The 72089-nt window shown below is 41.8% G+C and overlaps 1 protein-coding gene and 2 long non-coding RNA genes across 6 annotated transcripts in view; all 3 read left to right on the forward strand.

Moving 5' to 3' along the window:
- Positions 1-10589: 10589 nt before the first annotated feature.
- UBXN2B (UBX domain protein 2B) lies at positions 10590-41944 on the forward strand. 4 transcript variants are annotated; one of them, XM_055546049.1, is made up of 9 exons: positions 10590-10743; positions 18692-18795; positions 27146-27296; positions 28089-28172; positions 29530-29639; positions 31952-32089; positions 36502-36660; positions 37416-37446; positions 37793-41944. In XM_055546049.1, exons 1-9 carry the CDS (start codon positions 10660-10662, stop codon positions 37832-37834), a joined length of 903 nt encoding a protein of 300 aa, XP_055402024.1. In that variant the 5' UTR covers positions 10590-10659; the 3' UTR covers positions 37835-41944. The 4 variants fall into 4 exon arrangements, with proteins under 4 accessions (XP_055402024.1, XP_055402021.1, XP_055402023.1 ...); XM_055546046.1 differs by lacking the exon at positions 37416-37446 and having other exon boundaries at positions 10591-10743; XM_055546048.1 differs by lacking the exons at positions 10590-10743; positions 37416-37446 and adding an exon at positions 11087-11125.
- A 6972-nt stretch (positions 41945-48916) lies between these two features.
- On the forward strand, positions 48917-57046 carry LOC129627221 (uncharacterized). Its single transcript, XR_008702487.1, has 4 exons — positions 48917-49010; positions 50454-50509; positions 51604-51704; positions 55896-57046. It is a non-coding gene; the product is annotated as an uncharacterized LOC129627221 (long non-coding RNA).
- A 13050-nt stretch (positions 57047-70096) lies between these two features.
- The window catches only part of LOC129626826 (uncharacterized), an 11442-nt gene continuing 9449 nt past the window's right edge, over positions 70097-72089 (forward strand). The window contains exons 1-2 of the long non-coding RNA XR_008702228.1: positions 70097-70191; positions 71171-71365. This is a non-coding gene — a long non-coding RNA (uncharacterized LOC129626826). The remainder of the gene's footprint in view (positions 70192-71170; positions 71366-72089) is intronic.

Here is a 72089-nt window from a genome sequence, read left to right on the forward strand (position 1 = left end):
GACCAATGGAAGGAACCACCCTGGGGACACTGATGTCAGACTGACACTGATGTCAGACTTCCGGCCTCCAGAATGATGAGAATATATTCTGTTATCGTAAGCCACTCCATTTGCAGAAACTTGTCATGACCACCCTGGGCGTGGATGTACATGGATGCCCACTCAGCGCCCCCATTGGGGTGGGATGGCGCCTGGTCAGGCTGCTCCCAGCTCTCTGCACTCTGGGGGTGATGGGATGCAGAGCGGTAGCCTAGATGAGAGAGAGCTGGGCTCCCCAAGGGCTGCAGCTGTGGAGCAGGAAGCTCCCTTTCCTTGAGGTGAATCAAGACTGCAAACCATGATGGAAGGTCTATGGGACCTAGTTGTGACTCAGCACCGCACACCCCGAGCGGATCCACCAGCACCACACCAGGAGTTCAGAAGACACGCTGCCACAACATTGGAAATCAACTACACTCCAGTAACATGCATAAATAATAAATAAGTAAACAGGGAAAAGAGAAAACACTGTGTGAGTGAACACCGTCAGGATCACCGAGGAAAACAAGGTCAGCCCTTCATTCCAGCTACAGTTGGGTAAAACGTCTTAGACTCAAGAGGGAAAAAACCAATCAGGCCTTTTCAGAGAAATCAGTATCTTCAACAGAGAAAAGTGTGAATTTCAAGAAAATGTTAAACACAGTGCATTTGAAGAATGGACATATTTGAAAAATACCTTCAAGAGTATCAGTGCATGAGAATCTCAGTGACTTGAAACTGGGTCAGGCTGTGGTCTCCAATATTTGTGTGAGAATCTTCCCCAGCAAGGAGTAATTCAAGAAGAAGCAGAGATGCTGGTACATCATGAGTTGCAGTCAGGTATTCTGAGAAAATAAGAAACTCAGTCTTTCCCACCTGATAGACCCTTTCAGGTTAGATGATAAAGTGCTACATTATAGCAGAAATGAAGATGGAGTTTTAGGTGCTTGACTCATAATTTTTTCTCCAGAAGACCTTTGACAAAGACAATTTGATTTAAAGATACTTATATATTTTATGGAACTTCTCTGGCAGTCCAGTGGTTAAGACTTAACTTTCAAATGCAAGGGGTATAGGTTTGATCCCTGGTTGGGGAGCTAAGAACTGGCATGCCTCATAGCCAAAAAACCAAAACATAAAACAACAGAAGTAATATTATAACACATTCAATGAAGACTTTTGAAATGGTCCACATCAAAAAAGATCTAAAAAATAAAGATACTTATAGATTTTAAACGGAAGATATAAACCTGGGGGTTAGAGAACAGTATCAGTTTAGGCAGTCTTATATAACTAGGTTATAAAATGAAATTTTGGTATTTGGGGTGAATTTGAAAGTGAAGTGAAAGTCTTAGTCATTCAGTTGTGTTTGACTTTTTGTGAGGCCATGGACTGCAGCCCACCAGGCTCCTCTGTCCATGGAATTCTCCAGACAAGAATACTGGAGTGGGTAGCCATTCCCTTCTCCAGGGGATCTTCCCAACCCAGGGATCAAACCCAGGTCTCCTGCATTGCAGGCAGTGTCTTTACCATCTTGTCTCCCTCAAAATTGATACAGAAATGTAGGGGGAAATAATGTGTTAAAAAATAATTTGGAAAATTCTGGAAGTCAGTTTTCATAGATTGCTTTGTTCTTGCGATAAAAAGTTGTATGTTAAATGTTTAAAAGTAGTCCAATCTGGTGAATATCTAAACCTAAACTGGTCCACACATGTCTACCTTGCTCCTATTTCCATCTGGATGGTTTAGCAGGTAAATAAACTCCTCTGTCCAAAACTATAGTAGTTGTAGTAGAAGTAGTAGTAACAGTAATAATAATCTACATGAAGACTAAATGTGGGGCCACAGCACCAGCCAGAGGCCTACCCTACCCCTGCTCCCCACTGCAGTCTTGCATCACCTCCTTTAGAAACAACTGTTGCAAATTTCACATCAGCAGTTCTTTTTCTTTTACTAAATTCAGTCTTACATTCTGCATAAAAAATAACCACAAAAATATGGTTTAACCCTCTCTCAGTGTGTGTTGTATGTAACACTGCATTCCTGAGAATTTCACCTTCTTTTGTTCAACAAAGATGGAGAGGAAGCTGGAGTCAGAAATCCCAACTTAAAGCTGAAATCTGTGGGCTGGTGCTCCCTCTGATGGGCATTTTTCACCTTACACATTCTTTTCTTGTTTGGGGTATTTTTGTTGTTTGTTTTGTTTTTAAATGCAGGAGCACTTCATTCACAGGAAAGAAACATCTCACAAAGCCAAGAACAATCAGCAAGTCATCTCAAATGACCTCTGAATGATCCAAAAATCCATGAGTCTTATTTAGCTTATTGTCTTCACCAGAATTTTTGTCAGGGAGCTTGTTTAAAAGGGGTGGCCTGAGACTTTCCCTTCCAATTTAAGGGACATGGGTTCGATCCCTGGTTGAGGAAGTAATATCCCACACGTTGCTCGGTTGGGCCAAAAAAAAAATAAATAGAGTTTAAAAGGTGAGGTGGTTTGATAACAGCTCAGAGTGGCAGCTAAAACTGCAAAGGACTGATCAGCAGTAATTGTTTTTTTTATTTTTTAATGTTTGTCCTGATTGATTAAGGACTGGGAGTTTGCCTTTGGGAATTGGGAAAGAGAAGTTTCAGCCTCATCCTTGGGACAGGGTAGCCTGGAAGAACAGAGGCCACAGAAAATACATGCTAAATAAAGAGAGTTCACTTTGAACAACCTAAGATGCTAAGTCCTTCCCCGGACCCTTCAAATCTTCAGCATAGAGGAATCTGTCGGTCTCTTGCGGAAAACAGTAAAGAACCTGAATTCTGTGACTTGGGTGATCTTGGGGGTTGAGAGGGGCAGAGAGCTTTGAGACACAGACGCAGAGTCTGAAGGGACAGCTGAATGCAGAAGCCAGTATTACCAGGAGAGGCACTGTGGCCCTTCACTGGAGCGATATGTCAACTCGTAAAGTGGACACCTCTGAGTCAACACCACAGCACATGGTTGCAAAGAGACCAAAGCAGAACTATAGGCCAGCACCTCCCAGCCAGGCGAGCATGGAGGTGATGACGTGGATGCTGCTTGCCGAGGCGCTGGGCCAGGGCACCACAGACCTTGTGGTGCTTCCCACAACCTCAGAGGTATCAGCATCTCTGTGCCTGTGCAGCCTCCTGAGGGCACACGGGGAAGGTGTGCTGTAGGGAGACTGCCTACGGGCCAACAGAGCAACCAGGACCCACCCATCAGCACGAGTGGCAACTACCCCCAAACAAGGCCGAGGTCTCAGGCCTGCACCTGGTCTTTCACCGCAGCTAAAATCGATCCCTCCGGTCCTGCTGTCCAGTGTCATCAGGTCATACTGGAATCTGGTCCTTTATTGAACACTCCCTGGCTGGCCTCCACAGAGCTGCTAAATTCTGTGCATTTACTCAGCCGCCCCATTTTCAGGCACGGGTGAACAGAACTTCCCTGCTGCAGTTCCAGTGCTTTTTACTCTTCCTTTATTCTTCTCCTTGCTCTTCCTGGGGATGCTTTCTTGTCGGAAAACTTCACTAACACAAACAGTTACACATGACACAGTTGAGAACCAGGAAGGAAGCATGAAGGGGGAAATGCCTGTAGAGAGCAGAGCTCATGCGTAAGAGTGATGCCATGTCTCCATAATTCTTTTCTATTATTTTGGTTGCACTGTGCAACATGCAGGATCTTAGTTCCCTGACCAGGGGCCCATGCCCCCTGCATTGAAAGCTCAGAGTCTTAACCACTGGACCTGCAGGGAAGTCCTTGTGTCATGCGTGATGTTTAGTTGCTCAGTCATGTCTTTGCAAGTCCATGGACTATAGCCCACCAGGCTCCTCAGTCCATGGAATTCTCCAGGCAAGAATACTGCAGTGGGCTGCCTTTCCTCCTCCAAGCGATCTTCTTGATCCAAGGATCCAACCCAAATCTCTTGCATCTCCTGCATTGGTGGGCGGATTCTTGACCACTGCACCACCTGGGAAGTCTCGCATAATTCTGAAGCCACTGAGAACAATTCTAACTTTTCTAACTGTGATGACAGAGGGAAAACCTCGGTAGCTTCAGATATTAAAAGAGCAGCTTTCTGGGCATCGTGTAGTGATTATTACAACACAACATTTTCTTAGTTATAGCTCCTAGTCCACTGTACAGTATCTCTGTCACAATTTCAGAACAAGATGCAAGGGACTGTTTACTCCAGGACCAGTGATTTGGAACCAGTGCAAGAAAGACTTGAATGCTCCCTGCTCTTAACCTGTGAATCACACTGAAATGGTCACCCCTGATGTCCCATCTGCAGCTTCCTCCTCAGACCACATGGTGGGACTGCAGTCGCTCAAGTCCTGGACAGTCAGGCGGGAGCGCTGGATTCATTTTGGCCAAGGACATATGAGTGGGAACATGAAGTGCCTGATGTAGGCAACAGCTTTAAGATCTGAGCATGATTTGCCGAATTTTCTCCCCACTGTGTGACAGCAGAGATTGTTCCAAAGAGTGGAGGTGGTGACGTCAGTTGGGGTCTCTAAGTGAGGCTAACACGAGACAGAGACTGTCGCCATTGACTCATCCTCACCCCATGGTCTATAAGCACCACGGAGATCTGTGGGCTATTTGTTACCAGAAAATCACCTTTCCTGACTGGCGTGTACACATACACTAATTGTACATTTAGAAGAATTCCCATTTCAACGGGTATTTTATCTCACACATGGTCATAAGAAGTTAGATCATCTGATACTCAAGATTACAAAAAAATAAAAGGTTGTTACTTCTATAGGTAGATCTAATGATTGTCTTTAAAAGGAGCCGCTGGGGAGAAAAAGAAACAGCTGGTAGATAAAGAGAATACAGCTGACCCTTGAACAACATGGGCTTGACCTGCACAGGACTGAACTTAGAGGTGAATTTTTTTCAATAAATACATACTACAGTTAACTAGATGATCTATGGGTTGATGCTCAGATCCAGAACCACCGATACAGACAGCTGACTATAATGTTATAGCACATTTTTGACTACGCAGACTATGCCCCCACGTTGTTCAAGCATCGGTTACAGACATCAACTAGAAAAAGCAGAGGGGAGGCAATGATGCAATCGGGAGTTATTATCAGTGGTCAGAATTCGGGGCTGGAAATTAAGAGGAGGAAACCTAGCAAGTATTAGTCACTCAGTTGTGTCCATCTCTTTGCGACCCCATGGACTGTAGCCCGCTAGGTTCCTCTGACCATGGGATTTTCCAGGCAAGAATACAGGAGTGGGTTGCCATTCCCTTCTCCAGGGGATCTTCTCAACCCAGAAATCGAACACAGGTCTCCCGCATTGCGGGTGGCTTCTTTACTGTCTGAGCCCCCAGGAAGCCCAATCCTAGCAAAGAGGTTGCCAAAGAAAGGGAACCCCAAGTCATCTGCAAAACTCCTCTGCAATCCCTCACCTGCGCCTTAGCTGTGGGGACCTAAGGAAAAGTTCAAGAAACTGAGCAGAAGGCCGGAAAGTAGCCCGAACGAGCTGGTCACATACTGAAAGAATGTCTCTCTTTTTTTAATCCCCTGTGCTATTCACTGGAGAAGGCAATGGCAACCCACTCCAGTACTCTTGCCTGGAGAATCCCACGGACGCAGGAGCCTGGTGGGCTGCCATCTACGGGGTCGCACAGAGTCGGACACGACTGAAGTGACTTAGCTAGCTAGCTGTGCTATTCACAGTTACAGACACAGCACAATTTAAGTCTTAACTGCCTTGTAAACATTTTCTCCACTATATTCTTAAACAATGAACAAAACAATAAATCGATGTCTGATGTGCGGCATATGTCAACTTCTGAGATGTAAATACTCCCACCTTGGTGAGTTTCAAGCTACCAACATGCTGCCACCACAGCAGACCATTATATGGTATTTCATCATGTAAATACAACAGATGTATGGATAATAATCAAGTGTATTTAAATAATTTGGAAATAATCTCTTGAGTATTGATTACATTGCTTTTTAATATGATTTCATTATAAGGTTTTCTTTCTTTTACTTTTTTAATTGAAGCATAGTTGATTTACAAGGTTGTGTTAGTTTCAGGTGTACAGCAAAGTGATTCAGTTATACATATATACATTTATGTATCCTTTTTCTAATCTTTTCCAGAGGTTATTACAAGATATTGAATATGGTTCCCTATGCTATATTGTAAAATTCCTGTTGTTTATTTACTTTATATATGGCAGTGTGTATCTGAGGCTTCTGTGAGCTTCCCACGTGGTGCTAGTGGTAAAGAATCTATCTGCCAATGCAGGAGACACAAGAGAAGCAGGTTCAATCCCTGGATCGGAAGATTCCCTGGGAAAGGGAATGGCAACCCACTCCAGCATTGTTGTCTGAGAAATCCCATGGACAGATGAGCCTGGCAGGCTACAGTATCCGTTAGTTCCCATACTCCTGATTTATCCCTCCCCCTTTGCCCTAAATTTTTAATACTCGCTGTATTTAACAACTGCTTTTAAAATTCCTGAAAAATTAACCACAGGCTCTCCTGAACCAGGATAAGCCACCTCCTGCACATCCCTGACTTTAAGTATCTCGAAAACACAGCTTCACTGTCCCGGCTGTCATTCTCAAACTGCTAAAATGTGGGTTTTCCTCTCTATGAAATTCATAGTGACCTTGGTACTGCAACCTCTTTTCTTAATCCAGTGGACACATTCCAATTCAAATTTTTTTTTTTTTTTTTTTTTGCCTTACTGCGAGACTCATGGTATCTTAATTACCCGATCCAGGATTGAACTTGGGCCAAGGCAGTGAAAGCGCCAAATGCTAACCACTAGCCCACCAGGGAACTGCTCCAATCCTAATCTTGATTATCTGTAGGAAATGGCACTGTTAGTCTCTTCGAAATTGCCTTCTCACTGGTCTGTCCAGCCTCTTGTCTTCATCCTTCCTCTCTGACTACTTCCAGCGTCTCCTCTGAATATTCTCCTTTTACCCACTGAGACTTTCAGGGTTGTTTTTTTCCGAGTATTCTTGTTCCTCGAATTTTATCACATCTCACACTTTTCCAAAAGCCTCACCTATCCTGTTATCACTCACGGGCAGTCAACACCAACAGTCTATCCTCAGACCAGAATCTTCTCCTCGCCTCCTAGTATCTAGACCCACATTTGCAGTTGCTCCATGAAGTACTTCCTTGTGTCCCACAAAATTTCACGTTCAAAATGTCCATAATACTCTCTTCCCTTGTGGTTTTATGACTATGTTCAGTGTGATGTTTGGAGTCCTCCTTCTTTGTGTGTGTGGGTGTGCGTGTATTTATTACAAATTTTAGGTCCCATGAGGTTTACATACAGCCACCTATTATATAAATTAGACGGGATAATTTTAAGCTGATGATCTCCAAAGTGACCTTTCCTATTTTATTTTATATCTATGCAATCTGATAGACGTTCACTAAACCCACTGGGGTAAACATTCCATGATATACATAAGTCAAATCATTATGCTATACCCCTTAAAGTTACACAGTACTAGGTGTCAGTCATCTCAATAAAACTGGAAGAAAACAAAGCAAAACAAAGCCACAATGTGTCCATGACAAACTTGTTTCTTTTGAAGTCTGCCTCTCCTTTTCAACTCAAAGATTTATAGGAGGCACTACGTGCCAAATCACCTAGCCAAAATCCTGAGTGTCATTCTTTACCCCTCCTTCTTTCCTATATTTCCCATGAAAGACTCCAGCACCAATTGGCTCAGGTCCTAAAATCTCTACCAATTATTGCTTCTCTTTTTACTCACTGCCACTGATAAAACTTTAATCTTGGAAGTCCCCTCACTGCCTTGGGCCCAGGTTCGATCCCTGATCAGGGAACTGAGATCACATAAGCTACACAGCCAAAAAAAAAAAAAAAAATGTTCTTTAATCTTGCTCATCCCTCACTGTTGTAATAACCTGCTAATTTCGTGATTCTTATTCATCTTACACACTGAGGCTTCTGTTATCTTTTTAAATCGCAAATCACTTAATGGCTCCCAATTGCCTAAGACCAGTGGTTCTCAACCATGGCTGTGCAACAGAATTATCTGGGGTGGGGGGTTCAACCAATTGTGTAAATGTATGATTTACATATAATAAGGTACACTCATTTTAAGTATATAGTTCAATATGTTTTTGACAAATACCCACACATATATGTAACTATCACTACCAATAAAGATATAAAACATTTTTATCACCTCAAATAGTTTCCACATATCCTTTGTCGGTCAAATTCCCCAAGTTTATCATTTCCCAAAGAACTGACCCCAAGCAATTTACTGCCAGCTTTCCTTCAGTAAAGATAAGTTTTGCCTGCTCTAGAATCTCACACACATTGAATCAGACAATATTTACTTTTTTGCATTTGACTTCTTTTACTCAAGATCATGGCTTTGAGATTCAGTCATGGTGTGTGAATCAGTAATTTCTTCCTTTTTATTGTTGAGTAGTCGTCTGTGCTATGAAATTTCTCAAAATGTTATTCATTCATTTGTTGATGGACATTTGGATAGTTTGCAGTTTGGGGCTATCATGAATAAAGCTTCTATGAACATTTACATACAAATATTTTCGTCAACATATATTTTCATTCCTCTTGGGTCAATACTTGGGAGGGTCAATGCTGGGTCTTAAGACAATGAATACTTAAGTTTAGAAGAAACTATATTCCAAGGTAGCTGCACCATTCTCCATTTCACCAGCACTGTAGGAGAGTTCCAGGCAGAAAGCCAGGACAAACATAGCTCATCTTGCTTGTTTCCCTTCTCTGGCACAGCAGAGATCTGTACTGCCTGCAGTTCGGTGTCTGGAAACAATCGTCTCATATATTTTGTCTAGTGTTTTCATTGTTGGGAGGGGAAGGCAAATCCAGTATCAGGAACACTGTCATGGCCAGAAACAAAGTCCACATGGGGAGCATCTTAAAAAATATGCCTGACTGGAATCCCATACTAATTAAATCTGAGTTCCTGCATTGGGAATAGGAGGGAAGTTCTTTGTGCATGAGCCTTGAGAATCACTGGCCCAGGGCATAATATTTGATGTCTTCACTAAGGCAAGACCCCTCAATACCTGTCCTGCATCTCCAGGCTAGATGGCAATCACACGCTCCAACCCCAACCATCTTTTATCATTTCTCCTAAGGTTCAGCCATGTGGTTACCAGCATTAACATGGTATTTCAAACCCATGCCTTTCGCTGTGGTCCTTTTAGGTTCAAAGTTTATCAGGAGCACTTATCCTTCAAGACTGGGGCAAAATGCCATTGGCTTTATGGGATATAAGGAAGATCCAGGGATTTCTAGGGCAGAATGTTGTACTAATCGAAAAAGATGGTTGTACTAATTGGACAAGATGTTGGACGAGATGGTTGGATGGCATCACCGACTCAACGGACATGAGTTTGAGCAAACTCCTGGAGACAGTCAAGCACAGGGAAGCCTGGCGTACTGCAGTCCATGGCGTTGCAGAGTGCGACACAACAGAGCGGCTGAACAACAAATACTGTACTAAAAAGAACACTGGGATAACCAGCAAATGCAAGGCTTAGTATCCGCTACCGCCATTCACAACAGGGTGAATTTAGTGGTTACTTGTCATCAGTTTTCCTCGGGTATAACACGGAATAACAATACTCACCTCCTCGAGCAGTAGATAAAGAACACAAAGAACGCACCTAGCACGGTGCACGCAGCCGGTGCCAGCAGAATATTTCCCTTCACACCCATATTCCACTCCGAACATTTCCTACAAAGTTTTACTGCAAATGGCATTTACGCTGTTTATATCTCTTTTCCTCCGCTAGACTGTGAGGTTTATAATGACCAGGACTACTTTCTTTTTACCTTTGCGTCTGGGGTCATAGAAAAAACCTGGGATAAGACAGGAGTCTGAACAAATCTCAGGTGAATAAAGAGAATTTAGGAGTCTCTAGCTCTAATCGCTGGAGAAGGCAACGGCACCCCACTCCAGTACTCTTGCCTGGAGAATCCCATGGACGGAGGAGCCTGGTGGGCTGCAGTCCATGGGGTCGCTAAGTGTCGAAGACGACTGAGCAACTTCACTTTCTCTTTTCACTTTCATGCATTGGAGAAGGAAATGGCAACCCACTCCAGGGTTCTTGCCTGGAGAATCCCAGGGACGGGGAGCCTGGTGGGCTGCCGTCTCTGGGGTCGCACAGAGTCGGACACGACTGAAGCGACTTAGCAGCAGCAGCTCTAATCGCAGAGAGTTTAGGGGGTTCTTTCTCAACAACACTTCACGCTTTGGGGACGACGCACCACCCAATCCTTGGCAGGGAAACGAGAGAACGTGACCGAGATTGGAAAAGTAAGGTGGCACTTTCCATCAGATGAACTCTCCAGAAGACATTGTCACCATGGGATAAAGAAATCCTCAAGTCCGTGCTGCCCTTCTCGGAAAGGAAACTCTGAGCCAACTTCCTTTAAGGAAACGAGCGGGACCCGACAGGTGGGCGGGCGCCGGAAAGGGGCGCGCGGAGTGGGAAGAGGGGCGTTGGAGGCGGAGGCGCACTGGGACCGCCCCGCCCCGCCGTTGCCAGGCAACCGGCCCCGGAAGTCGCGGGAGGCGCGTCGGCGGCGGTGCCGGGAGCGGTGAAAGATGGCGGAGGGCGGCGGCGGAGAGGCGGTTGAGGAGGAGCCGAGGGCTGCGGGGCCGCGGCCCCCGAGCGCGCGGGACTTGCAGGTGCGGCGGGCAGTGCGGCGGGGGAATGTGTGGGGCCGTTCCGGTCGCGGCCGAGCTTCTTCAGACCCGCCCGGGGACCGAACTCGGACTCCGTGGGTCTCCCCCGGGCGGCACGCCGGGCAGGGGCGTCGGGAGAAACGAGTGTCGGCGCCCCGCGGTCTCAGGTGTCCCGGCGGCGTTTCCCCTCCACCCCTCTTGCCTTTTGAGAAGCAGCTGTTGATTCCGAATGGCTTCTTTGAGAGGTCAGTTGAATGCTTCACTGGTTGACGCTCCGGTCAGACTTCTGCAGAAGGAAACTCTGAGGTGGCCGTGGGGAAGTCGAGTCACAAGGAAGCCGGTTTGGTCTTGTTTCTCTCGGATGCTGTTTCTGGCTTATTTAAATGTAAAAATGTTTCCTTTTTAATCAGAGAGCTTTTCCCTTTCAGTTCAGTCGCTCAGTCGTGTCCGACTCTTTGCGACCCCATGAATGGCAGCACGCCAGGCCTCCCTGTCCATCACCAACTCCCGGAGTTCACTCAGACTCAGGTCCATCTAGTCAGTGATGCCATCCAGCCATCTCATCCTCTGTCGTCCCCTTCTCCTCCTGCCCCCAATCCTTCCCAGCATCAGGGTCTTTTCCAATGAGTCAACTCTTCGCATGAGGTGGCCAAAGTACTGGAGTTTCAGCCTTAGCATCATTCCTTCCCAAGAAATCCCAGGGCTGATCTCCTTTCACAGTGAACTAAAAAATTATTTCATCCTACGTCTCGCACCCTAGTCGTAACTGCTATAGGGTAGAAAACATTGCACGTAAGAAACGGGGATGTAAAACTTTGTAATGTTACAGGACATTGACATTAATTGCCTCAATACCAGCGCCCTCTGCCAGGTGCTTCACGCTACTCATTTTAGGGTGTTTTTTTAACTATTCCTTTGTAAGATGATTGATAAAATTAAAACAGTGAAGATGTGTGTGTGCTCAGTCGCGGTTTGCGACCCCATGGACTGTAGCCCGCCAGGCTCCTTTGTCCATGGGATTCTCCAGGCAAGAATACTGGAATGGATTGCCATTTCCTTCTCCAGGGGATCTTCCCTACCCAGGGATCGAACCACCATCTCCTTCATTGGCAAGTGGATTCTTTACCAGTGAGCCACCTGGGAAACCCCAAACGCCTATAGGGACTATAATTAAACATGAATGTCCCTCCATCTACAAGGCTTAGTAGAAAAGGTCTACTTTTGTATTATAATTCTTTATTGTCACACCTTCATTCTGTTTCTTTAAACGAATGTATATTGACCACCTGCCCTGTAACGTACTACAAAGCTCTGGGAATGCAGAGATAAATAGTACATCAAATCCACAGTTGGTGCTGGGACACTGTGGAAGGGCCTAGAAGTGTGAAAGGCATTTCTACCCATTGTTTGCCTAAATAAGATACACATGTATTTAACATAACATTTTTAAGATGGAGGATGATTGAGTGCCAAGATAAGCAGTGCATACAGTGATGAATTTGGAGAATGGAGTGATCAGTGTCAGCTTAGGAAACGAACTCAATGTATTGATAAAACATTTGCAGTATTTATGACTCAATTTAGTAGTGGTAAACAGAATCCAGGAGTAGGAGGGTTTCATCTGCCTCATCTTGTCTATTGAAGGCCAGCATCACTAAGACGCAGCATGTGCCCTTGGGGGGAAAATGGTGTTTCTAGTCAGAACAGCTTCAGCTTGCTTCTTGACCTTGCTGCTTAGTAGTTACGTGAGTATAGGAGAAATGTCCTAACTTCTCTGATCCTGTGTCTTTATTCATAAACTCAGGGTTATGTTGATCACAGGTGTCAAGGATGAAATAAAGGAATGTCTATAAAGTGCCTCTTCAGTATTACCCTGGCTCAGACTTGCTTACTAAATATTTGGTTCTTTTTCCCTTAAAGGAGAAAAATACTGTAACTTTCACTGGTTAGTCCATCTAATGCTATTAAGTTAAAACTATGTGACCTAATAGCCTTTGTCTAATTTAAATCTATTTCTTCTTATGTGAAAAATGAGAATAGCTTGGTTAATGATCACCTGATACTTGTCAAATTTAGACTGAGTCCACTGGATTGATATGATTAATTGTTGGAAATGTTGTAGATGTTGCTAATTTTGAGAATGCCTTCCTTTCCACCATCAATTAGAAAATAAACTTTTTTTTTTCCCAGTCTCCTATCTACTTTTCGGTAGGTAGATAACTGATTTTTTTATGAATGTGATTTGGCATTTCAAATACATTAAGTATTGATAATGTTTATTTTAGAATTTAATAAGAATGTGAAGAATTTTCAAAGAAACCCCAGAAGAAAAGAACCAAAGTAATGACATATGAAGTAATAGAGTGTGTATCAAAGGTTTAAAAGAATTGGATAATGTTCTTCTCCCTAGCTGGTTTCTTGGATAGTGAATATTTTGGGATTATCTTTTTATTGTTTAATCTAACTGTGCTTATTTTAAGCATTACCCAGTTAGTTCAGTTTTCAGTAGATACTTCTTAATTTCCTGACAACTTGCTCTAAGAGTCTTTCACAATATTATTGAGGAGAGAAGGGTGATGTGTTACTAATTGGAACAAGCAGAAGTACCACTCCGTGCCTATTTCTCAGCTGCCGTGCAGTGTGGGGTTTGTCAGCCTCTAAATTAGGAGAGATTTCCTCATTTACCACACCAGGAAAGACGGATGGTCGTCCCCCAAAAGCCTCCCAGCACAGTGAGCCTCTGACTCTCTAAAAGCAGAAGTTTCCCGTGGGCCCCACATTGAGAGTAGATTTTATCTCCCTTCCTCCTCCAGAATTGGGAACATTTAAGGGGGAAGCTTGGGACAGGAATGTTAGTGACAGTATGTAGGTACTCAGTCATGTCCAACTCTTTGTGACCCCATAGACTGCAGCCTGCCAGGCTTCTCTGTCCATGGGATTCTCCAGGCAAGAATAGTGGAGTGGGTTGCCATTTCCTACTGCAGGGGATCTTTTCTACCCTGAGATCTAACCCGCATCTCTTCTATCTCCTGCACTGGCAGGTGGGTTCTTTTCCTCTGCACCACCTGGGAAGCCCCTGTTAAGTGACATTTGTTGTTCAGTCACTTAGTTGTGTCCAACTCTTTGTGACCCTGTGGACCACAGCATGCCTGTCTTCCCTGTCCTTCACCAACTCCCGGAGCTTGCTCAAGCTCATGTGCATTGAGTTGATGGTGCCATCCAACCATCTCAACCTCTATTGTCCCATTCGCCTCCTGCCTTCCATCTTCCCCAGCATCAGAGTATTTTCCAATGAGTCGGCTCTTTGCATCAGGTGGTCAAAGTATTGGAATTTCAGCTTCAGCATCAGTCCTTCCAATGAGTATTCAGGGTTGATTTCCTTTAGGATTGACTGGTTGGATCTCCTTGCAGTCCAGGGGACTCTCAAGAGTCTTCTCCAACACCACAGTTCAAAAGCATCAGGTCTTTGGTGCTCAGCCTTCTTTATGGTCCAACTCTCACATCCATACATGACGACTGGAAAAACCATAGCTTTGACTATTCAGATCTTTATTGGCAAAGTAATGACAAAGTGACAGTACTCACCGCAAACCTCAGTGTTCATTAGTAGTTCTGAACGTCTTCAGAGCCCTTTGTCTCTTGTCATGCCCTTCCATCTATCCACACACGTGGAGTTAACAGATTAGGTACACTCTGTTCCAGGTTTCCTCAATGATATCAAAAGAAAAAGATTTCTGTTTTTATTTCTTTTTTCCATATAGATTGGAGTTGGGGAAAAGTTGGGGCTAACTTAAGTACTTACCAGGGTTTGGACTAGGCTTTGGATGGGGCAGAGAAGAGAGTTCCATCAGTGAGAAAAGAGTAGGACTGTCTGGGACCTTCATCCTCTTGGTGTCAGTGTCCCTTATCCTTGGTTCTCAGTTTTAACGTGCATCAGAGTCACCTGAAAGGTTTGCTCAAGCACAGGTTCCTGAGCCCCACCCTGAGTTTCTGATTCTTTTGGTCCAGGGCGGGGCTTGAGCACCTGCAGTTTTAAAGGGCCCCCAGGTGATGCTGATGTTGATCTTCTAGATTTAAGTCTGTATTGTACCTTCTGGGCTTCCCAGGCGGCTCAGGGGTAAAGAATCCTCCCGCCAGTGCAGGAGATGCTGGTTCAGTCCCTGGGTTGGGAAGATCCCCTGGAGGAGGGCATGGCAACCCACTCCAGTATTCTTGCCTGGAAAATCCCATGGACAGAGGAGCCTTGCAGGCTCAAGTCCACTAGGTCACAAAGAACAGGACTAAGCGACTAAACAATAACATTATACCTTCTGGCAGTTGTCTCTCTAAGACTGGGAGTTCCAGTACTTTCAGTCTTTTGCTGTGTTGTTGATATTCTTACCCACAGTTTCAGGCTCTTTTCACACATTCATCACATTTCCAGTTCTAGAGAAAAAATAATCAGTGCTTACATATTTTATTCTCTCTGTGTGATTGAAATATCGCATAATTTAGTTGTTTAGCTCATGGAAATCTGTCCTGATAATTCACAGTCCATAATTATTTCACAATACATATATTTTTATCTCTTTATTTGACTGAGATTTTTCTGTCATTTTCTACTGGTTTTAACCAGTACATCAGTTTATTTTCTCTTCAGATATGGTGTCATTTGCTATGTTAAATAATATTAATTAGCTAATGAATTTATGCCATATGATGCTATAGGGACATCATGGATCCTGGCATTAATTCCCTTTAAATATCATTCATTTTCTTCTAAGTTAATGATGTGCCAAGAATAACTAGGACCTTTCAGCTAGTTGGACCCCCTGGTCTGATGTAATTTTCTCTGTATTCCTATTTTATTAATATATGTTCCACATTTCGTGGAGTCAGAAGGCATTGTTTGCATTATTCATTTATTTTATAGAAGATTATTTGATTGTCAGGGTTTGTTCACATCTTCTTCAAGCAAAAAACAAGGTACAAAAGTATAGGAAATTTTGAGTTTGCCAAAAAGTTCATTCAGATTTTTCCATAACAGCTCATGAAAAAAAAACCCAAACAAACTTTTGGCCAACCCAGTATCTCAGTTTTTAAATCTATAGCATAATTTATCTACCCATATCTCTCTCTGATTCCTGTTGTGTTGTAGTCTACGTAATTTAACAAGAATTTTCTGGGTGCCTGTCCAGTTCTGCATTAGAAACAATTTGGGAAGCCTAAATTACAGTCATTCAATCAGTCAATTCAGTCGCTCAGTCGTGTCCGACTCTTTGCGACCCCATGAATCGCAGCACGCCAGGCCTCCCTGTCCATCACCAACTCCTGGAGTTCACCCAGACTCACATCCATCAAGTCCATCAAGTCAGTGATGCCATCCAGCCATCTCATCCTCTGTCGTCCCCTTCTCCTCCTGCCCCCAGTCCCTCCCAGCATCAGAGTCTTTTCCAGTGAGTCAACTCTTCGCATGAGGTGGCCAAAGTACTGGAGTTTCAGCTTTAGCATCATTCCTTCCAAAGAAATCCCAGGGCTGATCTTCAGAATGGACTGGTTGGATCTCCTTGCAGTCCGAGGGACTCTTAGGAGTCTTCTCCAAGACCACAGTTCAAAAGCATCAATTCTTCAGCGCTCAGCCTTCTTCACAGTCCAACTCGCATATCCATACATGACCACAGGAAAAACCATAGCCTTGATTAGATGAACCTTTGTTGGCAAAGTAATGTCTCTGCTTTTGAATGTGCTATCTAGGTTGGTCATAAGTTTCCTTGCAAGGAGTAAGCGTCTTTTAATTTCATGGCTGCAATCACCATCTGCAGTGATTTTGGAGCCCAGAAAAATAAAGTCTGACACTGTTTCCACTGTTTCCCCATCTATTTCCCATGAAGTAATGGGACCAGGTGCCATGATCTTCGTTTTCTGAATGTTGAGCTTTAAGCCAACTTTTCCACTCTTCACTTTCTGCCATAAGGGTGGTGTCATCTGCATAGCTGAGTTTATTGATATTTCTCCTGGCAATCTTGATTCCAGCTTGTATTTCTTCCAGTCCAGCGTTTCTCATCATGTACTCTGCATATAAGTTAAATAAGCAGAGTGACAATATACAGCCTTGACGTACTCCTTTTCCTATTTGGAACCAGTCTGTTGTTCCATGTCCAGTTCGAACCGTTGCTTCCTGACCTGCATACAAATTTCTCAAGAGGCAGAAATTTATAAATTTTAAATTTATAAATTATAGTAGGGGGGATGAAAAAGTAAGAAAAGTACATAAGTGATGAGAATGTAATATTTAATATGTGTCAATAATAGAATGCCATATGCTATAAGGATTTACATCACTTAAGAAAACTAGAAAAGGCTTCGTAAAGGATGGCCATAATGGACCTTTGACATACAGGTACCGTTTCCATTGATGGAGGAATAGCATAAAAATAATTCATAGAGCAATATTATCATCTCATGAGGAAATCCATAAAGGAATATGGTTTTGAAGAAAATTTTTGAAGGTAAAAATTTCTGAAAACCTTGGGCCCAGGTAATTAGAGTGTCTGTCTCTGTCCATCTCTCTCATTTATTTTTTTGTGCATGGTGGGGGTGGTTTGTTTGTTTCTCCCTTTTGGAGAAGATAAGGTAGGAAAAGATCATAGAAGATATATAGATAATACTGCAGCAAGAAAAATCTTGGGGAAAATGAAACAGTGATATAAATCATTGTTGAGGAGGTTTTAGTACTACCTTCTGGTAATGGAGCATTTGCCTTGTGCTTCACATACATTATGTAATCCTTTTATTGTAGACATTAGAAGATGAGGGAACTAAAAAGCTCAGAGAAGTTAAATAATTTGCTTAAGCTTACACAGTAAGAACCTAAGTTAGGAGTTTAATAAGATTCTTTTAGGCTACACTACACTTTTATAATTAAGGTTTCTTGCAAAATTAACATGATAGAAATATGAAAGTTGACATATGTGTACAGAGTGGCGGTCAAAAGTTAGGTGGGAAAAATAAAGCCTTTCAGTTTTGTTTTCTTGTTTCTTGCATATTTTAAAGGTTGATTAATAGACTCTTCAGAAAATTAACTTTGCCCCAGTTCCCTATTTTTCTTTTCCTACTGAGGACAGAATCCCTGGAGATTGTTTCATATTTCTTGTTTTCTAGACGTACTTCCTCTGAGTTTTGCAGCAGAATGTTTCTTGGTTTTTATAATTTTCCAAAGATTAGGGTCATGCCAGTTTTAATTGAATAGCCACAAGGGCCATTAAGGAAAGTCTGACTTGAGTTGTCCAAGGATGTCAAAAGTGGGAACAATATAACTTATACAATAATGAAATATTTTGATAATTTCTTAAAATTGCAGTTTCAAAAAGTATGCTTTGTTGATTTCATTTTGAAGAAGATATCCAGCCGTATATCTATAAAGCATAATTTGGTAATACTGCTTTCTAACAGTTATATAAACTATATATATTTTTCTCATTGCCTTATATTTTTTAGAAGCTTATTTTCCTAAACTTTAGAAGTTTTTATGTCTTGTAAACTTTTAAATAGAATAATTTTGAAATTGTTTTATGTACTCAGATTTTGAAAACTTGAAGAACTAAATGAAATATTTTTATGGGATCTAATGAGAGCAAGCTGACATAAGTGTAAAACATCTTCAAGTATTTTTAAAAGAATTATAGTTCCAACTTTGAAACTAATCTGTTACCAAATCATTTTTGAAGCTGTTGAATAGTTCATTGAAAGTAATTAAGCTATTATTGTAACTTCAATTTATGCTACTATGTGTGACATTTTAGTGAGAGCTACAGTGGTTTTATTTTGGAAGGGAGTCATCTGAAATAGCAACCTTCATTTTTCATTAAAAATCTTGACTACTCAATTACAAGTTAATTTTCTATTCCTAACTTTTTGTACAGAGTTTATTTCTAATGTTTTTATACTTTATAACAAATCTGTTATTCTGTAGTTGGCCTTGGCAGAATTATATGAAGATGAAGTGAAATGCAAAGCTTCCAAATCTGATAGACCTAAAGCTACAGCCTTTAAAAGCCCACAGACAGCACCTCAAAGGTAAGTTTTGTTTTGTTTTTCAAACTTGTATCCCTTTTTAGTTCACTAATCCCACATTATTTTAAATGGCCTTGGGAATTTTTTAACTATAATTTCTTAAATATTTTTAGATACTATTTCTGAAACTGTAATAGAAAGCAAGAAGAAAATTTGGGGGAAATTATCTTAAATACTTAATGTTTTGATAGACCTCACAAAGCATAATATACTGAGTAGTATTTTTCTTGGGCACTGTGGTTCTATTTTGAGTCATAGGACTCATTGAGGATCTGATAAAAGCTACACCCTCTTTCCCCTAGAACATTTACGTCCAGCTTTGTCGGTCATTTTTAAAGGTTTGTGTGTTTCTTAAAGTCCATCCATGGAACCCCTCTGTGTGTTTTGTTCTCCATTTAAGAATCTGTGACTTCAGGACTCTGTCTTTCCTTCCATTGGATGATGCTACATCTAATAGTGATAGATAGTATTTGCTGTTGTTAAAACCCCTGAACTATAAAAAGAACCAACAGTGAAGATTTAAGAGATGGAAACCAGGTATATTTTATTGTCATGAGTTTTCTTACTTCCATGTTCATTAATGTCTTTTTAGTACACAAATCTCATTACTAGGGAGAAACTTGAATTTCCCCATTACATCTCATTCTCAGAAAGTCTTATTTTTCCAGAAGTTGAAAAATTCACTGGAAATTACTTTTTTTGTTTGTCACTATTCTGCCTTCCTTCTTCCTGTAGGGGAGATAAAATGACCTATCTTTCCTTCCAGACCTGAATGAAAAGAATAACACTCATAATTTATAATTTTCACCCCAACTTTTTTTTTTTTTTTTTTTTAATTTAATTTTATTTTTAAACTTTACATAACTGTATTAGATTTGCCAAATATCAAAATGAATCCGCCACAGGTATACATGTGTTCCCCATCCTGAACCCTCCTCCCTCCTCCCTCCCCATTCCATCCCTCTGGGTCGTCCCAGTGCACCAGCCCCAAGCATCCAGTATCGTGCATCGAACCTGGACTGGCAACTCATTTCATACATGATATTTACATGTTTCAATGCCATTCTCCCAAATCTTCCCACCCTCTCCCTCTCCCACAGAGTCCATAAGACTGTTCTATACATCAGTGTCTCTTTTGCTGTCTCGTACACAGGGTTATTGTTACCATCTTTCTAAATTCCATATATATGCGTTAGTATACTGTATTGGTGTTTTTCTTTCTGGCTTACTTCACTCTGTATAATAGGCTCCAGTTTCATCCACCTCATTAGAACTGATTCAAATGTATTCTTTTTAATGGCTGAATAATACTCCATTGTGTATATGTACCACAGCTTTCTTATCCATTCATCTGCTGATGGACATCTAGGTTGCTTCCATGTCCTGGCTATTATAAACAGTGCTGCGATGAACATTGGGGTACTCGTGTCTCTTTCCCTTCTGGTTTTCTCAGTGTGTATGCCCAGCAGTGGGATTGCTGGATCATAAGGCATGTCTATTTCCAGTTTTTTAAGGAATCTCCACACTGTTCTCCATAGTGGCTGCACTAGTTTGCATTCCCACCAACAGTGTAAGAGGGTTCCCTTTTCTCCACACCCTCTCCAGCATTTATTACTTGTAGACTTTTGGATCGCAGCCATTCTGACTGGTGTGAAATGGTACCTCATAGTGGTTTTGATTTGCATTTCTCTGATAATGAGTGATGTTGAGCATCTTTTCATGTGTTTGTTAGCCATCTTTATGTCTTCTTTGGAGAAATGTCTATTTAGTTCTTTGGCCCATTTTTTGATTGGGTCATTTATTTTTCTGGAGTTGAGCTGTAGGAGTTGCTTTCATTTGCTATTATCTTCTCCCATTCCCAACTTTTTATTTTACAATTTTTCAAATACATAGATAATCAAAAGACTAGGGTAACGAACATATGCTGTGTCTGCTCCCATATTCACCAGTTGTTTATATGCTATAGGAGTTCATTGGTGTACACACTCTTTGTTACTCAACCACCTGAAAGTAAATTGCAGCCATGATAGCACTTCATCCCTAGAGGCTGCAGTCCACACCCAATAAGACGCAAACACTCCTTGATAATGTCTCATACTTTAGAAAGTGAGCTCTAACTGCATGTCATATAATACATAGTCCATAATCAGATACTCTTAGAGGCTTTGAGGATTTAGGGTCCATACATTTCACTGATGATGCCTGTTTTAAATCTGAATCCAGAGCATTCTTCCCATCTTTCCATTGTCTGCTTTTAGCTCATCTGTTTAAAGCTTATTACGTTGACATTGAAGAGCTGGGCCCAGATGTCTTGTAAAATGTCCCACATTCAGGGTCACTGTTTCCTCACAATTAGATTCTCGTTAAACATGCTTGTCAAGAGTACTACTTATTGATATTTTCTGCTGTGTATTATGTTACACCAGGAGCCATATGGTTTCGGGTTCCCCCACTCTTGGTGCCCTGTTCACTCGGTTAGGGTGCTGACTGCCACCATCACTCCACCAGGAGGTACAGTCTTTCCTTTATTGTCTGCAGATTGGTCATCTTGGCACAATCTGAATATCCTTCCCTTTCACTTAAGTTTATCTGATATATATACACACACACAGATATATGTATTATATATGTATGTGTGTATATATATGTATAATATATATTATACAGACATTTATATAATGTGTATATATATATATATACACACAGACATTTATATAATATATATGTATTATATAGGCATTTATATAATGTATATGTATTATGTATACACATTTATATAATATATATATTATATATACACAGACATATATATATTTTAGCTGCTTCCTTAATTTGTACAGTCTCCGAAACTTTGAAAGTGCTTAAAATATTAATGTACCAAAGTTTTACTCATAAGTTATTTGACTATTCTTCCCCAATTTGAACCAGTTTTTGAATGACTTGATTTGCTGGTATAAAAAATCAAAGTATTTGACTTCTTAAAATTAGTACATTAATATTTTCCTTAAGGATTCAAATATAATCCTTAAAATATTTCAGTGAATTGTTTTCTCTTTTCTTTTATGCTGACACAGTGTTGCCATTAATGTTTACATTTTGATAATGCAATTTTTAAGGACTTAGTGCCTCAGATATGATTTCTAGAGTTACTTGTCCAAAAGGAGGTGCTGCATTAAATATATTGAGGCTTATGCTGTTTGATCCGCTTACAATACAATTGCAAACCAAATTATTGGCCATCTTTTCTTTTTGCTAAGTGTGATATTTTTTAATAGAAAGTATGCGGTTCTGTTGGCTTCACATTTGGCAATGACATCTGCTTGATGTCATTGCATGTCTGCTGCTTTGTCTGGTACAGAAATGGTCCATCTTACTTCATGGTCCACCTTCTTGGACAACTTTAAATATCAAAACATTCATCTGTTCATTGTTGTTTTAAGCCAGTATATTTTCAGTGTGACCATCATGTGAAGTTTCAGTAGTCTACACATAACTTGATCTGTTTTAAAGAAAAGGAGGGACAGGATCTACAGAAAAGTTCACAGAAAACAGCCTGACACCTGCTTTTACATATTCATCCACAAAAGGTTCTCTGTCACAAATAGGACTTTAAAAATGTAACTCTTCTTCTTCAAAAATATAAGAACTTAAAAAAATGTTCCCTACAAGTCATTAGATCCTAGTATGGTTTTGCGAATTTAGTGAGACAAGTGTCCACAGTGTCTGGCACAGTGTGGGTACCTGGCTGGGCCTTTAAAGATGACTAGAAGATAAGGGACAGAATATGCCTAGAAGAAAAAAGTAATAAAAATGACAGGAGGGAGCTGAAGAGGAGCAGCAGAACTTGGGTAGCCTCGTGGCAGGTGAGGATGGACAGGCAGGGTGCTACCGGGGCCTACTTCAATGATGTGGGGCCTCTGTGCACACCCAGAGAACCTCACTGGGCAGGGCCTCGAGCTTGCTTTAATGCTTTGCTCTGCAGTTCAGTCACTCAGTCGTGTCCAACTCTTTGCAACCCCATGTACTGCAGCACGCCAGGCTTCCCTGTCCATCACCAACTCCCAGAGCTTGCTCAAACTCAAGTCCATCGAGTCAGTGATGCCATTCAACCATCTCATCCTCTGTCATCCCCTTCTTTTGCCTTCAGTCTTTGCCAGCATCAGGGTCTTTTCCAATGAGTCAGTTCTTTGCATCAGGGGGCCAAAGTATTGGAGTTTCAACTTCAACATCAGTCCTTCCAATGAATATTTAGGACTGATTTCCTTTAGGATTGACTGGTTTGATCTCACCGTCCAAGAGACTCTCAAGAGTCTTCTCCAACACCACAGTTCAAAAGCATCAATTCTTTGGCGTTCAGCTTTCTTTATGGTCCAACTCTCACATCCATACGAGACTACTGGAAAAACCATAGCTTTGACATATGGACCTTTGTTGGTAAAGTAATGTCTGCTTTTTAAATATGCTGTCTACGTTGGTCATAGCTTTTTTCCAAGGAGCCAAGCGTCTTTTAATGTCATGGCTGCAGTCACCATCCACAGTGATTTTGGAGCACAAGAAATTAAAGTCTGTCACTGTTTCCACTGTTGCCCCATCTATTTGCCATGAAGTAATGGGAGCAGGTGCCATGATCTTAATTTTTTGAATGTTAAGTTTTAAGCCAGATTTTTCATGCTCCTCTTTCACTTTCATCAAGAGACTCTTTAGTTCTTCTTTGCTTTCTGCCATAAGAGTGGTGTCATCTCATATCTGAGGTTATTGATGTTTGTCCCGGCAATCTTGATTCCAGCTTGTGCTTTATCCAGCCCAGCATTTTGCTTGATGTACACTGCATATAAGTTAAATAAGTAAGGTGACAATATACAACCCTGACATCCTCCTTTCCCAATTTGGAACCAGTCCATTGTTCCACGTCTGGTTTTAGCTGTTGCTTCTTGACTTGCATACAGATTTCTCTGGAGGCAGGTAGGGTGATCTGGTGTTCCATCTCTTTAAGGATTTTCCACAGTTTGTTGTGATCCACACAGTTAAAGGTGTTAGTGTAGTCAGTGAAGCAGAAGTAGATGTTTTTCTGAAATTCTCTTGCTTTTTCTATGATCCATTGGATTTGGCTGTTTGATCCCTGGTTCCTCTGCCTTTTGTAAATCCAGCTTGAAGATCTGGAAGTTCTTGGTTCACATACTGTTGAAGCCTCTCCTGGAGAATTTTGAGCATTGCTTTGCTAGCATGTGAGACAAGTGCAATTGTGTGGTAATTTGAACATTCTTTGGCATTGCCTTTCTTTGGGATTGGAATGAAAACTGACCTTTTCCGGTTTTAATTTGCTGGAAAACTTTGCTCTTACTGTCTTGAAATTCTTAACACATTTTGAACAAGGAGACGACCACTTTCATTTTGGTGCTGGGCCCACAAATTACATGTCCAGTCCTGGATGCAGCCGCAGCATAGCCAGCCTGGAAGGCCAAGGAAAGCTGTGCTTATGTGGAAAGGGGAAAGCCAGTGTATGGTTTTACTGTAAATTTTACAATAAAAATTACAGTGATAAAAACTTTGTTTCTAGTCATAGATGTACCTCAGTTGTTTTTCTCCTCTCTGTTCTAATAAGATTTTGGCAGTGGACAAGTCTTTTAATTCCCTAAACTTCAGTATTTCTTATTTGTACAGTGGAGTTAATGCCATTTTTATGAGGATTAAATGAGCACTTGATAAATGTTAGTTGTTATTATAATACCTTTAGAAAAAGAGGACTGGCAGTACCATATAAAATAAAGAGTAATGAGGAAAACAAAATAAGACATCAAGAAAAAAACAACTGTAGTGATCCAAAGAGTATGCTGGTAAAATTTAGGATTAGCGTGGTGTCAGAGGAATGGAGGAGAAAGGGTGACATTGGTGTGGATACTTTCAAAAGAATTTATTGTAGAAACATGATGATGTGGAATAGAAATGTGGTGACATGGAAAAGAGAGTAAGAGAATGGGAGAGAACTCTGAAAAGTTCTTAATCTAGTACCTAAGGAAAAGGTGATCATTTATGGGAAGAGATAAACTGGATTCAAGTAGGTGCTTTTCAATTCAGCACTGGACCATAAGTAAGAGGCTCTAAAAACCTATATTTGAGAGTCATCTCTACAGAGGAAGTTGTTATCTCTGGGCAGGGACAAATGATGGTCAGATGAGTTGAAATAGAGCAAGAGAGAAGTAAGTATATAGGCATACTTATGAAAGAGGCAAAAGATGGATTGTGGATCTAAATATAAAAGGGAAACAATAAAATTTCTGGAAGAAAATAGACCTCGAGGCAGGCAGAAATTTCTTATACTGATAATAAAAATTCAGAGACCGTAAAGAAGTTAGTAAATCTTTTCCTGTGCCCGGTTTTTCCTGTAAGGTCTTTCTCACCGAGACTGAGAGGAAGGAGCCTTGTAACTCGGCTCTTGAGATTAGGGACCCGGGAGGGAGCCTAAGCTCAAGAGATTAGGGAGAGCCTGCAGCAGAAGCTCCCCACTCCCTCCCCTTCCCTCCTTCGCCCTTCCCTCCCTTCCCCTTCCCTTCCCATACTGCCATTTAAGGCATCAGCTGTCAGGCTCTTTCTTGCCCTGTTGTTCAGTTGCCGTGTCTGGCTCTTTGCAACCCCATCAGCTGCAGCACGCCAGGCCCTCCTGACCTTCACCATCTACCGGAGTTTGCTCAAACTCATGTCCATTGAGTCAGTGATGCCATCCAACCGTCTCATCCTTTGTCACCCACTTCTCCTGCCTTCAGTCTTTCCCAGCATTTTCCAATGAGTCAGCTGTTCACATCAGGTGGCCAAAGTATTTGAGCTTCAGCATCAGTCCTTCCAATGAGTATTCAGGGTTGATTTCCTTTAGGGTTGACTGGTTTGATTTCCATGCTGTCCAGGGAACTCTAAAGAGTCTTCTCCAGCACCATATTTTGAAAGTATCAATTCTTTGGCACTCAGCGTTCTTTACAGCTCTCATATCCCTACATGACTACTGGCTTCTTGCACTGACCCTAGTCTTAAAGCCAGCCATGGCAGTGCTTGGCCTTGGTTTGTTGCATGGGACCCTCTAAGGATCAGCTTGGCAGGAGGGCTTCGGTTGGCTCCTGTTCTGGCTAAACTTGGACCTCAGGTGCCTCCCCAGGGCACTAGGAGCTTGGAGTCCACCCAGCCGCCCCCAGCTGTGAACCAGCCTTGTTAGTGGGGTTCTGCTGGTGTCCACTGTTCTCCTCTTGGATCTTTCCTCCACGGACAGTGAGTTGAGAGCAGAGCTTCCCTTCCCTTTCCTGTTTCGTTTTGCAGGTACTCATTTGGAGAAAGCCTTGAAGGTGACTCTATCCCTGGTCTTGAGTGCTGATAGAATTTTCCCCCTCTGTTTCATTTTCTGAGTCGGTTCAGTGTAGATTGGGAACTGGACTGGAGGGTATGGGTAGTTCAGGAAATGAGCTTTGATTTTCATCTTATTCTGAAAGTCTCCATGTTTATATTTCATTGGTTATATTTTCTGACATTCTTGATTGGAAAAAATCTTGAAAGATAAAACAGTGTACTAATTTATGTGAAGGAAGCTTTTATGAGGAAATAGAAAAGAGAGGAGAAATGATTCACTGCATAGCTAACACATTGAGAAAATTGAGGTCTGAATTATTTACCTTTAACATAGTGAAAAAGTGTGAAAGTGTTAGTCACTCAGTCGTGTCTGACTCTTTGTGACCCCATGGACTGTAGCTCACCAGGCTCTTCTGTCCATGGGATTCTCCAGGCAAGAATACTGGAGTGGGTTGCCATTCCCTTCTTCAGGGATTTAACCGAGGCTTCCTGCATTGCAAGCAGATTCTTTATCTTCTGAGCCACCAAGGAAGCCCTTTAACACAGGGAGATTACAACCTTTAACATGGGGGGAGGTTAATTTTTCAGTCAGAGTCTTATGTGTAGGCCTTGGAATTTAGATGTTCATATCGTCTAAATCTAGAGGGCTCTTCACTAACCAAGTCCTATGAAATGTGGGTTCCTCTGGGGAGGAGACTTAGCTTCTGGCTGTCAGCAGTGTTTTCCCAGGATCACACCGATAGATCAGCAGTCACAGAGCGGGAGGGAGGAAGAAGCAAGCTAGTTCTCAAGTGGCATGCTGAGCCTGCTACCAGCATTTTCTCAAACTCCATGAGAAAGTAGATGAATGAACTTTTTACTTCTTAATTCCTTGATCCCGATTTTAAAATTAAGTACTTTCACAAAAGCCATAGAAATGGCTCTCTTTAAATAAAAGTCATTTCCTAAGACTGTGTAGTCTTTTGCTTTAAAGTAGTTTATGCTTACAATCTGTTTTTATTGATGAACTTTACAATGTTTAAAGGTTCTATTCAAGTGAGCATGAATGCAGTGGATTACATATAGTTCAACCTTCAACTGGGAAAATTGTGAATGAACTTTTCAGAGAGGCGAGGCAGCATGGAGCCGTCCCTCTGAATGAAGCCACAAGAGCCTTGGGTGATGACAAATCTAAGGTAAGGGCTGAAGTTTTAAGACTAAATATGCTATCAGTATACTTGATCTGCTATAGATTTTTATATTATTTGCAAACACTATTTCTCTGTGTATTTCTGTTTCAGATATTTCCATTATTTTTCAAAGTCTATAACTTTCTATTAATCAAACATTAAAGCAGTTTCTTAACATTTCTATGAATTTGATGATTAAAAACCCATATATGATATGAATAATAATTAAAAGGAATGGTGTTTTTACTTCATAAGCTACCTCACCTGAAAAATAGAAGAGCTTGTGATTAGTGAAACAAAATAAAAAGTGCAGTTCAGTTGATTGATTACAGTTGAGTCAAAGCTGCTTATAAAATAAGTATGGAGCTTTTCTTCAGGGTTATTTATACTCACTTTATTAAATTCTTCCTTTCTCTATGAAGTTCTTAATGCTTTGTCAAATATGATTCAAGAATTATAATTTTATTATAAGACTTGTTATAAAATATTAATGGTGAGTTTTAAAAGTCTGTTTCTACCTAAAAATATTATTTCAGTGTATGAATGTATTTCCTAATTTAAGATTGGCATAAGTTATTTCAGTTTCTGAGTCACTCATGTTTTTATGGGAAGAAAATAATATACTAGAGTATACATCTCTGTAACATAAGACCTTTATTTTAATGTAAAAATTTCCTGGAAAGTATAAACCAGTGTGGCTAATTATAATTGATCTAGTTTTAAAATATATATCATACATTATCATACGTTTTGCTTTAATAAGACTGAATTTTTAACCCACTTGCTGTGTGTTTTTAGTCTTTTACAGGTGGAGGATACAGATTAGGTAATTCCTTTTGTAAGCAGTCTGAATACATCTATGGAGAAAATCAGTTGCAAGATGTAGGTACAGTAATAAAAATGAGAAATTGTTCATTTTTGCCGCTAGTTACTACTGTTTGTTATAAAATTAAAAATTGAAATTCTCTTCTGTTATTTTTTGAAGTATTGATTAAAAAGACTAATGTGTAAGTTTTCAGATTCAAATTTTGTGTTTCTCAGCTGTGCCTTTTTTGTATCTCAGCTGTGCCTTGCACTTAAAGATATATAACTGTTTGTGAAAGAATGTATCATTCACTGTCAAAATGAGTTACATAAATGTCATAATAATTATTATAAATGGCATACCATCATGGTGTAGAATTAGCTGAGTTATATACATGGAAACATAGGGCTTCCCAGGTGACCCAAGTCGTAAACAATCACCTGCCAATACAGGAGACATAAGAGACGTGGGTTCAGTCCCTAGATTGGGAAGATCCCCTGGAGAAGGAAATGGCAGTCCACTCCAGTGTTGTTGCCTGGAGAATCCCATGGACAGGGGAACCTGGCAGGCTACAGTCCACATGGTCGGAAAGAGTTGGACACAACACGTACGCACAAACGTAGAAATGCCTAAAGTCAGTCTTTGTTTTTGCTTTTTGAAATTTTGGAGTTAACCGTCTCATTTTCAATGTGATGAATAGTTTTACTTTGGAGGGTCGCTGGAGATTCCGTCGTGCTCTCTGGCATGAAACAGAGAAGAATATGAGTATAGATGAAGGGGAAGAGTGGATGTGGGTTGGCAGTGGCTTCTCTCACGACTTTGGCCTTCTCAATGAACTAGAAATAATTGTACTTCAAGGCCGGGCTCCAACAGTGGCACCTTTGATATTTTAGCCGTTGTCAGTTTGGTAAGCCAAATACAAATCTCAGGAAGCACACGTGGTTCCATTTATGTCCTTATTTGACCTGAATAAAGTAAAGGATGGTACAAAAAGCTTTGTATATTTTTTTAAATATTTGGTGGTTTTTTGTTGGTTTTTTGTTTTTTTTCTTTTTTTTTTTTTTAATTTATTTTTGGCTGCACTGGGTCTTCATTGCTGCACAGCCTTTCTATAGTTGAAGTGAATGGGAGCTACTCTCTAGTTGCGTTGTGCAGGCTTCTCGTTGCCGTGGGTTCTCTTGGGGAGCACGGGCTTTAGAGCTTGGACTCGGTGGTTGTGGCACATGGACTTAATTGCCCCGCAGCACCTGGAATCTTAGCTCCCCAACCAGGGATCGAACCTGTTTCCTCGGCATTGGCAGGCAGATTCTTAACCGCTGGACCACCAGGAAAGTGTGTACTTCATACTGTAAGTAAGTAGTAAATAACGTGTTTGAAAATTAAAATTGTTTAATGCAGACGCATTCTTGTATTTCTTTTTTCTATGCTCGAAAGGTTCAAATTTTGCTTAAACTGTGGAGCAATGGTTTCAGCTTGGATGATGGAGAATTGAGACCTTACAATGACCCAACAAATGCCCAGTTTCTGGAGTCTGTTAAGAGAGGGTAAGATACGTTACTTAGATTTTGTCTATTACTGAGGGTGGAGGTTTTTTGTTTGTTTTTTTAAACAGACCACCAGTCAGAAGTGCTCCACTGGTTTTTAAGAGTGAATTACTGGAATATATTCTGTAAATAGCTTCTGGGGGGAAGGGTATTTTAAGTATATAAAGGACACATTGCTGTCTATAAGTCACTGGTTCTTAACTTGGTGGGGGGAGCAGTAGATACTGGTTTCTTTTAAAATCTCATGAAGCTATGGTCCCAGTTCTGAGAAGCAGCATCGTAGTGTCATAAATTTGTGAATTGATCAGTAGGTGTCTGCCCATCTGCTAAGCCACTGTCCTGCTTACTGTTGACAGGGTGACTCACTGCATGTATGCCTGAAAGCCGCTTATATTAGAAATCTTTTTAAATGGCATTACTGCTGGCAGAAGAATTCAGAAGGTTAGTTTGAAGTTAAAATGTTTGAAACCAGATTTACAGTGCCCTGACCCATCTAAAGAACGTTGTAACTCACCAGCCCTTGTGGCTGAAGGACAAGGACTTGAGTGATTTTGCTACAATTACAAGAGCTGTTTATTTTCACTAGCTGATAAGTGATCATCCCTAAGTAGGAATACAGTGAAAGAAAGACATCAGGCTGGTTATGAGCTGGGAAATGTGAGTAGCAGTGAAGGGCCCAGAACAGGAGGCTACTCTCCATCCAGGAGTTGAAGGTGGGGCTTTTCCAGGCGGTGAAATTTTTCCTAGCAGAGTGGTAGGAGGGGAGTGGAGGTGGAACTCTGAAGGAAAGGCATTTTAGGACATTAATTTGCTTGGATTTTGAAGTTGAATTATCCCAGATAATGTCAGAATACTGAAGAAGGTTTCGTAAGACATGCTATAATTGGGAAGGAAGTTATTGAGAAAGGTGGGAGGCTGTCCCGGCAGGCAGTGTGTGCTGGTGGTAAGTGCAAGGTCAAGAGCTGAGGTCAGGGCCATGGGCTTGGGAGCTTGCAGAGTCACTGAGCAGACTGGGAGCTGCGGGGGCCGGGGGAAGTGGGCTTCTGCCTGGTGAAGATCAACAGGACTGTTGAAATAACGCTTACTTCAGGATGGGAGAAGGAAAGACCATGTTGATGATGAGTGTGCTATCCGTAAAGATCCAAACTAATTTATTACTAAATGAAAATACTCCATGAACTTTGTAGGCTAACGTTCAGTCTTGGAATACCAAGGGAGTGTTTTCATTTGAGCCACACTGTATCCTCAAGTTCAAATTATGATCAAAAACAATTTTAGAAAAGGCACCTTGAAAAAAATGATTGATGGTCAGATAGTGGTTGTCAGCTGTATAATCATTGCCCCCTGCTTTATGACATATTTTGTAGCACCATCTTTACTATCCTCAAGGAAGTGTTTATAGATAATATCAGTCTATGCATATTATGTATAAAAGTTTCATGTAACATTTATCTTAAATATGGTGAAGAAGTAAAGGAAGGTAATTTATTATGCAATTACACATATTTCAATATATAACATAACCAAAATATAACAAAGTAGATAGCTTGGTTCCCGGGTAGCTCAGTGGTGAAGAATCCACCTGCCAATGCAGGAGACTCGGGTTAGATCCCTGGGTTGGGAAGATCCCATGGAGGAGGAAATGGCAACTAACTCTAGTATTCTTGCCTGCGATATCCCATGGACAGAGGAGCCAGGTGAGCTACAGTCTATGGGGTTTCAAAGAGTTGGACACAACTGGGGAACTGAGCACACATACACACAGACTGCACACCTGTGTGCAGTCTAGCACTTATCATGTAGATATGATGAACAGAAGTCAGAATAATGGGGTAGTGAGGTGTGTGAAGTTAGCAGCTTCATTACTATACGTGGTATTGCAGTCAGAGACTAGATTAAGTTCCAGACAAAACAAAGTACAATCTTTGGTTTATGTGGCAGGTGAGTTCCTGAAAAGTTCAAAGCATATTAATACGATACAAAAAAAACAACAGTTGGCTGCAGGAGGGTGGCACACATGAATCAGAGGATAATCAAAACCACCCCCGTCAGACTTCCAGCCTTCCGCCAGGGTGTTCAGAAAAAAATACCGCACTACCTGTTAGGTCCTCAGGGGGATTTTCTAATGCTGACTGAGCTATAAATGCCATCCCACAGCTCAGTGCTCTAACTCTCAGAAGCACTCCCACCAACAGGATACAGGTTCTCTTTTCTCTATATCCTTGCCAACACTTGTTATTTGTGCTCTATTTGATGAATGCCATTCTGACAGATGTGCGGTCTTATCTCATTGTGGGTTTTCTTTTTTTAAGAGAAATTCCCCTGGAGCTTCAGCGACTGGTTCATGGAGGACACTTAAATTTGGACATGGAGGACCATCAGGATCAAGAATACGTAAAGCCTAGGTTGAGGTTCAAGGCTTTTAGTGGAGAAGGACAGAAACTTGGAAGGTAAAATCCTAAAATGAGAAAATACTTGTCTTTGTTTAACATGAATTTTCTTTGAGAATGAGAGCAAAATAACCTAGAGAGTAAAAACTAAGATATGAATTGTGAAGATCTCGCTGATGGAATCAGATGTGCAATTTTGGTGATAGTGTTAGTAGATAATGTTATACTTCAGTTCAGTTCAGTCGCTCAGTCATGTCCAACTCTTTGCAACCCCATGAATCGCAGCACAACAGGCCTCCCTGTCCATCACCAACTCCCGGAGTTTATTCAAACTCATGTCCATCGAGTCGGTGATGCCATCCAGCCATCTTATCTTCTGTCATCCCCTTCTTCTCCTGCCCCCAATCCCTCCCAGCATCAGAGTCTTTTCCAATGAGGCAACTCTTTGCATGAGGTGGCCAAAGTACTGGAGCTTCAGCTTCAGCATCAGTCCTTCCAAAGAACACCCTGGACTGATCTCCTTCAGGATGGACTGGTTGGATCTCCTTGCAGTCCAAGGGACTCTCAAGAGTCTTCTCCAACACCACAGTTCAAAAGCGTTAATTCTTTAGCACTCAGCCTTCTTCACAGTCCAACTCTCACATCCATACATGACCACTGGAAAAACTATAGCCTTGACTAGACAGACCTTTGTTGGCAAAGTAATATCTCTGCTTTTTAATATGCTGTCTAGGTTGGTCATAACTTTCCTTCCAAGAAGTAAGCATCTTTTAATTTCATGGCTGCAATCACCATCTGCAGTAATTTTGGAGCCCCAAAATGTAAAGTCTGACACTGTTTCCACTGTTTCCCCATCTTTTTCCCATGAAGTGATGGGACCAGATGCCATGATCTTCGTTTTCTGAATGTTGAGCTTTAAGCCAACTTTTTCACTCTCCTCTTTCACTTTCATCAAGAGGCTTTTGAGTTCCTCTTCACTTTCTGCCATAAGGGTGGTGTCATCTGCATATCTGAGGTTATTGATATTTCTCCCAGCTGTCTTGATTCCAGCTTGTGCTTCTTCCAGCCCAGCGTTTCTCATGATGTACTCTGCAAAGAAGTTAAATAAGCAGGGTGACAATATACAGCCTTGGCGTACTCCTTTTCCTATTTGGAACCAGTCTGTTGTTCCATGTCCACTTCTAACTGTTGCTTCCTGACCTGCATATAGATTTCACAAGGGGCAAGTCAGGTGGTCTGGTATTCCTATCTCTTTCAGAATTTTCCACAGTTTATTGGGATCCACACAGTCAAAGGCTTTGGCATAGTCAATAAAGCAGAAATAGATGTTTTTCTGGAACTGTCTTGCTTTTTCAATGATCCAACGGATGTTGGCAATTTGATCTCTGGTTGCTCTGCCTTTTCTAAAACCAGCTTGAACATCAGGAAGTTCACGGTTCACGTATTGCTGAAGCCTGGCTTGGAGAGTTTTGAGCATGACTTAGACAACAGTTATTTGCATATCCCTGACTCTGTCAGCACCTTTGTAGACATGAACCCACTTCATCTTCACAGCAGCTCCTTGCCATAGCGCCTGTCACCATTCCATTTGCAGGTGCAGTAGTTCTTCGAGAGTTAAGCTAGGAAGTGGTTAGAGTGTCAGGTTCAAACCAGGCACTCTGTCTGCAGAGTGCATGCTTTTTACCAGTGTGCCATCCTGCCTGTTTCTTATTATGATTATGTGGGTTCAGAGGGGGAAATTATTGATTAGATAAAACAGTAAATATCTTAGATCATAGCTGTAAGCATCTGTCTGCTGTGAGTAATTGCTAAGCGCTTACAGCCAAAGCAGTGTCCTTAAGTTGGTTATTTTCAGTATATTTTAAGCAGCCAAACTCTTTCTTCAGGTTATGGAAACATATAGAATTCTCATTGCAGAAAGAGGGGATTGTCTTAGATACCTCCAGACAGTGAAACCCAGGACTTTGCTGAGCACAATTTAGAAACCAGTGAGTGTGGCATGATGTATGATGGACTCCTTTATAGTAGCCATGACTGGACTCTTCGTAAACATAATAATGTGTGCTGGTAAACGTGACCCTCCGTTTTCCACACGTCACTGAAGGTGGTACGTTGAATTGGCTGTGTCGCCACCATGCCCTCTCGGGTGCCCTGTGTTCCTGTTCATGTGACTCCTTCCTTTCCAAGTTCTTCTCAGCTGCCTTGTGCACAGTGGTTCTCTCTTCCCCTTTCGTTTCTCAGCATAGGGAAGAATTCAGTGTCAGTTCGTTATACCTGTCTTTCATTGTTATTCCATGTAATTTCACTTTGACAGACACACACATCATACAAAGAAATGCATGAAAGCTTTTCTTCTTAGAGTTCCCACCCTGCACTTTATTTTCGTGTTTTGAGAAGTAGCTTAGCTGGCCCGAATTTTTTTTTTAAACAGAAAGCATTAAAGCACAGAAAGAGCAGTGTGAGGCAACTTGACGTCATGAAGAGAACCCCAGAACCCCATGTGCCAGTGGGGTGACGGGTAACTTTTCCTCCCCTGGTGGTTGTTAGGACAGTAGTTAAAACATTAATAGCCAACTATATAGAAACACTGACTTGCTTACAGATCTAATTAATTTAATCTTTGCAATAGTGCAGCTGTTGTCTCTGTTTTACAACTGAGGGAACTTGGGCACAGAGAGGTGAAAGGACTTGCTGCCGGTCACATGTCTGACAAGTGGCGAAATCAGCCGTGGAGTCAGGCTCCTGGATCCATGCTGTTAGCCACGGCGCCTCCCTCACTCCAGAACTTGAATGTGCTGCTGGTGGTGATGACAGCGTGGAGACCTGGGGATAGGGACGCAGAGGGAGAGGGAAGAGGCCCCTTGGTTCATTGCCTCCCATCCTCCTGTTGGCACCGTGACCCACCTTGGTGGTACAGCTCTTTCAACCCTGAATTACAAATTTGACAGGAAATTCCCTAATACTACCTGAGCAGTGACTGCAGATCATCATGTTCTCCTTTTCCATGTCTTTATCATATACATTCTGAAATTGGTTCTGTAATATGTGTCAGGAGGTAGCTAAGGAAAGGCAAAGCGTAGCAGGAAGTGCCAATTACTTTTCCCACTTGGCTGTATAGGTTGAGAAAGCTTTTGGGTGGGAATAAGAGCCATAATGAGCTCAGTTTGTACTAGAATAAAGCACAAATGCTCATGGGGCCTCTATCCTAACATATATATATATATTTTTTTTTTTTTTCAAAAGTAAGATAGGGACCCATCTAAGTCTCAATATTTGAAAGCATAAACATCAAGATTGTCAAAAGATCCCTTAAACTGAGATAAAACTAAGATGTGATGTCTTTAAAGAACTTGGCTGTATTTGTTTTAATTGCTTAACCAAAAGAGCACTCTGTTTTTTACATTCACTCGCAGCTTACAGTTATGGGTCATCCTGCTAGCATTAGAAGGCGCTGTGGTCACTAGTAACCACGGTCCACTGGAAAGAGATCATGTTACACAAGGTTCATTACACACTCATCACCATATATTAAGTCGATAAAGTAAGATCTTTAGTTAGAGTTTTGATACCAACTCTCAAAAATTAATAGACTATACAGAGAAGGAGAATTATATAAAAGACCTGAAAAGCACTATGAACCAACTCAAAGTAATTAAGATTTATACAGTTTTCATGTAACAGTAGGATACAAATTTTATTCAGGTTCCCCATAGACTGTAAACTAGGAGACACTGGAACATATCCAGGGGTATAAAACAAGATGCAAAAATTTCATGGTCTAAAGGTATTGAAATCATACAGAGTCTGTTTGTTTATCACTGTCATCACCATATATTAAATTTCTCATTACTTCTTTTTTGTAAAACAGTAACTACTTAAATCAGATTTTTAAAGTGGTATCAACTAAGTTTAAATTAATAGCTTAGTATTGATGATATGTACAAATATAACTGATACCTCTTGAAACACTGTTTCAAGCACTGTATTACTATAACAGACTTTCATAACATTATTATTTCCATTTTATAAATGATAGAACTGAGATTCAAAGAGATTAATTTACATACTTGAGTTCACACAAATTGACAAAGCTGGGATCTGAAATCTGTCTGTGCTCATGGTCAGTCTTGGACATAAACTCCAAGTTGCTCGGGTTTCTGACTGAAGACCATTGTGCCCAACAGTCTCATGAAATTTCAAAGGGATGAAGGAGGAAGAAATCCAGAGTTAGGCTTTCAAAAGAAGTTGGATAAACTAAATCAGAATCGTAGGACCCAGAATAATTTTAATAAAAGAGTTTGCAAGAAAAACAGGCTATCCCAAAGGAAGCCGTGTTCTCGCTGGTGCAGACGTGATGGCAGGATGAGTGGAGAGTCAGCTGTAGGTCTGAATGGTGCTACTACTGTCTGCAGTGTGTCGTGCGTCTTATGTGTTCATATTTACGTTCTGATTCTTTAATTCTTCTTTCTTAGCCTCACACCTGAAATAGTCAGTACACCTTCCTCCCCAGAAGAGGAGAAGTCACTATTCAATGCAGTGGTTCTTATTGACGATTCCATGCCAACCACCAAAATCCAGATCAGGTTAGCAGACGGGAGCCGTTTGATACAGAGATTCAACAGTACTCACAGGTAAGCTCAGGGTGACTTATCTTTGTAAATCTGGGTGCATCTTGAGTCAGGAAAAATATGAAATTGCTTAGGTTTACTTTTGAAGTAAGTTTTTGACAGAAAAACTTGAAATAAGAAGTCAAATAATTAGTACTTAAACATCCTCTGTAAACTGTCCAAATACTAATGCAAATGCAGATACCACTTAGAAATAAAGAAAATTGTTAAAAGCTATCATTTTGCACTGATGCTAAAACCAGGAAAAGTTGAATCAGATTTGATTTACTTTAGTAAAACCTTATTTGAACTTTACTCCTTTAAAAATTTATGATAACCCTGATTGAAAGTGAAAGTCGCAGTTGTGTCCTATTCTTTGCAACCCATTGACCATACAGAAGTCCATGGACTTCTCCAGGCCAGAATGCTGGAGTGGATAGCCTTTCCCTTCTCCAGGGGATCTTGCCAATCCAGGGATTGAATCCAGGTCTCCTGTATTGTAGGCGGATTCTTTACCAACTGAGCTATCAGGGAAGCCCTAACCCTGTAGGATTAATAATCTACATAGAGATTTGTAGTGTAAATAAAGGTTAATTGTGCTGTTATCAAGTATTTCAAATTAACAGTGTTAAATGTCATTTTAGCATTCATTTGTTATGCTAATAAGATACTGTTTTTATTGTTCACTGTGTCCCACTAAGAGATAACATTTATGATCTTAGTTGAGTTACTGTGTCTATATGAAAGTAATTTTTTTTTTTTTTTAACACTTTTCATAGGTACAGACACATTGACATAGGCTCATCTGAGGTACCTTTTTCTGGATCATGTGCTACTAAGATATTTTATACTATGAAAAAGTCAGCCCTTGTAGTTCAGTGTAGTAGCATTGTTGATGTTTCTTTGATAGACGACTCACCTGGAGATTGTGTCTATTTACAGTGAAAGTAACTGTTAGGTACTCTCCAGAGTTAATCCTCATGTTTTACCTGAAAGCCAAGATAAATCCATCCATTGAAATTAAAGAAGGTTATAACACATTTAAATAAGGATTAGAACTGTGTGATTTATTTTAATTATTATCTAATTTTAGCTAAAAAACTTAAATGACAATAAAACTTTCATATCACAAATTATTTTCATCTTACTTCTTCAGGATCCTGGATGTCCGGGACTTTATCGTTCAGTCTCGTCCTGAATTTGCAACTCTTGACTTTATTCTCGTGACTTCGTTTCCAAACAAAGTGCTAACAGATGAAAGCCTGACACTACAAGAAGCAGATATTCTTAACACTGTGATACTGCAACAGCTAAAATGATACTGTCCTACCTATGCAGTAGCATGTAGGAATGGTAATGTGCCATACTAGTGAGGAAAATACTTAAGAGCGTAAAAAATTATTTTTATTATTTATACAGATAAATTTTGGTTTAATTCTTCAATCTTCCAGCTTTAGGATAGACAAATTTGGACTAGAAATAGATCTTAAGGTAACATATGTTCGAAGTTTTAGCCGAAAGGGCTGGCTTCCATTGATAGCTTTTAAATATTCAGGCAAACCAATTTGATACATGCACAGAGTTAATGTAACAGCACTTGTTTGCAGAGAAAAAGAACAAAATGCCATTTTTGACAAATACATTTGGTAAAATTTGCACTAAAGTTTCTTGATGCTGCATTGATCAGCAGCCATTAAGAAATCTTCTGATCAAACACTTTGAAATTTTTTCTGTAATGTGTACTGGGAACGGTGTCTGTATTCTGATATTTAAATACTTGGATTGTATAATAGTTATTTCTCCTATTAAGATAAATAATTCCTTTCTACTTGCTGATTTAGCTATTTTACTCATGTCAGAAAATACAGTTTCACCTTGTGTGTTATGACCTTCATAAACAAACAAAAGACATAAAGGTCAGCAGTTCTTGAGGAGGAGTGTGTTCAACTGCACTTCAAAGGAGAGTAACTACAGTCCTGGCAGCGCCTGTCTTGATCACCCCCATTTATTCATTCAGCAAGTGTTTCTGGGGGACCCACTATGTATACTAAACACTGTTGTAAGTGTTCAACCCAGAGTATATGTACTGCAAGACCAAACGAGGGCAGAAACGGAAGAATGAATTCCATCAAAGAGACAGAACCTGAAGAGTCACCAGCGTAAATGTCTGCATTTCTGCTGGAGCCAGATGTTTGCTGAGGGAAGGTGCAGCAGGAGTGAGAGAAAAGCTTATTCTTCTTCCTGATCACCTCTCCTGGCTTGTCTTTTATTGCTGCTGTAACAAATCACTACAGACATGGTGGCTTACAATAGCCCAGGTTTCTTGTACTTCTCTGGGTCTCATGTGGGCCTCACTGGGCTACAGTCAGGTGTCAGCAGGGCACTGTTCCTCTTGGGAGGTCTCGGGGATATGTGTGTCCTTGCCTTACCAGCTTCAAGCAGCCACCTGCATGCGTGGGCCTGTGGCCCCCTCTCTTTGTCTCCAAAACTAGCAACGCTGTATCCCTCTGACTCCTCATCTCTTGGAAAACAGCCGGGAAAGATTCTCTGTTTATTGGGTCTACCAGGTGATCCTGGATGCTCTCCCCACATAAGGTCCATAGTAACTGGATCCTTGAGGTCCCTTTGATTGTGAAAGGTGATGGATCACAGGTTCCTTCCAGTGCACCAGGGTTCATCTCTTGCCTCTTCAGCTGGCATCCATCCCTTCACTATGGCCAAGCCCCTCATCTTGGCTTCTATCCTTACGGCCTTTGCCTCCACCTTTGATTCTCCTTTCTTCTAAGGGCCCTGGCGATTATATTTGCTTCACCTGGATACTCTAGGATAATCTCCTCACCTAAAATGTGTGACTTAACCCCATCTGCAGAATCTCTTCTACCACATAGACTGACAAATTCATTGGCTTGGGGATTAGAACATGAACGTTTGGGGAGGCCTTTCTGTCTACTGCAGTCCACTCCTGTCCTGAAGATCCACATTCCACCCTGAAAGGTGCTCAAGAGCTTCAACCCACTGCAGCACCAGCTTAAAAGTGCAAAGTTTTACCTGGATCTCATGAACTCAGATGTCCCGAATCTCATTTAAATCATGTAAACCAAGTATGAGTGAACATCTGGTATGAGTGATTCCTGGGACACAATTTCTCTCCATCTGTGAACCTAGAGAAACCAGTTATATAATGGCAACAGGCATAGAATAACCGTTCTAGACATTCCTGTTTTAAAAAGAAAATGGGGTGGAAACAGCTGCCAGTGCCAAGCACTTTATAAGTTCAGCCAGCCACACTCGGCTTGAAGGCCTGGAAACAGCCTTCTGTGACTCAGCAGCCTTTGTAGGTGTGTGACTTTCTCTCAGAGACCTCTTTTTTTTTTTTCCTTTTTCATGAAAGGTAGCAGGTATTTGCAGCCAAGTAGTTCTGTCAGCTTGTAATGTCTGTAATTGTAGGAGGCTGAGCCATCTTTTTTCATTTCATGTTGTCTCTGTCCCCTTAAGAAAGCAGTATCTGCTGATGTAACATTCTTGAGACATGTGGATCTTCTGTGTATGTTACAGAGATTCACTCCATTAGACCACAGGCTCCTTCCAGAGCTTTCCTAGATAACCCAGCTGTTTCCGGCTGTCTGTGACCTTCTCTGTCTTTCTCAGGTATAAGCAGTAGGTCGTAGGCCACAGTCTCATCTCTTCCCCTAGAGCAGGCCTCAGTTCAGTTCAGTCGCTCAGTCATGTCTGACTCTTTGCGACCCCATGAATCGCAGCACCCTGTCCATCACCAGCTCCCGAAGTTCACTCAAACTCATGTCCATCGAGTCAGTGATGCCATCCAGCCATCTCATCCTCTGTCGTCCCCTTCTCCTCCCGCCCCCAATCCCTCCCAGCATTAGGGTCTTTTCCAGTGAGTCAACTCTCTGCATGAGGTGGCCAAAGTACTGGAGTTTCAGCTTCAGCTACCTAAAAGTAAATCTTTCAATTTTAATGTCTTTGCCATACGCTAAGGATTTCCAGGTCATCAAGTCCTGTTTCCTTTTTTTTTTTTAACAGTCCTTCCCTCAACTTACCTATTTTTTCTCACATTAGACTATAATCAGTAAGAAGAAAGCAGGCTGCCCCTGCCACACCACTTAGAAATCTCTTCAGCTGAGAGTCTTGAGTTTCTCTCATGCGCCTTTCTTTGCACACAGCTGCAGTCACAATGCTAAGCTTCCTGCCACTGATTCACTGGAATCTCTCTTCCTTCACTTTCCCACAGCACAGGCCTCATTTCCTCCTGAACTTTTTAAAAGGTCCTTTTTTCCAGTAACTCTGTCCTCACAGCCACATAGCTGTTCTCTGACACACCCCTTACCTCCTTGGAGCCCTCGCTGCCTTTCCCAGCCATGGCCCTGCTCCTATGGCTCTCTGCCACACTCCTTTGAATTCTTCCACCCTCTTCCCACTGCCCAGTTCCAAGGCCACTCCTGCATTTCTTTGTCTTCATTAACGGCAGCACCCACTTCTTGGTCTCTGGAAAACTCCACTCTGCCAGTTGACCTGAATGTGCCAGTAGGAGCTTTGGATGTCACGTTTCACTGGGGGCTTCACTTCAAGGAGCTGAATTTGCTTATGTGAGGCAGACAGTGGGAGGGCTCCCAGACCCGCCCACCTGCCAGTGTTGGCCTCACCACCGCAGAGAAAACTCATGCTCGGTGTCATAAAAGAAGCAGCGTATTCCTAAGACTTCTCAGAATGGGAAGCTCTGTTCCTTCCCACCGGTTGGAAACAACCTGGAGAATGCAGACGTGACAGTTCAGTCCATCAGTCTCTGCACAGAAGGGTTACCGGGTGTAAGCTATGCTTCCAAGGAGCAGAGTCATATCCGTATGGAAATAATCTCCTGCAACAGGTGAACGTTTTAAATAAGGGCATTGCCCTGTTTTAGATTAACAAAATGGAGAAAACCTGTAAAATTATTTGAAGTTTTATTCTTGTAGTTTCTTTTTAGTCAGGTGGTGTGCCTGAGGATGCACATACATGAATGACTGCCATTCTTGTATATAATAGTTTTCCAAAATAGATTCTCATTGGGAGGGAGAATTAAACAGCCAGAGGGATGAACATTACTTTCACGTGTTCTACAAAGTGTTTGCTTCCTTCAGAGTTCTCCTGAATTCTTTTTACTATTGCGGTCACTGTAACTTTTTAAAATTTATAATTCCATCAGAAGAGATTGTTAAAATAAACAACCATGTGTGACATCAGTTTTGCATGATGTGTGTAATCAAGAAAGTTTTAAGTGTGTGCTTACCAATAAAGAATGTTTTCACTGGAAGTCATTGAGAAGCCTTTTCATAATTTCCTTGATGTACAGTTTTATTCAGGTGACTTAATGGAGTATTTTAAATGTCAGTAACATTTCCCACATGCATCTTTTTGATGCAGGAGGATCTGAGTTGTAGCAGTGTTATCTCTGTGTTCCATCACTGATTCAGTTTTCATTCCACCAAAAGAAACTGCAGATTTTTCTCCACTTTCGCCACAGTGGACCTCTGAAAACCTTGTCATGATATGTGTTGTTGATAAAGTGCCTCAGGATTTCCCCTTAAGAGTTTTTGTCCCTGGCTAGTGATGCAAATAAATGTGTCCAGTGTTGTCATAAAGGCTAAGAAACGTTTTCTGTAATCCTCTAATTTTAAAGTATCTTTTAACTCCAAGTAAACATTATGTAAAAGGAGCCCTGTTGCGTGTGTGTGTGTGTGTGTGTGTGTGTGTGTGTGTGTGTACAGCACGTATAAATTACTCATGTAGCCCATAACTAACAACTAGCTATAATTTACTTAGTTTAATATTTAACAATTGGGCCTCTTTAGAATTTATAGCTGTGATTTTAGTCTCTGAAGAAAAGGGAGGATGGCTTTTTTTAGGAAGTTTGAACTTGATGGTTTATTTTCTTCTAGACAAATATTTCTATATTGTTAAATACAAGAGTATAGTCTATAATGGAACCCCTAAATGCTAAGGCCCCTGTCACCAAATGTTGACTTGACTTAATTACAGCAGAGGCCCTCCCAGAAATGGAATCTTAAATCTTGTCTTTCAATAATCTGATCAACACTAAACGGGTCATCTGTCTGATAAACCCGGCTGGCCCCTCAAGAAAGTGACCTTGCCATAACTTTTTTGCCTAGTGTTAGCTTCCTGTTCCCTCCCTCTTCTGCCTATAAAACGCCTCAGTTTCAACAGCTTCTAGGAGCTCCTTTCTGTTTGCTAGATTAGATGGTGCCCATTCGTGAATTGTTTAGTAAAACCCACAAGATTTTTGAAATGTATTCATTTGAATTTTGTATTTTCACAAAATGTGTAGCAGAGACCTTCAGAGTCATTCTGAAGAGCTACAACCTTAAAATTTCCTGAGTCCTGCCTGGGTGGTTTCAGATGACTTAGGCCACTCAGAGGAAAGCTACAGGAAAGATGGAAGTAAGTGTGGATCACAGCATTTCTTGCTTTCTTTGGAAATAATTACCAACTTATTAGCATGGACTTAGAGACATCACAGGGGCTTCCCTGATGGCTCAGTAGGTAAAGAATCTGCCTGCAATGCAGAAGACCCAGGAGATGCGGGTTCAATCACTGGGTCTGAAAGAACCCCTGGAGGAGGAAGTGGTAACCCACTCCAGTAATTTTGCTTGGAGAATCCCATGGACAGAGGAGCCTGATAGGCTACTGTCCATGGGGTTGCAAGTCAGACACGACAGCACACGCACAAGAGACATCACAGTCAGCAATGTGATAGGTTTTAATTGATTTCTGTCAACTGAAAAAAAATGCACAACGTGAGAGTTGCATACTGAGGGCAAAATGACTATAGCTGGGAGGCAGCACCTCAGCTCTGAGGAATGTGTATATGCGATTTTGGTGTATATGTGGTGTGATGTCTCTTGTGCGTGTGCTGTCGTGTCTGACTTTTGACCCCATGGACAGTAGCCCATCAGGGTCCTCTGTCCATAGGATTCTCCAAGCAAAATTACTGGAGTGGGTTACCACTTCCTGTATGGTGTATATGTAAGGTCAGTGTATATGTGATTTTGGTGAAGGGGGTTAAGGTCTGTATATGGTTTTAGTGGAGGGGCTTAAGGTCAGTGTATGCATGATTTTAGGGGGTTACGTACAGTCAAGCATGCATTTTGGCAGAGGCTTGCTGCTAGTCATGGGCAGGTGTCACTGTTGATGATTTTAGTGCTTTTCCAGATAGGAAGAGATGCAAGCCTTTGGGCTCCTGCAATGTTATTTTGAAAATAACTATCCGAATGCCTTTCTGCCAGTTTTTCCTGGACTGCAGTTGCCTCACTCCTGATCTCCACCCTAACTCCTTTCGGTGGCTGTTGAAGGTCAGTGGCTGCAGTGGCCACTCACTTTATCCTTGTAAAGCCAGGTAGCCAGCGACAATTTTTAGTTGGCACTTCGCTTGAGTGAAGGTATGTGTGTGTGTTAGGCAACAATAAAAGAGGCCCATGAGATGAAAGATGTGGAGCAGCTGGGTTTTCTTCCTCCAGAAATTCTCTTCTGCCTGTTCCTTCCTTGGGTGTAAATTTGCTCAGCCCTGCTGTTTGTGTAGATGTCAACACAGTTGTATCTACAACAGTGACTTTCCTTACTTGAACGTTGGGGATAAGAGTCCTTAAAATGAGTGAATGTCCTTTGTCTTTATGCCTTTGTGTTTGCTTTTTGGTTTGTATTTTCTTTGTCCGCACAGGGCACCTTTCAATGTCCTTTTCAGAACTTTGTTAATTATAAAAGTTCCTACATGGTAGTTTGTGTATTTAATGTCTTGCCTGCTTTGTTTTTCATTTTTTAATCTGTGGGAAAGGCTAGTTTCTTACATTGTTAACAGATTTTATCATTTTGAATCATAGGATCAAGAATGGTAGGAAGTATGTTTTAGTTTCCCATCAGAGTCTGTGTTGATTAGGAAGTAGCAACTATGAATGCTGCAAATATTCACAACATCAGTAGGCTTGGAAGTGAAAGCATGAACATAGTTAAATCCAAGTGGGGATCCTGCCCCCAGCCTGGAATTTTTAACTGAGTCTGGGCTTTTGAACCCAGGAGGGAGCAGGGTGAAGTAACATCCTTTAGAAAGAAATGTTCACCTTCCTATGAATGACAGATTTAACATTCCCTGAGGTGAAGTGGTCACTTTTATTCATGTAGTGAAATTATATGCAAATGAAAGTTTTATATTGGTATGTTGTAAATACATGATAAAAACCCCAAGGCTGAGAGGTTTTTTTTCCTTTGAAAACATCATAAATGTTGATAATGTCAGTAAATCCATAAATGTTACTGTTTGAAGTATTGTGTCCATTGGTGTCCTGTGACTACTCTAATCTGATTTTATAGTCTTTTTTTAAAAATTTATTTATTTGACTGCATTGGGTCTTAGTTGCAGCATGTGAGCTCTTAGTTGCAGCATATGACATCAAGTTCCCTGACCAGGGATTGAACCCAGGCCCCATACTCTGGGAGCACAGAGTCTTAGCCACTGGGCCACCAGGGAAGTCCCTGACTTCATATTCTTTAATGTGAAGCACGTGGTGAGTCATTGGCGATAAGGCTGCATATGTTGGAGATAACTACTTGGGTTTAACACTTATTGAGGGCTCACTCAGAGCAGAATTCTGCACTTGGAAGGCAGAATGCCACTTCCGGTCTGTCAGTGTCACTCTGTTACAGTGTCACTCAGTTGTTGTTCCTCGGTCACTAAGTCATGTCTGACTCTGCAACCTCATAGAGTGCAGCATGCCAGGCTAGCCTGTCCTCCACTATCTCCTGAAGTTTACTTAAATTCATGTCCATTGGAATATGGAATGAAGCAGGGCAAAAACTAATAGAGTTTTGCCAAGAAAATGCACTGGTCATAACAAACACCCTCTTCCAACAACACAAGAGAAGACACTATACATGGACATCACCACATGATCAACACCTAAATCAGATTGATTATATTCTTTGCAGCCAAAGATGGAGAAGCTCTATACAGTCAGCAAAAACATGACCAGGAGCTGACTGTGGCTCAGACCATGAACTCCTTATTGCCAAATTCAGACTTAAATTGAAGAAAGTAGGGAAAAACACTAGACCATTCAGGTATGACCTAAATCAAATCCCTTATGATTATACAGTGGAAGTGAGAAATAGATTTAAGGGACTAGATCTGATAGACATAGTACCTGATGAACTATGGAATGAGGTTTGTGACATTGTACAGGAGACAGGGATCAAGACCATTCCCCTAGAAAAGAAATGCAAAAAAGCAAAATGGCTGTCTGGGGAGGCCTTACAAATAGCTGTGAAAAGAAGAGAAGCAAAAAGCAAAGGAGAAAAGGAAAGATATAAACATCTGAATGCAGAGTTCCAAAGAACAGAAAGGAGAGATAAGAAAGCCTTCTTCAGCGATCAATGCAAAGAAATAGAGGAAAACAACAGAATGGGAAAGACTAGGGATCTCTTCAAGAAAATCAGAGATACCAAAGGAACATTTCATGCAAAGATGGGCTCGATAAAGGACAGAAATGGGATGGACCTAACAGAAGCAGAAGATATTAAGAAGAGATGGCAAGAATACACAGAAGAACTGTACAAAAAAGATCTTCACGACCAAGATAGTCACAATGGTGTGATCACTGACCTAGAGCCAGACATCCTGGAATGTGAAGTCAAGTGGGCCTTAGAAAGCATCACTATGAACAAAGCTAGTGGAGTGATGGAATTCCAGTTGAGCTATTCCAAATCCTGAAAGATGATGCTGTGAAGGTGCTGCACTCAATATGCCAGCAAATTTGGAAAACTCAGTAGTGGCCCCAGGACTGGAAAAGGTCAGTTTTCATCCCAATCCCAAAGAAAGGCAATGCCAAAGAATGCTCAGACTACCGCACAATTGCACTCATCTCACACGCTAGTAAAGTAATGCTCAAAATTCTCCAAGCCAGGCTTCAGCAATATGTGAACCATGAACTTCCTGATGTTCAAGCTGGCTTTAGAAAAAGCAGAGGAACCAGAGATCAAATTGCCAACATCTGCTGGCTCATGGAAAAAGCAAGAGAGTTCCAGAAAAACATCTATTTCTGCTTTATTGACTATGCCAAAGCCTTTGACTGTGTGGATCACAATAAACTGTGGAAAATTCTTCAAGAGATGGGAATACCAGACCACCTGATCTGCCTCCTGAGAAACCTATATGCAGGTCAGGAAGCAACAGTTAGAACTGGACCTGGAACAACAGACTGGTTCCAAATAGGAAAAGGAGTTCGTCAAGGCTGTATATTGTCACCCTGTTTATTTAACTTATATGCAGAGTACATCATGAGAAACGCTGGACTGGAAGAAGCACAAGCTGGAATCAAGATTGCCAGGAGAAATATCACTAACCTCAGATATGCAGATGACACCACCCTTATGGCAGAAAGTGAAGAGGAACTCAAAAGCCTCTTGATGAAAGTGAAAGAGGAGAGTGAAGAAGTTGGCTTAAAGCTCAACATTCAGAAAACAAAGATCATGGCATCTGGTCCCATCACTTCATGGGAAAAAGATGGGGAAACAGTGGAAACAGTGTCAGACTGTATTTTTCTGGGCTCCAAAATCACTATAGATGGTGACTGCAGCCATGAAATTAAAAGACGCTTACTCCTTGGAAGGAAAGTTATGACCAACCTAAATAGCATATTCAAAAGCAAAGACATTACTTTGCCAACAAAGGTTCATCTAGTCAAGGCTATGGTTTTTCCTGTGGTCATGTACGGATGTGAGAGTTGGACTGTGAAGAAGGCTGAGTGCCAAAGAATTGATGCTTTTGAACTGTGGTGTTGGAGAAGACTCTTGAGAGTCCCTTGGACTGCAAGGAGATCCAACCAGTCCATTCTGAAGGAGACCAGCCCTGGGATTTCTTTGGAAGGAATGATGCTAAAGCTGAAACTCCAGTACCTTGGCCACCTCATGCGAAGAGTTGACTCATTGGAAAAGACTCTGATGCTGGGAGGGATTGGGGGCAGGAGGAGAAGGGGACGACAGAAGATGAGATGGCTGGATGGCATCACCGACTCGATGGACATGAGTCTGAGTGAACTCTGGGAGTTGGTGATAGACAGGGAGGCCTGGTGTGCTGCGATTCATGGGGTCGCAAAGAGTCGGACATGACTGAGCAACTGATCTGATCTGATCTGATCTGATGTCCATTGAGGCGTTAAATTAAATTCATGCTATCTAACCATCTCATCATCTGCCACCCCCTCCTCCTTTTTCCCTCGATCTTTCCCAGCATCGGGGTGTTTTCCAGTGAGTCAACACTTCCCATCAGGTGGCCAAAGTACTGGAGCTTCAGCTTCAGCATCAGCCTTTCCAATGCATATTCAGGGTTGATTCCCTTTAGGATTGACTGCTTTGATCTCCTTGCAGTCCAAGGGACTCCCAAGAGTCTTCAGCAGCACCACAGTTCAAAGGCATCAATTCTTTGGCCTTCAGCCTTCTTTATGGTCCAACCCTCACATCCAGACATGACTACTGGAAAAACCATAGCTTTGACTATATGGACTCACACTTCAGCTTAAATATGATTTTTCTCCAGAGAGCCCCACACCCTCACTTCAGCTTCAACCTAAAATCATCCCCTTGTCTCTCACTCCCACTACCCTGCTACTATTAGCATTGTGCGTGCTCATGCTCAGTAAAATCCAACTCTTTGCAACTCCGTGGACTGTAGATCACCAGTCTCCTCTGTCCATGGGATTCTCCAGGCAAGAATACTGGAGTGGGTTGCCATCTCCTCCAGGGGATCTTCCTGACCCAGGGATCGAACCTGAGGCTTTTGTGCCTCCTGCATTGGCAGGTGGATTCTTTACTAATGTACCACCTCGGAAGCCAATACCAGTGACTTTTGTCCATTTATTTAATTTTTATCCCCAACTCCTAAGATTCAGACAATCTTTCCTGTTCGTTCCCTCGTCAAATAAAACCAAAACAACTTAGTGATGAGTGTGATGTCTTTTATCCAAGAGAAAAAGATCCATGTTGGGGAGTACAGGACCCCACAAGCAGTGAGGGGGAATTGGGGGCAAGTGAGAATTTACAGAGTTTAGTAAGAGATGCCACCCAGAAGCAGGGCCTGGCTGGTTAGGAGCTGGGGGCTTCCTTACAAGGCTGGCAAATCCCATTTTCTAGGGTGAGGTGAGCTCATTGAAGCTGAATTGATTGTGGTTGGTGTACGTCAAGATTCCTTCTCAGGTGTTTCCCATAAAAGCAAGCTGGTTGAGGTTTAGATTTGTGACATTGGCTATCCCTGAGACGGCCTCCATTTCATGGGTCTCCCTAAATGACTTGACTTTATCACCCTGGATTCTCAGAATGTGAGTTTGTGAGCAGCAGGGTTTTTTTAATCTACTGCTGTGTCCTTAAAACCTAGAGCAGTAACTTAAATGTAGGAGTCACACAGGAGGTGGTTCGTAAGTAATAAATAAGTGAACTAAGAATGGGACTCTCTGAACATGGGAAAAGCATGCATTAATGTTTTAAAAAGGAGAAAGTCCTAATAGTGCCAATAGAGTCAATACTGGTGATAGAAAATATTTGTACATTTTGTTTGTGTTTAAAGGAAGAAAAAAGTGTCAGTTGCTTTGTCATGTCCAATTCTGTGATATCATGGACTGTAGCCTGCCAGACTCCTCTGTCCATGGGATTCTTCTCCAGGCAAGAATACTGGAGTGGGTTGCCGTTTTCTGAAATGGTGGCCTTGACTCATACCTTGACTCTGCTCATACCAGAGTGGGAGCACCTATACCTGTGAGCGAGTGGTCTGGGCAGTTCCCTAAGGTTGAACTGGGCTGAAGAATTCACTTTTGATAATCCTGCAGGAGGTGAGGTACCTGGGGTTGTCTGAATCTAAGTAGCAGGCTGTGATTCTAGAAGTCTTGAAATAAGGAAAAACACTGTTCTATAAACACTTGGTGGGACTCCCTCAACAGGCTCAGTTCTGTTTGCTTACTGGTCAGTCTTCATATCAGAATTAAAATGTTGCTAGCCTTATAATAGCTATTTATTTTACTAACATCACATAATTTATTTAAAATGTTTAGCCATTGACATTTTATTTTTGATGTAATACCCCATCCTCATGTGTTACTTTAATACTGATACCCCCAAAACATGAAAGTTGTTGTAATGAAATTTAATCACAATAAATTAGGAGTGGGCTAAAATATGTGGCAACACTCGAATTAACTGAGAAGCTGCCAAAAATCAGATGACTCCAGAGGCCTTAGCCACACATCACTTGTGCCTTTGAAATCAACCTGGTTTGAGGAGCTGTTGACTTTGGCTACGCTCTCAATTTGGCTGAACTTACAAACAAAACTCACTAGTCATTATACATCGTGCTTGTTCTCCAAATTAACCCCATTACCCAATCTTCCACGCAAGCAAAGGAGGCAGAAATGACCCAGAGTTACAGATTTCCAAATTATCTTTATAAACAGACAAGGGTGATCTCTGCAAACATGTATGAGTTTCAATGTTCTTGAAACTATTTCTCAGAAAGAAATGATGTTATAAAAGTCTCTTAATATTCCTAAATAGAAGCCTTTTGTGTAAGTTGAAATGCTCAACAAGTGCTTAATTTGCCTAAGTTTCTCTTTTTTTTAACCTAAATAAAAAATCTTAAGTATATTTGACATGAGAAATGGCACTAAAGCTTATAATGGTAAGGCAGTTGGGTTCTTTGTGTGCAGTGTTAGCAATAAGAAATTACTTTTAACACAACAGTATCCATAGGCATATTAATCCTTTGGTTTCAGATGTAATGAAAACATCAAAAAGGCTATATTTGATTTCAAGTCACAGTCATGCCTTGGTGAGTATGTGGCACATAATTCATTTGGTTTCATCTCCCCAGGTGCAAAGGACCACTGGGCGGTTCACAAACTAATTTTCTTCCTCTAAGTTATTTTTTAAAAGAAGATCTCCCTTAATCTATTAATGAAAGTAAAATCACAATCAGTGTTTACATTTCTAGAGATTTTTATATTTTATGACAAGCCTATTGTTTCATACTTAACAAATAGGACCCCTAACTCCACTTTTAAATGGATGGTTGTCCAATCAAGGCAAAGATTTTACCTAAATAATTGTATTTCAGTGTATGTAAAAGTGCAAGTACTTAGCACTTAATCCTCAGCATATGAAGTAATATTCTAAAGCATATTCGGCTAACATGATAACTCATATTTAGTTTTACCACCAGAAACATCCTCAGGTGAAATGTTAATTTATGACAATTTGGTAATTTTGATTCCATTTAATTTCTTGTGTGAAGTATTCTAATGAAGTTCAGTGCTTTATTTTCCTCAATGTTTGCCATCTTCCCAGCAGTTTTATTACATCAAGAAACAGATCGCCAGTCCAGGGTCGATGCATGAGACAGGGTGCTCAGGGCTGGTGCACTGGGATGACTCAGAGGGATGGGATGGGGAGGAAGGTGGGAGAGGGGTTCAGGATGGGGAACACATGTACACCCATGGCTGATTCATGTCAATGTATGGCAAAACCAGTACAATATTGTAAAGTAATTAGCCTCCAGTTAAAATAAATAAATTAAAAAATAATGTAACAGAAAAAGCAGGCAATTTAAAAGGGTCTGACACTATTTCTAGAAAAATATTATGTTGTGTTTTAAACTGTAGATATAAATATCAAATTCTTTTTTACATTGATCTAGTACAAGAATCTAGTATTCTTTTACAACTATAAGCCAGACTATCTTGAAAGAGCCAAAAAGATGACTAAATCTAGAACTCGGCAAAGTTCTTGATGCAGCCTTTGAAAAATCTAGTGTATTAGAGCATGGGGCAAAGACACGGTGTTTGCTACAGTAGGTATCACTGTCTGACAGCATTCAACAGTATCAAAAATTCTCCTGTTGATTCCAGTTTTAACTTCTTTCACCAGATGACTCCAGTCTTAAAATTAGCAGCCCTGGATGTCAGAGAAGGAAGCCCGGCATTTCTTCCTCTGTGTACGTACAGAGAGAAGCCACGAGAGGTCAAACAGTGAGTGAAGAAAAAAATGTTTTCATATGTCATCATCTGGCATAAATATCTAAGGCCGCAGGCCCTGTTAATCTTTACTTGCTGATAGTAAAATCTCCTAGTTACCTTTGCCAAGGTAACATTAGGACATCTGTGTGGGAATCTGGTTACTTACTATTATCTTCACCAGGGGGCGTGTGGGCCCTGGGAAAGAATCATTGTTATCTTTGCCTTGGCTGGTTGGTTCTTGGTTTATTTAGTGAAGTATAGTTGACTTACAACAGATACTAGTTTCAGGTGTATAACATAGTGATTTGACTTTTTAATAAAGAGAGGATGAAAGTTTTTTAAGAACTAGAAATTATCCAAGCATCGATATCATTTAAGCACTGCTTTTTTCTGACTTTCACGTTATAGATGAGGAATGTGTGCTAGACGCTCAGTCGTGTCCAACTCTTTGAGACCCCGTGGACTATAGCCCACCAGGGTCCTCTGTCCATAGAATTTTCCAGAAATACTAGAGTGGGTTGCCATTCCCTTCTCCAGTGGATCTTCTGATCCAGGGATCGAACCTGGGTCTCCCATATTATGGGCAGATTCTTTACCATCTGAGCCACCAGGGAAGCCCCATAGATCAGGAATACTTGGCTAGAGATAATTAGTGTTTTTAAAGATGTAACAATGTTAAATCATAAAAATGCTGCTAGTATCAAAATGTATTGGGCCTTGGGGCTTTTCAGTGCGATATTGCCCATTAAACATGACCTCAGTTCAGTTCAGTTCAGTCGCTCAGTCGTGTCCGAGTCTTTGCAACCCCATGAATCACAGCACGCCAGGCCTCCCTGTCTATCACCAACTCCCGGAGTTCACTCAGACTCACGTCCGTCGAGTCAGTGATGCCATCCAGCCATCTCATCTTCTGTCGTCCCCTTCTCCTCCTGCCCCCAATCCCTCCCAGCATCAGAGTCTTTTCCAATGAGTCAACTCTTCGCATGAGGTGGCCAAAGTGCTGGAGTCTCAGCTTTAGCATCATTCCTTCCAAAGAAATCCCAGGGCTGATCTCCTTCAGAATGGACTGGTTGGATCTCCTTGCAGTCCAAGGGACTCTCAAGAGTCTTCTCCAACACCACAGTTCAAAAGCATCAATTCTTCGGCGCTCAGCTTTCTTCACAGTCCAACTCTCACATCCATACGTGACCACAGGAAAAACCATAGCCTTGACTAGATGAACCTTTGTTGGCAAAGTAATGTCTCTGCTTTTAAATATGCTATCTAGGTTGGTCATAACTTTCCTTCCAAGGAGCAGGCCTCTTTCAATTTCATGGCTGCAGTCACCATCTGCAGTTATTTTGGAGCCCCAAAAATAAAGTCTGACACTGTTTTCACTGTTTCCCCATCTATTTCCCATGAAGTGATGGGACCAGATGCCATGATCTTTGTTTTCTGAATGTTGAGCTTTAAGCCAACTTCTTCACTCTCCTCTTTCACTTTCAACAAGAGGCTTTTGAGTTCCTCTTCACTTTCTGCCATAAGGGTGGTGTCATCTGCATATCTGAGGTTATTGATATTTCCCCCAGCAATCTTGATTCCAGCTTGTGCTTCTTCCAGTCCAATGTTTCTCATGATGTACTCTGCATATAAGTTAAATAAGCAGGGTGACAATATACAGCCTTGACATACTCCTTTTCCTGTTTGGAACCAGTCTGTTGTTCCAGGTCCAGTTCTAACTGTTGCTTCCTGACCTGCATATAGGTTTCTCAAGAGGCAGGTCAGGTGGTCTGGTATTCCCATCTCTTGAAGAATTTCCCACAGTTTATTGTGATCCACACAGTCAAAGGCTTTGGCATAGTCAATAAAGCAGAAAGACATGTTTTTCTGGAACTCTCTTGCTTTTTCTATGATCCAGCAGATGTTGGCAATTAGATCTCTGGTTCCTCTGCCTTTTCTAAAAGCAGCTTGAACATCAGGAAGTTCACGGTTCACGTATTGCTGAAGCCTGGCTTGGAGAATTTTGAGCATTACTTTACTAGCATGTGAGATGAGTGCAATTGTGCGGTAGTCTGAGCATTCTTTGGCATTGCCTTTCTTTGGGATTGGGATGAAAACTGACCTTTTCCAGTCCTGGGGCCACTGCTGAGTTTTCCAAATTTGCTGGCATATTGAGTGCAGCTCTTTCACAGCATCATCTTTCAGGATTTGAAATAGCTCAACTGGAATTCCATCACCTCCACTAGCTTTGTTTGTAGTGATGCTTTCTAAGGCCCACTTGACTTCACATTCCAGGATGTCTGGCTCTAGGTCAGTGATCACACCATTGTGACTATCTTGGTCGTGAAGATCTTTTTTGTACAGTTCTTCTGTGTATTCTTGCCATCTCTTCTTAATATCTTCTGCTTCTGTTAGGTCCATCCCATTTCTGTCCTTTATCGAGCCCATCTTTGCATGAAATATTCCCTTGGTATCTCTGATTTTCTTGAAGAGATCCCTAGTCTTTCCCATTCTGTTGTTTTCCTTTATTTCTTTGCATTGATCGCTGAGGAAGGCTTTCTTATCTCTCCTTTCTGTTCTTTGGAACTCTGCATTCAGATGTTTATATCTTTCCTTTTCTCCTTTGCTTTTCGCTTCTCTTCTTTTCACAGCTATTTGTAAGGCCTCCTCAGACAGCCATTTTGCTTTTTTGCATTTCTTTTCCATGGGGATGGTCTTGCTCCCTCTCTCCTGTACAATGTCACGAACCTCCGTCCATAGCTCATCAGGCACTCTATCTATCAGATCTAGTCCCTTAAATCTATTTCTCACTTCCACTGTATAATCATAAGGGATTTGATTTAGGTCATACCTGAATGGTCTAGTGTTTTTCCCTACTTTCTTCAATTTAAGTCTGAATTTGGCAATAAGGAGTTCATGATCTGAGCCACAGTCAGCTCCCGGTCTTGTTTTTGTTGACTGTATAGAGCTTCTCCATCTTTGGCTACAAAGAATATAATCAACATGACCTAGATATCCATTACTGGCATCTTGCCCACCGACTGTTCTCCCTGGAAAGCATTTAAAATACCCCACTAAAGGTCTCAACATTCAAACTCAACATTCAAAAAACTAAGATCATTGCATCTAGTCACATCACTTCATGGCAAATAGATTGGGAAACAATGGAAACAGTGAGAGGCTTCATTTTATTTGGGCTCCCAAATCACTGCAGATGGTGACTGCAGCCATGAAGTTAAAAGACACTTGCTTCTTGGAAGAAAATTTATGATCAACCTAGACAGCATATTAAAAAGCAGAAACATTACTTTGCTGACAAAGGTCCGTCTAGTCAAAGCTATGGTTCTTCCAGTGGTCACGTATGGATGTGAGAGTTAGACTATAAAGAAAACTGAGCGCCAAAGAATTGATGCTTTTGAACTGTGGTGTTGGAGAAGACTCTTGAGAGTCCCAAGGATTGCAAGGAGATCAAACCAGTCAATCCTAAAAGAAATCAGTCCTGAATATTCATTGAAAGGACTCATGCTAAAGCTGAACCTCCAATACTTTGCCACCTGATGCGAAGAACTGACTCATTTGAAAAAGACCCTGATGCCGGGAAAGATTAAAGGCAGGAGGAGAAGGGGTCGACAGAGGATAAGATGGTTGGATGGTATTTCTAACTCTATTGCCATGAGTCTGAGTAAGCTCTGGGAGTTGGTGATGGACAGGGAAGCCTGGCATGCTGCAGTGCATGGGGTTGCAAAGAGTCGGAGACTGAGCAACTGAACTGAACTGAAGGGTCTCAACTCTCCCACCAAGACATTCTCTGTTGTAATGCACTGCCATAAACTTTCTTAACTCTTTTTCCTGTTGTTGTTGTTGTTGTTTTGTAACCCATGCCATTGCCCTTCCTATTTTCTGTAGCTAAATTCTGATTACTCAAATTTCAGTTCTTTATTCTTTTCTATCTGCAGTCACCAGCTCTTACAATGGTGAATTCTATTCTGATCTTTCCCACTTACAAAACTGTGCATTCCCCTTTACAAAACACAAGGCCGCTAGCAGAGACATGATTGGCAGAATTATAAATAATGATGTGAAATGATATGAATGATGTGAAATGATATGATAAGAAAAAGGTCAAGTTAGAAAAGATTTGCCCTGGGATTACAGTTTAGTTAGGAGGGGCAAAACTGCTCACCATTTCTAGCCCAAATTTTAATCTCTCATATTATTCCAAAGCCACTTGAAGAAACGGCTGCCTCCAGTTGAGGCAAAGGGAAGTACAAGATGAGCAAAAAGTGAAGAAGCTTTAAAAGACTGACGACATCCTGTCAAAATGGCACAAAAGCCAGGTTGCTGTAGTTCTCTCCAGCCTAATTTGGCCCCATTTGAGCCAAACTGTTAAGATCGTATAGTTAACTGAAAAACACTGAGTTCATGAAAACCCGTAAGTTTTTTGCAGTTATCAAATGAGTCACTAAAATCCCTTTGTCACCATTTGATGTAGCCATTAAACCAACCCCTTCCTTTGAAAACTTTACACATTTATTCTGCATTTCCAGGAAGACCATTATATCTCAAAACCAGTAGCCCTAGTTGATAATGAAAGCTGTACCTAAAGAGGAATACCAGCTAATAGAGATCGATGGTGATAAATAGAAAAGTAAAATCATCATTGTGCAGTCCCCTGTGAAATCACTGGCTCAGACAAGGATTATCAATTGGTATTAAAATTATTAGATGATAGGTGGATGGTGAAGTGAATTTTGTATGTGCCTTGCCCGAGTAACATCAAAAAAGATTACATTCATCAAAGGAGGAGATCTTAACTGTACAACAGAGAAAAAGGAGTGAGGCTAAAATCATACAATATGAAGAATAAGGTCAGGACTTCCCTGGTGGTCCAGTGGCTGAGAATCTGCCTGCCAATGCAAGGGACACTGGTTCAATCCCTGGTCTGGGAAGATGCCACGTGCCATGAGGCAACTCAGCCCATGCACCACAGCTGCCAAGCCCATGGGGCAAGAGCCCGTGCTCTGTTACAAGAGAAGCCACCACAGTGAGAAGCTCATGCACTGCAATGAAGAGTGACCCCTGCTTGCTGCAACTCGGTAAAGCCCGGCCCAGTAACAAAGACCCAGCACAGTCAAAAAAATAAAATAAGATTTAAAATAATAATAATGAAAATTTAAAAAGAATACAGCAATCTGTACACTAATTCAGTGGCCAGACTTGGCACCTGTCATGGTGGATAGCCAGGTACTGTGCATCCCCTGGTAGACTGTCTGTGGTCTGCACATCTCCTGGTATGTATTCTCAACTGAAAGGTTTACCTTGAATCTGTCAAGCCTTCAGATGTAACTTTTGGTCTACAGGAAGTACATAGAAGTTAAAACCTACCACAGAGAAGTAATCAGACGAGCCCAGATGAAACATTTTACAGGACAAAAAAAAAAAAAAAAAGACTCTTCTAGATTATAAGAGAAGAAAGGAATACAGCTAGGCTGGTGTAACTCAGACTGGATCCTGATTTGGATAGACCAGACCGATCATATTTTGAGGGCAACTTGTGAAATATGGACTGGGTATGTTGAAATGATAATTTTGTGATATGAGATCATGTTTTTAGCTATGTAAAAAAATACATATTTAATGTGTGCTGAAGTCATCCAAAAGTGTTCATGCTCATTAATACAAAAAAGCTAAGGGTGGTGAAGTTCAGGTTTGGAGATAGGCCTGGGTATGACCCCTGACGTCAGCACTAACCAGCTGGCCAAGGCATTCAGACTCCGTGCCTTGGTTACCTTGTATGCTATACCTGAAAGGTTGTTGTTGAATCACGTGAAGACACCGGGATTCTTGGCCCCCGGAGGAGAAGAATTCAATCCAGGGCCAGAGACGAGGCTTGATCGCTCAGAGCTTTTGTATAATAAAGTTTTATTAAAGTATAAAGGAGATAGAGAAAGCTTCTGACATAGGCATCAGAAGGGGGCAGAAAGAGTACCCGCTTGCTAGTGTTAACAATGAAGTTATATAATCCAAAAGAATGTCTAGAGGTTGTAAAGACCTCATCAGACCTACTCCCATAATTTACATTTTAAGATAACACTGTCCTCAGGCAGGATACATCCTTGTAAAGACCAGGTCTACTCCCATAATTTACATTTTAAAATAACAGAAGGTTTAATCCAGAGACTGTCTTTAGGCAGGATACATTATTGTTATATAATCCTAAGGAATGTGGAGAAAGAAAAAGGTTTGTCCTTTCTTCTTCCTTGAGAATTCCAGACCCCTCTCTCCTTGGGAACCCCTAGACTCCTTATCAACCTGCCTAGGAAATGACTCTCTCATTCCCCCCTTTTCTTTTAGGAGAATTATGTTGCCTAGGGGAAAGAGGCATCGTTCTCGTTCTGTAACTGCTTCTGAGCTGACAAGGGGCGTTGTCCCTAAATTGGTGAGGCAACATATTCTCCTAATCCTCATATTGAGGATATCTGATCCAGGGGCCCCAAATAGCAGTTGGAGGAAATTACAGCAGTAGCAGGAGTTAGAGCAACCATTTGTAACTTAAAAGCTTTCATGCGGCTAGAAACAAATCCAGTTATACAATTACAGATGCAGGCAACATAGTCATTAAAACAAGTTAAAATCGAAATTAAAAGTCACATTATGTCCATAGTTAAAGTACAAAGTGTTGCACCAGTCCATTTTAGGGTTGGTAAATGTCATCAGATGAAGAGGCATCGCATGTGATTGTTGTCGAAGGTATTCACAGACTTGGAGAAAGTCTTTTCCTTGAAGTGGGGATGTCCACCACGGGAAGCCTTCCACTGATGAAGAGGGGAGCGCTCCGAAGACCCAGCAGTTAGACCGATTGTGGAATGCAGCATAGGAGTGAGCCCAGGACAGGAAGATTTTGTCTTGAGGATCCAACGGCAGACTCGGGATTTTTGGAGTCAGCAGAAGAAGACTCACATAGATTATCAGGCCCATCCGCTGCCCTTTGCTTAACTCTAGAGCTCAGGTCAGAGCCACAAGCTCGCTACCTGAGCACTGGTTCCCTGGGGGAGAGATTTAGCTTCCAAAACCTGTTCAGCAGTCACCACAGCGTAACCTGCTTTACGCTTTCCATCCTGAACAAAAGAACTGCCATCTGTAAATATTTCCATGTCAGGATTGACTAATGGGGTATCCTTTAGATCCTCCCGAGCTGCATAGTTTAAAGTTAGGAATTGAGAACAATCGTGATCAGGTGTTTCATTTTCCTTTTCAGGAAGGAAAGTGGCAGGATTTAGATTTCTACAAACTTTAAGCTTAGTTACTGGTCCTTCTAACAACAATGACTGATATTTAAGAAGCCTACTGTCTGTCATCCAAATATTAACCTTAGAATTTAAGATTCCACTCGCATCATGAGAAGTCAGTACAGTAAGGTTTCGTCCATTAATTATTTTTAAAGCTTCAGGTGCTAATAAAGCCGCTGCCCCAATTACTCTTAGGCAGTGGGACCACCCACGTGAAACTACATCTAATTCTCTGCTTAGATAAGCAATAGGTTGCTGGTGAGGCCCTCAGGGTTGTGTCAAAACTCCCAGTGCCACACCTTTTCTTTCAGTGACAAACAAATTAAATTCTGACCCTGTGGGCAAGCTCAGAGCTGGAGCTTGCAGGACAGCAGTCTGAAGAACCTTAAAAGCCTTTTGAGTTTCTGGAGACCAAACCAGTTTGTCGGTTTGGGCCTGCTGAGTTTCAGCTATAAGTCTATATAAAGGCCGGGCAAGTTCCCCGTAACCCGGAATCCAAATGCTACAGTAACCTGTGATTCCCAAAAATCCTCTCAATTGTCTTAAAGTCATAGGTAAGGGATGATTTAGTATAGGTTTAATTCTCTCAGGGCCTATGGCCCTAGTCCCTTCTGATATGATTAGGCCCAGATATCTAACTGATTGTTGACAAAGCTGAGCCTTTTCTCTTGATGCCTTGTAACCACAGCCTGCCAGAAAGTTTAAGAAATCTTCTGAGGCTCGCAAACAAGCTTCCTCTGTCTCAGCACAGAGCAAAATGTCATCTACATATTGTAACACCACTGCTTCAGAGCTATTAAAGTTTTGTAGATCCCGTGACAAACTTTGTCCGAATAAGTGAGGACTGTCACGAAATCCCTGGGGCAAAACTGTCCACGTTAACTGAGAAGCTGGCTGCGTAGGGTCTTCAAAGGCAAATAGAAATTGACTTTCTTCCGCCAAAGGCACTGAATAGAAGACATCCTTTAAATCAATTACTGAGAAATATTTGGCCCATTCAGGAATTTCAGACAATAGAGTATAAGGATTGGGCACCACGGGGTGTAAAGGAACTACAGCCTCATTTATTATTTGTAAATCTTGAACTAGTCTCCATTTACCATTCAATTTCTTTATACCTAAAATAGGAGTGTTGCAAGGACTGTTACAGGAAATTAATAGTCCCTGCTCCTTTAAATTTTCGATGATGGGTTTTAACCCTTCCTTAACTTCAGGTTTCAGTGGATACTGCTTCTTATGTGGAAATACGTGTGGGTCTTTGAGCTTAACAACTACAGGAATAGCATTTTGTGCTCGGCCCACAGATTTCCCATCAGCCCATACTCTAGGATTTACATTTTGTTCAACTAAAGGGAGAGAAAGGAAGGGCTCCATATTCATGAAAACAGAGGCATGGACCTTGCTCAGTATATCCCTTCCCTAAAGGGGTGAGGGAGATTCTGGCACAATCAGAAACTCGTGTGAAAACAGCACAGAATCCCAGTTGCAAGATAAAGAATCAGATCAGATCAGATCAGATCAGTCGCTCAGTCATATCCGACTCTTTGTGACCCCATGAATCGCAGCATGCCAGGCCTCCCTGTCCATCACCAACTCCCGGAGTTCACTCAGACTCACGTCCATCGAGTCAGTGATGTCATCTAGCCATCTCATCCTCTGTCGTCCCCTTTTCCTCCTGCCCCCATTCCCTCCCAGCATCAGTCTTTTCCAATGAGTCAACTCTTCGCATGAGGTGGCCAAAGTACTGGAGTTTCAGCTTTAGCATCATTCCTTCCAAAGAAATCCCAGGGCTAATCTCCTTCAGAATGGACTGGTTGGATCCCCTTGCAGTCCAAGGGACTCTCAAGAGTCTTCTCCAACACCACAGTTCAAAAGCATCAATTCTTTGGCGCTCAGCATTCTTCACAGTCCAACTCTCACATCCATACATGACCACAGGAAAAACCATAGCCTTGACTAGACAGACCTTTGTGGGCAAAGTAATGTCTCTGCTTTTGAATATGCTATCTAGGTTGGTCATAACTTTCCTTCCAAGGAGTAAGCATCTTTTAATTTCATGGCTGCAGTCACCATCTGTAGTGATTTTGGAGCCCAGAAAAATACAGTCTGACACTGTTTCCACTGTTTCCCCATCTATTTCCCATGAAGTGGTGGGACCGGATGCCATGATCTTCGTTTTCTGAATGTTGAGCTTTAAGCCAACTTTTTCACTCTCCACTTTCACTTTCATCAAGAGGCTTTTGAGTTCCTCTTCACTTTCTGCCATAAGGGTGGTGTCATCTGCATATCTGAGGTTATTGATATTTCTCCCGGCAATCTTGATTCCAGCTTGTGTTTCTTCCAGCCCAGCGTTTCTCATGATGTACTCTGCATATAAGTTAAATAAGCAGGGTGACAATATACAGCCTTGACGAACTCCTTTTCCTATTTGGAACCAGTCTGTTGTTTCATGTCCAGTTCTAACTGTTGCTTCCTGACCTGCATACAAATTTCTCCAGAGGCAGATCAGGTGGTCTGGTATTCCCATCTCTTGAAGAATTTTCCACAGTTTATTGTGATCCACACAGTCAAAGGCTTTGGCATAGTCAATAAAGCAGAAATAGATGTTTTTCTGGAACTCTCTTGCTTTTTCTATGATCCAGCAGATGTTGGCAATTTGATCTCTGGTTCCTCTGCCTTTTCTAAAGCCAGCTTGAACATCAGGAAGTTCACAGTTCACATATTGCTGAAGCCTGGCTTGGAGAATTTTGAGCATTACTTTACTAGCATGTGAGATGAGTGCAATTGTGCGGTAGTTTGAGCATTCTTTGGCATTGCCTTTCTTTGGGATTGGAATGAAAACTGACCTTTTCCAGTCCTGTGGCCACTACTGAGTTTTCCAAATTTGCTGGCATATTGAGTGCAGCACCTTCACAGCATCATCTTTCAGGATTTGAAATAGCTCAACTGGAATTCCATCACCTCCACTAGCTTTGTTTGTAGTGATGCTTTCTAAGGCCCACTTGACTTCACATTCCAGGATGTCTGGCTCTAGGTCAGTGATCACACCATTGTGATTATCTGGGTCATGAAGATCTTTTTTGTACAGTTCTTCTGTGTATTCTTGCCATCTCTTCTTAATATCTTCTGTTTCTGTTAGGTCCATCCCATTTCTGTCCTTTATCGAGCCCATCTTTGCATGAAATGTTCCTTTGGTATCTCTGATTTTCTTGAAGAGATCCCTAGTCTTTCCCATTCTGTTGTTTTCCTCTATTTCTTTGCATTGATCACTGAAGAAGGCTTTCTTATATCTTCTTGCTATTCTTTGGAACTCTGCATTCAGATGTTTATATCTTTCCTTTTCTCCTTTGCTTTTCGCTTCTCTTCTTTTCGCAGCTATTTGTAAGGCCTCCCCAGACAGCCATTTTGCTTTTTTGCATTTCTTTTCCATGGGAATGGTCTTGCTCCCTCTCTCCTGTACAATGTCATGAACCTCATTCCATGTTCATCAGGCACTCTATCTATCAGATATAGGCCCCTAAATCTATTTCTCATTTCCATTGTATAATCATAAGGGATTTGATTTAGGTCATACCTGATAAAGAATAACTGAAATAATACCTTTTGGCTCGTCCAGACAGTCCCATTATGGAAGCGGATCGGAAAGAAAGTGGGCTAGGGGCTTCAGTAAGCACAGAATAAGTTGCCCCAGTATCTAAAAGGAAATCGACAGATTGGCCCCCCACAGTTATTAATACCCGGGGTTCCTCAGGTGTAATTAGGACGGGAGCTTGTGTGGGGACCCCCGGGCACCTTCAGTCCTGATTGTCTTGAGAGTCCGACCCCGGAGACCTACGCCTCTGGGGGCAGTCTCTCTTCCAGTGTGGTCCTTTGCAGACCAGACAGGGAGCTGGGGGCGGCTTAGATGCCTGAGGGCAATCCCGCTTGAGGTGCCCCTCCTTTCCACAGTAATAGCAAGCCCATCCCTTTTCACCTGGGCCCCTCTGGGCATTTTTCTCAGGCTGTTTAAGAATGTTTTTCATAGCCATGGTGAAGGCTTCCGCCTTTTCCTTTGTCTTTTTTGCCTGTCTTTCTTTTCCTCATATTCCCTACCATAATATACTGTCTGAGCCAGTTGTAACAGAGTATCTAAAGACTGATTTGGTCCATATGCCCGTTTTAATAGCTTACGGCGGATATCTGGAGCCGACTGAGTGAGAAATCTATCCTTTAAGATCACTTTTCCCTCTTCACTTTCAGGATCAATCTCAGTGAATCTGCGAAGGCCTTCTCTCAGTCTAGCTAGGAATTTACCAGGAGCTTCCTTCTCCTCCTGTTCTATGTCTGCCAATTTGCCATAGTTTAAAGGCTTAGAATGCGCCTGCCTAAGTCCTTCAATACATCTAACAAAATGACTCTGATCCCATCTTCCTTTAGCTGTGTTGTAGTCCCAGTCTGGTTCTACAGTTGGGACCGCCTGATTCCCAGTGGGGAGGGCCGCTATCTCGTTCTCCCTCTTCCCTACTGTTTTTCCTCTTCTCTTTGTCTCCTGTCCTCCATCTCGTCTCTTACTTCGATGGTCTGAGTTTCTACTGAAACCAGAGTAGTCTGAGGTCGTACTGAGACAGGAGTTGTTTGGACCTCCATGTGGGCAGTTTGAATCTCAGTTTGGATTTCCACTGAGACCAAGGCAACCCTGCTGAGGGGGGTTCTCTGGCTTTCAGTTTGCTCAACTTGGAGTCCCAGGTACAGGGGCAAAGTAAGAGGACAGGAGGGAGCTGAAGGTTTCACGCCCAAATCTATACCCTTAGGACATAAGTCTGGCATATTTCGCAGAGAGAAAAAGGGCAACACATATGCTACTTCTACCCATTTCCCTTGTTCCTTACAGAACCGGTCTAATTGTAGAACAGTATTATACTTAAGAGACGCTCCAACTGGCCACCGTTCGCCGTCCTCCAATGGACACCATGGCCATGCAGTATCACATAGAAAGACCAGGTGTGTCTTCTTTAAGCCCTGCGGATCAAATCTATCCCAGTTTTTCACAATACAATTCAAAGAAGTGAGGCTGGAATTGTTAGCTCCCATCTGTAAGAGAGAAAAAAAGCGACCAGAGCCATTTTTCTACTGGAGGCGTCCCTCCCTGCTCTAGATGGGGGTGTAAACAGATGTTACACCAAAAGCTTTTCCTTCCTGGTCAGACTTAGTCTGTCCCTTACCGACTCAGGCGCAGTCCGCATCCCTCCCAGTTCTACCACGGAGATGGGGTGGGGATGTACTGGGGTAGACTTGATAGCATCCCTACTTGACGTCCAGCTCTTCACCTTTAACCTTGCTTGCCTCTGATGTCACCCGGGGTGAATCAGAGTAAACTTCTGGAATGCCTCCCAAGCTAAGACTACTAGGGGAAACATTCATCACCTGAGTGCCTGTGCACGACCCTGAGTATTTCCTGACTACAATAAGACTGACGCAAACATAAAACGGAGATGTTCTTTCCAAGCATCACCACACCAGTATAACAGCCTCCTCTGATCCACTAAGAGCCGGCGTTACCAAAGAAAAAAACCCCATTGCAGTCCCAATCTGAGTAACCTTTAACCTCAGAGATGTTCTTGGAGCTAGAGCTCCATCTAGTTTCCGAACTTTCGATTCCTAGCGAAGCTAGGCGCTTTCTTGACTACCAATCCAAGTTTGGGACCTAAGCCTTAGTACACAATAACAGTATAGATCACAAGTCCCTTGAAAGTCTATGATCTGATAGATTAGGTTAGTACTTCTAATTCCCAAGGAGTTATGAAATGGTCAAAGAGACCGAAAAGTTTGACCGAGAAAGGAGAGTTCCGTCCACACGCTTTGCCCATTTCTGGTCGGTTCCCGAAGGAGACATTGGGTGCCTCTTGGCATTGGCAGGTCGGTATAATGCCCCAACAGGTCTCTGCCATAAGCCGTATGAGATCACCGTGGAACTGCAGAGCAGTGCTCCTTACTTGCTTCACGCAGGGCATGCCGTTCATTCACACAAGCACACCGTAGAGTTAGTAAAGCACAGCAGAAAAACGTGTTCGCTAAGAGAACAAAGAACTAAGGCTCCAAGCATCCTTACCTTGTCCTGAAGGATCCCAGATGAGCCCCCAAGATGAAAGGTTGTTGTTGAATCACGTGAAGACACCGGGATTCTTGGCCCCCGGAGGAGAAGAATTCAATCCGGGGCCAGAGACGAGGCTTGATCGCTCAGAGCTTTTGTATAATAAAGTTTTATTAAAGTATAAAGGAGATAGAGAAAGCTTCTGACATAGGCATCAGAAGGGGGCAGAAAGAGTACCCGCTTGCTAGTGTTAACAATGAAGTTATATAATCCAAAGAATGTCTGGAGGTTGTAAAGACCTCATCAGACCTACTCCCATAATTTACATTTTAAGATAACACTGTCCTCAGGCAGGATACATCCTTGTAAAGACCAGGTCTACTCCCATAATTTACATTTTAAGATAACAGAAGGTTTAATCCAAAGACTGTCCTTAGGCAGGATACATTATTGTTATATAATCCTAAGGAATGTGGAGAAAGAAAAAGGTTTGTCCTTTCTTCCTCCTTGAGAATTCCAGACCCCTCTCTCCTTGGGAACCCCTAGACTCCTTATCAACCTGCCTAGGAAATGACTCTCTCATACCTACCTTTGATGGGTAATGGGAGTTATGTGGGATCATGCACCACTTAACATGAATTTGAGCAGACTCCAGGAGATAGTGAAGGACGAGGAGCCTGGCATGCTACAGTCCATGGGGTCACAAAGCGGTGGACACAACTTACCAACTGAACAACAACAACAGTTTAACAATGAGCTACTATGCCACCTCCTTCCCAATGCTAAACCTATTTTTTTTCTATTTTAAATTTTTTAAAAATCTCTTCATTGTTCCTTGCTATTTTTAGCTTTCACTTATTTCATCATTTTCACTCATTATTCTTTCATTTTCTCTGTACTAGGAACACTCAGTGTGAAATTATCCCTTGTTATCTCTCTCTCTGTGCCATTGAGTACTTTGATTACATAATAATCCACTTCTCTTAGCTTTTTTTGTCACTAAAATATTCAAAGCCCCTGCCACTTGGTCACTTTGTGACTCTTAGGTTAGTATCATTTTATTATTGACAATTCATAACCTCCTTCAGCTGTTTATTTCCTAAGATAATCCATCCATCCTTCCTTCTTTCTTTCCATTCTTCCTCTCTTTCCTTCCTTCCTCCCTTTCCTCCCACTCTCCCCCTCTTTGCCTCTCTCTTGCTCTCTCATCAAAGCGATAAAAGGGAGGCCACTTTCTCCTCGATGTCCCCACACCTCTGCTATCTCCATACCTCCTGTATCTCACTCCTCCGTGGAGTCTGAGCCCACTTTGCCCCTGACGTACTCTGCTGACCCCTGAGTTGCTTCTGTGTCCACCCTCCAGTTCTCCAATTCCAGCTTTGACTTTGTCACCCCCAGTTGTCAGAAACAGCCATGGTAAGGTCTCCTTTAACCTCCTCTTTCTAAACCCAAAATCCCCTTTCCTTGTGATCACCAGTACTCATGTTCTTCAGCTACCCGTGCTTAGCATCTGGTCTCACCTGTAACAATTTACATCCAACTGGCTTTCTTGTTTTCCAGTAACTTACTGAACTCTCTCATTTGATCGCAACCTTGTTGTTGTTTAGTCACTCAGTCATGTCCAACTCTGCAACCCCATGGGCTGTATCCCATCAGGCTCCTCTGCCCATGGGATTCTCCAGGCCAGAATACTAAGAGTGTGTTGCCATTTCCTTCTCTAGGGGATCTTCCTGACCCAGGGATCAAACCCCCATCTCCTGCATTGCAAGTGGATTCTTTACCACTGAGCCACCTGGGAAGCCCTTGATCACAACCTGCTTGTCCCTTATTTGCACATAATGAATTCTTTTCCATGTTTTCATCACATTTACTTTCCAGTTCCTACAATCTCTACTACAAGAACCAGAAGCATTCTATTTTCTGGAGGCAGTTGCCCCAAGAAGACTGACTCTTGTTGACAGATAAAATGAAAATGACAACAGAGCAAAGGTCATTTGTTCCTTTTAAATCTCCTACCTATTTCCTTAGGGATCTGATACATAGAGTCACTGCTGCTACTGCTAAGTCACTTCAGTCGTGTCCGACTCTGTGCGACCCCATAGACGGAAGCCCACCAGGCTCCCCTGTCCCTGGGACTCTCCAGGCAAGAACACTGGAGTGGGTTGCCATTTCCTTCTCCAATGCATCAAAGTGAAAAGGAAGTTGCTCAGTCGTGTCTGACTCCCAGCGACCCCATGGACTACAGCCCACCAGGCTCCTCCATCCATGGGATTTTCCAGGCCAGAGTACTGGAGTGGGGTGCCACTGCCTTCTCCACATAGAGTCACTAATACATGGCAAACCAAGCTTTTTAGACTGTAAGTCAGCAGAGGTTCTCTCTGCCCCTAGTATGAGTAAGCATGCTTTACGGCAGTTCTGGGGGTCCATGTCAGCTGCATGAGCCTGGTGGAATAAACATCACTGTGGAACCAGATCTCAGTTTAACCCCTAAGTGGCTAGTATTCTTGCTTGGAAAATTCCATGGACAGAGGAGCCTGGCAGGCTTCAGTCCATGGGGCCACAAAGAGTCTGACACTGAGCATGCATACATGGCCCTGGAAAAATGACTCAGTTTAATCCCTAAGTGGCCCGAGAAAAGTGACTCTGAGCTCTTGTGTATTCATCTGTAAATTTAAATATAAGCTGATAATGTCTCCCAAGGGTGAGAAAATTAAAAGTTGTGTCAAGATAATTTGTCATTGCTCTTCAGTCTGTAAGTTGTGTCCAACTCTCTGGTACCCCATGAACAGCACACCAGGCTTCCTTGTCTCTTCACTATCTTCACAAACAGAGTTTGCTCGAACTCATGTTCATTGAGTCAGTGATGCCTTCCAACCATCTCATCCTCTGTCGTCCCCTTCTCCTCCTGCCCGCGATCTTTTCCAGCATCAGGGTCTTTTCCCATGAGTCAGCTCTTTGCATCAGGTGGACAAAGTATTGGAGCTTCAGCTTCAGCATCAGTCCTCCCAGTGAATATTCAGGGTTGATTTCCTTTAGTATTTTCTAGTTTGATCTACTTGCAGTCCAAGGGACTCTGAAGAGTCTTCTTACTTTCATTTAACTGGTTGGATTGATGAACAGACACCCCACTGCCCCACACTTGAGGTTTCTGTTCCATACTTCATTGACACAGATGTCAGATTAGACAGTGATTTCCTCACCCACCCAAGCCTCCCAGAAAATCAAAGCTCAGCAAAAACAAAACTCCCCACACAAGGTCTTCTTTCTGCCTCAGCCAGCACCAGTAAAAGGAGACTGCAGGGAAAGAGAATGAAATCTTACAGCACACAAAGAACCTCAGTCAAACGTTCAACAACTATTTTCAAAACTCTTTTCCCTGTCCATCCCTAGGGGTTTTTCTTTGGCCACCTCGCTCCATGTTGCACTTTCTGGCTCAGGCCATCAGGCCAGCTCTGTGCTCCCTGTTTGGAGGTCAGTGCTCCCTGGAACTCCAAATTCTCTCTCTAGTAAGTGGAGCAAATCACCTCTTTTCTATCTCTAATCCTAAACTTAACCCCTCAGCTGGACCTGTGGAAGCCCTCACTGGAAATTGGTAGACAGTTAATTCAGTCAGATTTGCCTTCCTTAGAGGTCATGAAAAACATGCTGCCCATCATTACATAATGATTTGGATGATCATGAAAGTGTGGTCATAGTATCTCAGTTAATTTTTAATGGCATTTACCTAGAGTTCATAGACCTAAGAATAGAGGACTCCCTCAGCATAAACATAAGAAGAGGAGCACACACAGGGTCAAGGCTACATGCAAATGCAGTTTGGTTTTGGTGTTCCCAAATGTTGTAGTGCTTTAAAAAATGAGGGGGGGAGGGACTTAATAAATACTGTTCAAGGTCTCCTCTTATCAGTTAAATGGCCTTGATCTTGGCTATTGGGTTCAGAGTTGAGTGGGTTCTGTCCGTAACCTCTTGTGGCTCCTGTTGATTTTGGAGGTTTTATGATTCTTTGGGGCCAGTTCTTGCCATCTCTGAGCTTTCTAACATACATACAAGTGCACACTTCACCTCTACTGAGATTTCTTTGTCCTTCATAGATATAGTTAGGAGTTTACCTCTTTGTGTCAGCCTATTGTTTGTAGGCTTTGAAAAGTGTGCCATATCAAAGTGAACCAAGACAAAGAGAATAAAATAATATTAAACCAATGAACACAATCCCAATAGAAATAACTTTGGATCCTCCTGTTTTATTTGAGATAGGTGTTTTTTAAACACCTATAGAACCTGGAGAAGGAAATGGCAACCCACTCCAGTGTTCTTGCCTGGAGAATCCCATGGATAGAGAAGCCTGGTAGGCTGCAGTCCATGGGGTCGCACAGAGTCGGACACGACTGAAGCGACTTAGCAGCAGCGGAACCTAGTGTGTGTCCCATGTAAGATGAACTGGATGTGAACCGGAGGCTGGCACATGGAGAAAGTTCTTGCTTTCTCTGCACTTCAGCTAAGCAGCCAACAAAAACTGTATCCCCCATGATTTCAGATGCTGCAATCAGCTTTCCAGTTAAGTTCTGTAGGTTAATGTGTGGCAATGAGCTCACTGGATTACATGTTTGGTGGTGTATTTCTCAAATGTACATGTCTCCTGTGTGTTTCCATAGGAGTTGTGTGGTCTACAGTTTTATGACTACAACCTGAATCCTAGTCTTTAGTCACCATTTAGCATCTTTATTCGCCACTAAGAGACCTTAGACAAACCACCCAATCCTGTAAAATGTTATACAACATAATAAATTATAGTGCATCTACCATCTGTTTATTTAAGGTCGCCTCACTTTGCTCACTACTATCTATGAAGTAGGGATTATTCCTTTTCATTTTGCTAAAATTTGTTTATATCTTAAGGAGCCTGTACTTTTTAAATGATTTGGAATTTGATGAAAAATAAAGTCACCCTCTTGGTTACTATCATAATCTAATAGTCATCCCCCAAAACTCCTCTTATCATTTGATTATAATAACCACAAATGGACTTAGAAGCCTACTTATTTCTCCCTAAACAGGAAATCAGTGTTGATCAGGTCTTTGAAGATTCTTTCAACTTTCAAATGCTTTGATGATTTCTTGAGGACTATGACCAGAATGGAAAGAAATAAAATATAAACGTAAGGTATTAATCATTTATGCCCTCAGTTAAGTATTATTTGAACTTTCTTTGCATGAACTGTCTCATATTTAGCTCAGATTAACTCCATCTGTGCTAATCACCCTATTTGCCTAGATTTTTCAGAAATATCTGAATTTTTCTTTTGGTTTTAGTTTTGAATTAGACAAAATTGTCCAAGCTCACAGATAGACTTAATTTACTGTATGCAGAAAGCAAGATTTCAATGTGAGTAAAGCTTCTTCAAACCAAGTCTTCTATAATGAGCATCACTTCTAATCAAACAAATCCCAGAGTCCACGCAGGCCAAAGGGAGGGAGAATCAACCCAACTTCCCAAAGACCAATTATCACCTTTAGTCTGCCACAATGTCACTTTCCAGAAAAACCATCTCAAACATTTTTACCTAAAGTGTCACTTCATAAAGCCAAGATGGATTCTAAGAGTGACAGAGGCAACATTTGGTCTAAGATAAAGATGACTTTTTCTTTGTTTGTTTTGGAATTAAGTGGTTAAGAGCCCACCTGCAATGCTGGACACAGGTTCGATCCCTGGTCCAGGAAGATCCCATGGAGGAGGAAATGTCAACCTACTTGAGTATTCTTACCTGGAAAATCCCACGGGCAGAGGAGCCTGGGGGGCTACAGTCCATGGGGTTGGAAAGAGTCGGACACGACTGAAGGACTGAGCACACACACAAATGTAATGTAATATGTAATGGTGTGTAGCACAGTGCCAATGCCCTACTTGTAGCACCCGTTTTGCTTGTTATTAAAGCTTCAGAAAATACTACTCCAGGTTAGAATAAGTTATTTCAATAGAATTTGTGGCTGGTTGGATAGGGAGAAGAAATAATTTTCTGAAATCAACTAATATTTATATTTATATCCAAAAGTAATAGTGAACCCTAAAAATAATGTCTCAGGGCCTGGTAGTTGTGCTTTATCTACTTTAGTAAACAACTAACACTTGTTCTTATTTTCAGTCTAGTCTCCACTAACATCTGAGGACCCGCTAATAGCAGCTAGTCACTGCTATGAGGTACACAATGTGTGGTGTTCAAGGCTTTGCAGGTAAAAGTCAGCTATAAAACAACAACCCAAGCAGAACTGCTCCATCTTTTCAGACTGCAGGTTACGCCACATGCTTTGTCAGCTTTGGAATCAAGCCACTGACCAAGGTAACAATCCTGTGAACAGACCCAGGGGTATGGGCTGCCCAGTATGTGTGTGTGAAAGGGCGACTGGAGGGCAGAGAGGGCCAGCACCTGGGGAGCTGCCTGGGCTCTGGGACCCTGGGAAGCCCCAGACCACCCTCAGCTCCAAGCAGGCCCTTCCAGTTACCCTCACGTGTACTGTGCTCACTCACCCTGTTACGTCTGACTCTGCGGCCCCATTGACTGTAGCCGCCCCCAGGCTCCTCTGTCCATGGGATTTTTGAGGCAAGAATACTGGAATGGGTTGCCATTTCCTTCTCCAGGGGATCTTCCTGACCCGGGGATTGAACGGGAGTATCTTGCATTGGCAGGTGGATTCCTTACCACTGTGACACCTGGGAAGCCCACCCCCATATGCCAAAATAGAATGATTTTCCATGTGTACCATGAATGGGAGAAAAATAGTGGATAATAGCTATCCTCAAATTTTTAAGCATCAGGGGTGAAAGGTCATCTAGTGTAACATCTAACTTATCAATAATTAGATTTGTTTTCTAACAACAAGGTTCCATAGCATTCATTTTACCAGTTGATTTTTTTTTGTTATGGTGGTAGCAAATACATAAAAAATTGACCATCCTAACCATTTTTATGTGCACAGGTCAGTGGTATTAAGTACATTCGTGTTGTTGTGCCGTCAATCTCCAGCACTCTTCATGTGACAAAACTGAAATTCTGTACTCCTTAA

This window comes from Bubalus kerabau, chromosome 14 (assembly GCF_029407905.1).
Source record: "Bubalus kerabau isolate K-KA32 ecotype Philippines breed swamp buffalo chromosome 14, PCC_UOA_SB_1v2, whole genome shotgun sequence".
In the NCBI taxonomy this organism is placed as follows: Eukaryota; Metazoa; Chordata; class Mammalia; order Artiodactyla; family Bovidae; genus Bubalus; species Bubalus kerabau.

Bases quoted from the DNA above. Each gene is read 5' to 3' on its own strand.
- UBXN2B (XM_055546046.1), top strand. From the start codon at position 10,660: ATGGCGGAGGGCGGCGGCGGAGAGGCGGTTGAGGAGGAGCCGAGGGCT. The intron at 28,173-29,529 runs GTAGGTACAGTA...TATGCTCGAAAG, and splicing joins GAGAAAATCAGTTGCAAGAT to GTTCAAATTTTGCTTAAACT. The intron at 32,090-36,501 runs GTAAAATCCTAA...CTTCTTTCTTAG, and splicing joins GAAGGACAGAAACTTGGAAG to CCTCACACCTGAAATAGTCA.